The sequence below is a fragment of the Benincasa hispida genome, chromosome 8, assembly GCF_027475165.1.
Source record: "Benincasa hispida cultivar pf3 chromosome 8, pf3_genome.v1.1, whole genome shotgun sequence".
NCBI classification, from domain to species: Eukaryota; Viridiplantae; Streptophyta; class Magnoliopsida; order Cucurbitales; family Cucurbitaceae; genus Benincasa; species Benincasa hispida.
Genome location: NC_143485.1, coordinates 51,426,469 through 51,498,557, shown reverse-complemented (window position 1 = coordinate 51,498,557; position 72,089 = coordinate 51,426,469). Strand labels below are relative to the sequence as shown.

The 72,089-nt window shown below is 35.7% G+C and overlaps 1 protein-coding gene and 2 pseudogenes across 2 annotated transcripts; 2 read left to right on the top strand and 1 right to left on the bottom strand.

Moving 5' to 3' along the window:
- Positions 1 to 18,514: 18,514 nt before the first annotated feature.
- LOC150034662 (protein NRT1/ PTR FAMILY 5.2-like) lies at positions 18,515 to 21,726 on the bottom strand (annotated as a pseudogene).
- Positions 21,727 to 21,860: 134 nt separating this feature from the next.
- LOC120084098 (peroxisomal targeting signal type 2 receptor pseudogene) lies at positions 21,861 to 22,468 on the top strand (annotated as a pseudogene).
- An 18,685-nt stretch (positions 22,469 to 41,153) lies between these two features.
- Positions 41,154 to 44,535, top strand: LOC120084097 (transcription factor bHLH113-like). Of its 2 annotated transcripts, XM_039039998.2 has the most exons (7): positions 41,154 to 41,452; positions 41,570 to 42,029; positions 42,597 to 42,719; positions 42,810 to 42,875; positions 43,695 to 43,760; positions 44,046 to 44,096; positions 44,193 to 44,535. In XM_039039998.2, exons 1-7 carry the CDS (start codon positions 41,319 to 41,321, stop codon positions 44,352 to 44,354), a joined length of 1,062 nt encoding a protein of 353 aa, XP_038895926.1. In that variant the 5' UTR covers positions 41,154 to 41,318; the 3' UTR covers positions 44,355 to 44,535. The 2 variants fall into 2 exon arrangements, with proteins under 2 accessions (XP_038895926.1, XP_090172685.1); XM_090316559.1 differs by lacking the exon at positions 42,597 to 42,719 and having other exon boundaries at positions 41,194 to 41,452.
- Positions 44,536 to 72,089: the final 27,554 nt, after the last annotated feature.

Genomic DNA, 72,089 nt, shown 5'->3' with positions numbered 1-72,089 from the left:
TAATATTAAGTGGAGTAAAAATCCAGGTATGCACACGACAAAATAAATAAATGGGCTGCACGATCTAGCAAACATGAAGTACAATCATACGATCGGTATGAAGGTGTGTTTCATGTGAAGACCGAACATCATAGTCTCAATGCCAAAGAAGGAAACGTTCAAATATTGAGGCTAAACAGGTCCGAGCGATACTGTTCATGTAACAAGTGGCAAGTATTCGACATTCCATGCTCGCATTTTATGGCCGTTTGCTCACATTTTAAAATGGACTATGAAGATTTTATTGAGGACTACTACAAATTGTCAACATATGCTGAATATTACTCTGCTCAATTTCAACCTGTACCGCATGAAGATTACTGGATCACGCACCCTAATATGCTCGTCTTACATCCTAATCCATCATTGTTGAGAAAACCTGGTAGACCGAAAAGTTCACATTATCATAATGAGATGGATTGGACAGAACCAGCCACTCGACAACGATGTGGATTTTGTAACCAGTTAGGACATAATCGAAGGAAGTGTCCTTCGTTACTAAGACGGGCTCTAGATAGTTAGGGATTGAAAAATAAATAATTTTGTTATTATATATTCATTTTAGTGTATATTCAATTTTTTTATTATAATTTATTGTATATTCAATTTTTTTATTATAATTTATTGTATATTCAATTTTTTTTATAATAATCTATTGTATATTCAATTTTTTTTATTGTAATCAATAAAGTTTTACATTATTCTTTACCCTCACACTTTTCTCTACTATTCAATTATAGTCAATTTTAATATATATATTTTTTCAGATCATGGCTTTAAACCCAGGACCTGTTGATCCTGATGTTTTGTACGACCAGTCCATTCATCGATCATATGTTGTATGGCGAGATCGTACTACTGGAGAAATATCTTGCAGACGTCGAGAGGCAGTTCTCCAACGCACTATCCCGCTCCACCCTCGAATACTACCGCTACTGCGCACATCTGGATTCTATGGGGTTGCCAGATTAGGATTTATTCAGTTGGACTGGCATCTGATCACAGCCTTGGTCGAGAGATGGAGGCCCGAGACGCATACATTCCATATGTCTGTTGGAGAGTGCACTATCACTCTACAAGACATAGAAGTGTTGTTGGGGTTACCTGTTGACGGTGAGCCGGTCACCGGAGTGATGTACGATGACTGGTTAGAAGTTTGTCAACTGTACCTCGGTGCGACCCCACCTGCCGACAAGATTAAAGGATCGAGGTTAAGTTTAATATGGTTAGGAACACAATTTCGTGAGCTCACAGATGATGCAGACGAGGAAACCGTCATAAGATATGCGTGAGCATATATACTACAAATGATGGGTGGAAGTCTGTTTTCAGATAAATCAAGTCATTTTGTTCACTTGATGTTCCTGCCACTGTTAGCTAACCTCCATGATGCGGGGCGGTATTCGTGGGGTGGAGCATGCTTGGCATGGTTGTATAGACAACTATGCAAAGCAACAAGACCTGAGGTTCGAGAGATAGCTGGGCCTCTCATACTTTTGCAACTATGGGCTTGGGAGCGATTTCCAACAATGGCTCCACAGCTACATCATGTTAATGACGCTCAGTTAGTTGGACGAGCCTACGGTTCTCGGTATGTTGTTTTAATTCAATTTAATTTTTATATCACTGATCTAGTTAATTTAAATTCTAAATTATCAATTTAAAAATTTAGGTGGAGAGACAAATTTTATGTGACTAGGACAGCCACACATGTAGTCAACCAGTATAGATACATGTTTGATCTGCTTCAACCTGAACAAGTACATTACACTAAACCTAATTGATTATTTTATTCACATTTTTATTGTATTTGTCTTTAATATTCTCTAATATAATATTTTGTGTTTCAGGTTATGTGGGAGCCGTACAAAATTATTGTGCATACTTTGCCTAATTTTTGTATGAATGGTCAAAACATATGGCGGACGATGAGTCCTCTCATATGTTTTCACATTGGTGAGTGGTATCTTCCTGACAAGGTGATGAGACAATTCGGTTTTCAACAGGATATCCCATCGCCTTGTAATACTGAACCGTACTGCATGATATTGACCTAAGGACTAGAGATTGGTCCGAAAAAGTTGCACATTTGGTAGTGCGATGGCACTATCGTGCAAGGTTTATTGTAGTGGGGGTTTCTCTTGAATAGTTTGACACAGATATCACTCCAGAATATATTCATTGGTATAATAATATTACAAGGCTCTATGTCACTCGTCCAGGAGCAGTTGTGAGTCATCTGGTAAATGAATGAATATTATCTAATTTTTTTAATTTAAATTTATTTTAAATATTGTCTAATTGTTTTATAATTCACAGAGATCGAACAACAGTAGACTTCGTGAGGTTGCGATGATCCAAACAAGGTTTTTGCTATATGTAGTGACAACCAAAGCTATATGGAAGAAATTCATTATATGTACGATATACCTATTGTTCCTCCACCAGCTCCTAGATGTAAAGGACCTGCTCGGGAAGAGGATTAGTTTGATGAGGTTGCACATAATGTGAAAGAGTTGCCCCCTATGATGCAGACGCAGAGTCAAACTAATTATGTTAGCCCGATGATGATGATGCCAGCATTTGGTTCAGGACATTATAACTCAGGGGCTGGTCCTTCGTCTTCATACGTGCATGGACATGGTCGGGGTTGTGGAGAGCATAATGAATATTTATATTATGAAGCGCCTGCAGAGGTACCAGAGCAACATCAAGAAGAACCCGAGTAACCTCAAGTTCGAAGTCGACGACGACAACCAGCTCAAAATCGACGACGTCCGCCTTGTGGGACACATTGATTTTTGTAATTATTTTTATATAAATGAGATATTTAATTTACATTTTTTTATTTTTATGAGTTATTTTTTTTAATTTATTCTTTTTAGAGTTTAAATAAAATAATAAATATTTTTAGAATTTTTTTTTATAAAATGGAAAATTAAAAAAAAAAAAAAAGAAAAGAAAGAAAGGATTAGAAAGAAGAAGGTGGAATGTGTAATAATTAAAAAGGAAAAAATAGAGGGAATTTTGTATGGTATTCTCGCTCTCACTCTCGCTCACGCTCACGCTCAAAATCTCGCTCTCTCAAACTCTCGCTGTCTCTCATAATCTCGCTCTCGAATTTGATTTGGGAAGTTCAGTGGCAAAAAGAAGAAGATTCATTAGCTCATTATTTAGTCAGACTTGCTGAGATGACAGAATCCGTAAAAATTATTCAACAAGCTTTGGAAGGAATTCCAGGAGACCTTATGAAAATTTAGAAATACGATCTTTTGATAGAGGAAGATCTCCGGAATAATAATTAAACAGACTCAATAATAATGTTAGGAAGGGCAAGGTCGAGGGTTCAAAGTTCGACGTACAAATGAAAGGAAGGTCTAGGTCGAATTTTGAACCCTCGACTTATTTTTTTTAAAAAAAAACAATATTTTTACAAATAGTTTGAAAACAACAATATTTTTCTTAATAGTTTCTAAAAGGACAATATCCTTTTAATTTTTCCTGTTTTTATATATGCTTATGTCACTTTCGGGCTTCTGTTACTTTTACTAGTTATCCCCCGGAAATATCTTTGCTAATGTATTCTTAAATGTTAAAAAGCTTACGTAAAAATACGAATGCTAATGGATACTTATGCTCTATAATAAAGCTACTGACATTAGATAAATAGTGATGGATGCAAATTTCATATAGGCTAGTTTCTATTAACCTATATGAAAAGAACATCCAAATTTTATCTAACTTTATATTTATATTTGACTAGCTAATAACGTGCACCAATACTTCATTTATCTATATCAATCAATGATCGGCTCAACAAAATAATCAACTTGCAAATCAAATTAAAGTAAGTCAAATCTGGTGAAAGTGAAATCAAACAGATAGCTAAAAATTTGGTTTGTTTTGTATGTTGACTAAGTTGGTTCTTTTTTTCTTTTTCTTTTTTTTTTTTTTTTTGAGTTAATTAGTTTGTTTACGATGTTAAGTTAATTTTTTTTTGTTTTAGATGTTGAGTTAAATTGTTTGAATTTGTTAATACTTTTAAGTCAGTTTTAAGTTTTATATTGAGTTTGAGATTAATTTGAAACGGAAATATGGTATTTTAAGTTTGAGGTTAAAGTGGATTGAGAGAGATTGCATAAAGTTCATTTAATTTATGTGAATGTTCTTATACTGGATTTAAAGTTAGTATAGGTGTAAATGTATTGTTATATTTAAGTTTAAGTTGTGCTTTGTTTTTTATATTGAGTTTGAGATTGAAATGTGTAAATATGAATTGGTTTGTTTTAATTTGTTAATGTTCTTAAGTTGAGTTTTAAGTTTTGTATTCATTTTGAGATTTGTGTAGAGTATATTGAGCACTAAAACTATTTAAATTTGTATTTTGTAGGTATCTCGAGATTTATATTGAAAGTTAGGTTGTAGAATTGTATTTTATAGGTACTTTGTGAATATTATGTAATGTTATTTCGTGAAGAATTTATGGATATCATGTAATGTTTAAGACAAATCTGATTAATAGTTGTTTATTTGATAAACTTGTAAGATTCAAACATGTTTTGTGAATATTATTTAATATCGTAGACATCTAATTAATTTTATCCGTTTTTATTTTAGTTTGTTTGATATTTGTAAAATTCAAATAGATATGACATTTATATAAAAAAAAAATTAATATTAAGTAAATAAAGAAAAAAAGATATTTCTGATGCCTAAATATATAATCCCGACGGTATAGGCATCGGGAAAAACTGTAATTCATGAATTCTTTACTTTTTTCCCGACGCTAAAGTAGGTAACCGTCGACAAAAGGTAACTTCTCTCGACACCGAAAATAGTTTGCCATTAGAAAAGATATTCTTTGACAGTCAAATTGTCAATTGAGCGTCAGGATAAGTAACCATCCCAATACTAAAAGAAACCATTGACATAAGATTATTTATCCCAACGGTGAAAAACAATTTTTCCTATCGGGAAAAATACCTTCCGTTGACGGTTCCTTTTAGCATCAGCATAAATCCTTCATACTTGTTTCATCACAAAATCTTTTTTTCCTGACGACGAGGCTTTTTTGGGTCGGAAAATGTTTTTTCTAACGACGCTTTTTTTACGATAATACCAATGGTCAAAATGCCATTAAGAAATGTTTTTTTACTTTTTCCGACTGTTTCGTTAGTCGAGAAAAATCAAATTTCTTGTAGTGATACTTGAAAGTCTTGAAATGTTTGTCCTTATTTATCTAGTTAGATTTAGTTCAACGATCTTGTGATGGATAAGTAACTCACGAGTTGAAGACCTATATTATTATCTTTAAACTTTTACCCATTGTGTTAGTTTCTAATATTTTCTTCCCATCTTACTTACTTTCTTTCCGTCCTTTTCCATTTTCTTCGGTTTGAGTGGCCGACAGAATTTCCAGCACTAGTTTTTTCCACTACCACATCCTGCTCTTTCTTTAATTAGTACTTGATAGTTTTTCCAAATTTAATCTAGGAGATTAGATTAGTACTTTTTTTTTTTTTTTACAATATTGGTACATATATCTTTAACCTTTATCAAAGTGCAAAATATGCGACAAAAACATTAATTATTTACTTCTTTTCATATCTTAAAAGAAGCACAAGTTTTTCCATCATTCTTATAACATTACAAAGTCTTAATCGAAAAACAAAAATCAAATAATCGTCCCACATTAATGGTCATTTGACACAACTTAATTATTTCTTGAGGGATCATTAAACTAAATAAGTGTTTCCAAAATGTTTAAAACATCAAAGCTTTAATTAATCAAATCGGGAGCGATATGATGAAACTATAACCTAGCTAGCTAGATTCGGGATTCCATCAACATTTTAGAATCTAAACTAATGTAATCACATTGATTAATTAAAAGGATAACCAGAAACTAATGAATTAGTTTTGATAAAGTTGAAGCAAAAGTTGGTAAAATAATTTTAAAACTTAAAAAGGAAAATATTAATTAAGTTTTAAGGAATGATGGTTGATGTTTGAAGGTCCCATAAGAACTTGTCCTTTTCATTACTTCCTATCTTGTTTTTGTATTGTATTCGGTCACTTCATTGTGTATACCAAAAGCAGCCAATGGGATGATAGCTTTAGGACCTTTAAATTTCTTAGGTCCACTAATTACCAATAATCAAATCGTTGTCTTTCGTTGAAATACTAAATGCTAATCATAATTATCTTCTAGACACTTGATAAATCTATGTTGAAAATCAGCTTTATGACAAAGTTCACTTTAATAAGCTCATTGATAAGAAAAAGAAAAAAAAAAAAACAATTGTTCAAAACGTCCCCGAGATGCTAAAGTGAGTTATAGTTCAACTAGGTACAATGTATGTGCTATCAATGGTTGAGAAAATCCCTCACTTCTATTGTAGAGTAGAAAATAACAATGAAATTAAAAGGAAAACAATAAAACAAAAAGAATTTATATGGCAAACTCCCAACTTAGAGCAAAACCAGAATCCAAAGCCAAAAAGAAACCACTATATGAAAAATTGTTAGAAACACACAAAACAATTCTCTCTTACAGTCCTAATTATAAGAGCACTCTTTTAAAACTTTTTTATTACTCACGTCGTTTAATTCCTCTCTCAAACTAGATAATACAAAAATACTATTTAACTAGTATTTTTCTAACTTGGACAACTTGAAACCAAAGACATATGCTCCTTTTATAATGTTTGGAGCTCATCACTTCCTTGAACTTTTCCAATTATGACAACTACACTTCTAATATTTTGCGAAAACCAATAAATTCCACCTTGGCAAGATATTTGAAGAATCCACGAGTTCTACTACATCAATTATCTTTACCGACAATCATAATTCTCAACTCAAAGAATTAGAACCTACTCCACCATAAAGAGTAGACCACTTGGAATACCACCTTCCAAGATTTACCTTTTTTGTCACATGCCGATAAACCTTACTGAAACTTATGGTGCAACTTTCACTTACTTGGCTCATCCGAAAGTCATTCGGCCATCGACATGACTTCCACCACACACTTAAGTAACCATCATGCCAATAATGCCTGTGAGAAAACATGTGAAACTGCTAACATCACATCCCCATCATGGTAAAGCGAACATGTCATAAGGATGAATTTTGTATCTTCAGAGGTAGTCGTCGTCTCTTTTGATGAGAAAGAAAATCTTAGCATTTGATCCAGAGTCCTTTGAAGAACTTGCTCTATTGTTGATGTGCCCAATGTGTTTGCATTCCTAGTTGTCTATCTTCTGCTTGAAGACTTTCTTCTTTCAACCTCTACTGGAATTAGTTTTAGACTACAATGGATCATTATCGCCTCTTAACTTACGCTTGTGTAACCAAGATTGTATTATACGCATCTCTTGACTTGCACATGCCACAAGTTGAAATTGGTTCTTTCATCAAATTTCTCCCTTTCTAACTTCACTACACTCAAAAAGCTTGACACATCTGCTTCACTCCAAGAAAATAAACAAATAGTGAACAACTCACACTATTAACAATAGCGCAATCCCGTTTCAAAAATTCATTTTCTGACGTGGAAGTTCAGGCAATGCTGCAACCACATAGCATATTCAAAGATTCAAGAAACTATGAATCTAAAGCTCTGATACCACTTGTTGAAAAATACCTCTCACTTCTACGGCAGGAATAAGAAGAAAATAACAAGGAAATTAAAAAGTAAACAATAAAAATAGGAAACACTAAAATTTACATGGAAAAGTCAGAACTTGGAGAAAAAACTATGGCCCACTAGAAAGAAATTCACTATGTGAAAATTCGTTACAACCACACGAAATAATTCTCTCTCCCCATCCCAAGCACAAGAGGATTCACTCAGTTTTTATAGTACTCACATCATTTAATCCCACTCTCAAACTAAAGAATAAAAAAATGAAAGTTAACTAGTGTTTTCTAACTGAGACAACTTGGAACTAAAGACATATGTTTCTTTTCTAGTGTTTGCAACCCATCACTTCCTAAATCTTTTTTGATGTGGGACAGAAACAATTCTAATCTTTTGTCAAAATCAAATATCAAACTCGAGATCAAATATACGAATTTTCCACCCTCATTTTGGAGAAAAAAAAAAGATTTAAAGTAGAGAGACCTTCATTTAATCAAAACGATGATTATAGTTAATTCACCATTTTTTTACATTTTTTTTAGTTTCAACGCAAAGTTATTTTAATTGGTGAGATCAAATTTTCAAGCTCGAAAAAGTAATTATAAATGTTTTATTCATTATGCTTGGATTGATACGAAAGCAGAAGTTAATAGAAGGAAACGTAAAGAAATCAAAACTAACTCTAGTTTCGAAAAAAAAGACGTTCATGGGGATATTGTATTCATCATGATTAGCTTTAGTCAACTTTAGACTCAAGTGAGAGTTGACCTCATCACCTAAACTAATTTATTTGGTCCTACTAGAGATATCTTCCAACATTCACTCATTTTTTCGACGCATTTTAAGGAAAAAAATTGTTGGAGAGATTTTTAAAAGTAGAAAAATTAGAGAAATTATTTATATAAATTAATAAAATTTAATATTCTTTGATAGAGGTTGATAAATGTTGATAGAAGTTTATCTGTGTCTATCAGTAATAGAAACTGATAAAAGTTTATCATTGATACTATGTGATAAGCACTGATAGAAGTTTATCGGTATCTATTAGTGTTTTCTTTTGTTATTTCGATAAATAGTTTAATATTTTTCTTATTTGTGAAAATTTTCCTTTTTCTTTCCTATTATTTTCAACTAAAATAAATGAAACAATAGTAGGTCTCACGTGACATAATAATATCTTCATTGATTACATCTAACTAGGAGAAATACCTGGTATGGGCCTTATTAAATATTTTCTCATCTTTCGAGTTATTACCCACCTTAAAGTATATGACATCACATGTAATTTAACATTGGGAGATTTTCAAAAATAGAAAAATAAAAAAACTATTTACATAAAATAACATAATTTTAATCTTCTTTAATAGAGACGGATAGAAGTCTGATAGAAGTGATAGATGCTGATAGAAGTCTATCAATATCTATCAGTATTTTTTTTACTATCTTTGTAAATAGTATGACATTTTTTTTATTTATGAAAATTTTCCTATTTAAGCTTTTAATATCTATCAATTTAATTATGTTACGAATATATCTTGATTATCCCATGTTTAATTACTATCTTGAGTTAGTATTTTTCAATTTAAGAAACTACTAGGGCTTATTTTCTACATAGCCTTGTGGTTTTTAAAGATCAATATTAGTTTTTGAAAAAAAAAATAAAAAAACTAAAAAAATAAAATGAGCAAAGGAAAAAGTATATGTTGACTTTGAGGAATAAAGGGGTGTTCCAAAGTAGTGATGTTAAAGAGAATAAATGAAAAGAGAGGAATTTCAAAATGCCAAAAATGACAAAGAAGAAATTCCAAAATTGGGAGTTAGGAATATGACTGTGATCCAAATTCTATTCTATCATCATTAACATCATCTAATGGTATCTCAGTCTCCTTAATTTGGTCTAGAATTATGATTTTAAAACAAAATATAAAAACAAAATACACCATCGTTAACCTAAGTTTAATTTATTTATTTATATAAAATTTCTACTATAAACTTCGAAATAAAAAATTAGACTCTTGTTTTCATATATGAAAAAAAAATATATAGAAAACAAAAGCAAGTGAGAGACAAAAGAGAACAAGTATTGACGAAAATTTATAGTGAAATTCAGATTAATTACTGAAATTAGGCTTTAAAATATTAATTGCTTCACACATATATTTGCTCATTTCATTCAAATTCAAATTTCAATATCTTATAGCATACCTTTGATTCGTTAGAACCGAATTTACGTTTTATATGTTATTTCTTGTTATAAATATTAAATAGCCTGGCAGGGTTTTCATAGGAATTAAGTAGATCTTGTCTACTAGAGTCTTATAGAATAATATCATTGTAGCCACTTTATAGTGTATTTGGCTTGAGCAAAATAGAATAAAGTTTTCAAGGCATTGACAAATCACTTAACTACCTTTGGGAAGATAGTATATCAATGGCTGCGCTATGGATCTCAAAATCTAACCTTTCTTTTATAATTATGAATTTATGATGATAACCCTCAATTGGATAGCTTTTCTTCAACCCTTCTACCTTCCTTTTATCCTCTAAGTCCTTTTATATTTATCGAATTAAGTAGATATTGTCGAAATAAATTGAAAATTACTCCAACTTGGATGTTTCAAATGTGCATTTCATCGAAAATCTCGATGGGTCAATTTTATTGAAATATTGATGAAAATATTTAAAAAAATATCGATGTTGATAGATGATTTTAGAAAATTTCTTAAAACATATATATCTATATTAATAAATAAACATTTTACTCCAGTATAGTCATTTTGGGGCTTTTTAGGATGCTGAGTTGAGATAAGATATATGAAGTTCATATGTCTTTGGATTCATATATATGTGGAGTTCAAATATTTGTGTAGAGTTGAGTTCATATGTCTGAATATCTGATGCAGTTTTTTGAATTCTAAATAATATGCTTTTATGAGTACTATTTTTGTTTTGATTTTTTTTTTATTCAATAGTTCTACCCATCTTGGTTTGAATAAAATATGGATTGCAATTTTTTTCTTTTGATTTTTAAAACTTTTCTTCATTTCTAACTTTTTTCAGTAATAAACAACAATTAACCCATCACATTTCTGTTAGAAATTTAGTTAAATAAAATGAGAAACTAAAGCGAAATCAATTATTTTTATTCTACCTATTTTTTCTCCATGAATTTCATTATCTTCTTCTTTTTCTTCTTCTTTTTATTGTTGCTCTATATTTTTACTATGTCGTGAATATTTTAAATTAAATCTCCCCCATCATCGTAACAACCAAGGGAATGTCACCACATTTCTTCACCAGTTTCACTTTCATTTCCTCTAAATTTGGAGGATCATCAGAGAAAATTTCACTATTTTTCACTAATTCTTGCTAGAAAATGTTGCAATTTTTATTTTTTCATTTTATGGTTTTTTTTTTTTTTTTGTTATATGTTACATACTTTTCAACTACATACATATTTTTCATCTAAATATTCTTAACACTCATTTGATATATGAATTCATTAAGTATAAATATTGCACTTAATGTAGACAAAATAATATTTTTTTTATATAACCAACAACTCTATAACATATTTTAACAGTCACCAGTCTTATAGTAGTTGAGAGTGGTTGTCAAAATTAATTATCCAAGATGATTTTTGCTGGAGTTTGTAGTCAAAAGTGGTTGTTGGAGCCGGAAGTTGGTCATATGAAGGTGTATTGGACTTGGTTGTCGAAATTTATCATCGAAGGTAGTTTTTGAATCTCGAAATTGGTCGTAGGAAAGTGGTCGTCAAAGTTGATTATTGAAGATGATTTTCACTGGATATTGTAGTTGGAAATGACTGTCGGAGCCCGAAGTTAGTTGCATGAAGGTGGTATTAGAGTTGGTTTCCGAAGTTTGTCATCAGTGGTTGTCGAAGTTTGTCGTCAAAGGTGGTTGTCGAAGCCTCAAGTTGGTCATCAGAGTTGTTTGCTCAAGGTGATCACCAAAGGTGATTTTCTTCAAAGTTTGAAGTCGAAGGTGGTTGTTGAAGCCTACAAAGGTGGTTGTCAGAGTTGGTCATCGGAGTTTGTTGTTAGAGCCAATTGGTCATCGGAGTTGGTAACGCGAAAGTGGTCATCAGAGTTGGGTCACCGGAGGTGGTTGTCGGAGGCCATAATTGATTGTCGGAGTTGGTCGTGATGGAGTTAGCATGCAATTAGCGGAAGCAATTAAAATCTTAAGCAATCTAATTCCATTAATTTTAGCATAGAAACATGCAAGTACATAAACTAAAATAGGGTTTTGAAGATATATCTTTGTTGAACTCTTCAAATCTTCAAATTTCAGCTTGAATCTCCTCAGCAATCCCTTGTAGACCACCATTTGATCTTCCTTATTATTCTCTTAGACCTTAGATTGGATGATGGAATCCAAAATGAAATTGAATTTAGGGGAACTTTTAGAAGAAAATTTGTTTTTGGTGTTCAAGTTGAAGAACACTTCTTCAACACCAGAATCTCAGTAAATTCAATTTTACCTCTCTCTTGTTCAGCTGAAGCCTTTTGATTTTTGGTCGTCTTAGTCGTGCAATCAAATTGCATATGAACTTGACACCAACAAACATTAATGCTTAGTGGAATTTTAGTGCCCAAAGTGGGAAAAACTCAGTAAAAATCAATTTCAAGTCCAAAATTTATTGAAATCAATTTTGTATTGAATTTTCAATAAAACTCAATTTTAATTTAATTTTCTAAAAATCAAACTAAAACAAACATTGATTTTAAATATTTGAATTTTCATAAAATTTAAAAAATAAATCAAATAATTAATTAAATAATTTAATATCTAATATTAAATTATTAAATCACCAATTCCAAATCATGAATCTCTTCATGTAATTAAATATTTAAATTATATTTAAATATTATCTAATTCTCCAATTTCATTTAATTCGATAATTAAACGTGTAATTATATCATATATAATTATCGATTTCCTTAATTCGAATTTGAATGTTTCGAATTCTCTCATCACCTGTCCATTTGTGAGCTAGTAGGGGACTAATGGACCTATAGATCATGGGCTCCAACAATCTGAGGTTAACGGACTAAACTCTTTAAACCGAATTAACTAACATTCATTAATTACCAGGTCACTCCATTAAAGCCCAGTAGTTGTACTCTAATATATTTTTGTCCACTCGATATAACCATAATAAGTAAGTCAACCCTTCACAGGTTGTTAGTAATAACGGCTGCATCAAAAGCTATTTTACCCTCTTACATCTTGTTCCTTAAGTCTCATTGATCTTGTAATGAACAATTGGCTTGTGATCCAATCACAAAACCAAGTCCGTCTCGGGCCAATTAGAGGGTGGGGTCCCTTGTTTAAGACTCAGAGTCAGCACTTAAGGGAACAACCTTTCTACTATCCCTAGAAACGGGTGGGAGTGAATTCTGTCTTGCACCCTATGTCCCCAGCTATCTACCCGGTCTTAGTTGTGAAATGGGAGGCTTATTGAGCCAGCGCTATTGAGCCAACCATCACCTATGCAAATCTAAGGATAATACCGAATAAATAGGAATTCATAGTTAGACCAAGATTAAGGTAAAGTTACCTAGGTCATCGCTTTGAAATAGTCAGTCTTAAATAATAAACAGTGTTATAAAGTAACAGTGACTTATTTCTTGGTCTGCTTTTATACAAGCTCTTTGCATAGGACGTCTCCACTTGTAAATCTCCACATGAACAATTTAAGATCACATCGTTTGTACAAAGTACAAAATGGGCCACATCCGATTGTGTTTCCAGAATAAGGTATCCAACCTTATCTATATATTTATAGACCGTTTTGGCTATCTACTCAAACTTGATCCACTCTTATGTCTCTACATAAAGTCCAAGTACTCATGTAATAGCCATGGATCTTAGTTTATTGAATTTAGTACAATTTACATATTCAATAACAGTTTTATTGAACAAAACCTCAATAACATCTTTATTGAAAATATAATATGTTCAATCTTACAAATTGTAGTTTCATGACATACAACCCAACAGGTCGCGCGAAGGTTGTTGATAACTGGCAGAAATTCCAGTTATTATAAGCCTTTTATTTAGAATTATGAGGGCTAATAAGTAGAAAATGCGGTGATAATACTTAAAATTTGCGAAAAATTGAGTTTTACATCGATTAGCACCTAAATCCTCATTGACCCCAATATTATGTGTTACTACGTGCCAAAGTGTCTATTTTTATAGCTATCGCGGGAATCAAATGCATGCGTTGAAAATAAGCAATCGCAGACAAACGCATGCGCTGAAGCTAGGTGACCGCAAAGACAAACGCATGTGCTAAAAACCGAGCTATCGCATAGACGAATGCATGCGGTGATCATATGCGTCCATCGCATGGAAGTTGCAGTGATCAATTTGAGATTGCGGCCACGAGTGACAACCATAATAGAAGGGTGATCGCAAGATGGGTTGAACACATTGATACTTCAGCTGAATCAAGCTTGGACGTATACCTTGGGAGTATCAACAAGATAAGACGATGTGACATTGCCCATACCGCGACAAAGACAGCAGTAAGACATAACGCAATCATGATAGTTGTGGCATTTAAACTCTATAAATAGCCCCTTGGACCTTCATTTCAAAGCATCCCAACTTCTGCCTCAAGGCAGAGGTTTGCGATCACAGATGACAGCAAGAGCCAAATCTTTAGTGAGAATTCTTCATCTCCACAAACCAGACCGAGTGACGACCGAAGCTTTCGCCGGAGATAGAGCTCGAGAGAGTGTAACACGGGTTTTGATAGGTATGATTGATGATATTCTATGCTCGAAATGATGCGATACTACTTCTAAATATGCGTTAATTATGGATGTTCATGTAGTATGCCATGCGTTGTCACTAGTTTCTTTACAATCAAACTAAGTGTAATTCCACCATAAGTTTCTTGGTGTGATCCGAGGTCGAACACGGGGACTGATTTAGGTTATTGTGGTATGTTCATGATATATGCGACCAGGTTTTCAATCTTTAAAAATGTGTTTGTACAGGTATATAAATTGCGATAAAATAAAGTAAAGCAGTAAAGATGCGATAATAAAATGAAATACAATAAACCTAAGCTACACGATACAAGATACATGCTTCATGTACAAGATGTTGGGGTCAAGGTTGGCTGTTAAAGTTGTGCAAAGACGTGCAATGCGGCGGCAAATCTTATGAATAGAATAGAAAGACAAAGATAAATAATATAAACAACGCAAGTTCTCAATTGCGTTAAAGCTATAAATGTTGTTCCCTCTTCTCTTGGCGTACACCTTTCAGTAATCAGCACGCTCCCACATGTCTGTGGTGAAATAGAGACTAACATAATGAATCCAAGGTTACTTTCATGACTGGAAGTTCTACTCGCTTTAGTTAACGCATTCTTTTGACCTTCTCTCGATAAATCAGAATGGCATCTTCACTTTTGCTCTCAAAGGTGAAGATGCCGTCTAGCATGCCTTAGCTAAACGTGTTTTATATCTTTAACACAGATTAAGTACTTAGTTAATTCATATTGCTTATCAGGGAATTAAGAAGACATCATGAAGAAAGTGATTGACGGTTGAACAAAAATAGACAGAAAATGATAAATGAAAGTTATCGAAACATTTAATATCTCTATTAAGTGTTTGATACATGGTGTGTGAATGAAGAGATAAAGGAAACATGAAATACAACGATGAAAGAGATAGAACAGATACAAACAAGTGTCAATGTCTTGGCACTGATTCGATGGAGATCTGCTTGTCGGATAGGATGGATTTGATGGTAGGAAGAGCTTCCCTCTCAGGCTTGCTCCACCGGTAGCAGGGATCTTTGCACAAAGCTTTCAATCGAGTGTTTGGCAGATTAGATCTGAGATTCACCTCTCGGCCTTATCTCGTCTTCTTCCCCGATTTCTTTACTTAAGCACTCAGCTCAGCCTTTTCTCTCAACATTTTTGCAGCATTTACCCCGTATCTCGTAGCATTCATTTTCTCTTAATCAATGGGGTATTTATAGATGCAGATCTTTGACTCCGGCCATATGGTCTTCACTGATAGTTATGGTAAATTCGAAGATGGAGGGATATTATTCCTTCTGTTATGCAATCAGACCGTCAATTCTGCACAACCGTTAATTGTACACGTGTCTCAATCTTCCGCTTTTGCATTGCTCAACTGCATCTTTCGATCATGGATTCGCATGCGGTGTTGTTTTTATTACCGTATGCGGTTGCACACAGCTCTGGATCGACTAACGCATTGCACCGTCATTGCAGTAATCGTCTCTTATTGTTGATTGACGGCCACAATGTGACAGAGATGCGTTGATCAATTTCTCGTGAGCCTTGAGCGCAAGCAGTGACTTAGTCTCCTGCAAAACAGAGTAAAATTCGGCTTGTCTTCCATCTCTATGGTGTTAGTGGGTGTAATTGCAAACATTTATAATTATTGTAATACTAGGCTAATTTTTATACAATAGGCGCATATTCACTAACTTTTGGCCACAATATCTGGATAAGGTGGCATAAATAACTTGTATTTCTACAAGTTATCAGAGAGACATTTCCACCATTCATCCATGGCACCATCGGCAGCCTTGACGCAGAGTCCTTCTTTTCTCCTCTAACCTCTGTATTGTATTACATTTTAGCTTAAGATATTAAGACATTTTGTAATCAATGCATATCTTGATTCCTTCAATACCATATGCTTCGTCATCTTTATCTTTATCATCGTTTACCTTCATCGTTTATTTATCAAAGGCGATCACATACTTAATCGTGTAGCCTAGAGATAGGACGCATGTAGCAACCCACCGAGAGGTGTGTGTTGTGCGAGTATAGTGATTTAATCCTCTTTTCTTGGTGCACAAGAAGAAATCCGGGCTTTAATGTCAGTTTTAAACCGACATTAAAGGACTTTAATGTCAGTTGACAATCGATATTAAAGATAGTGTTATTAAAGCCCTTTAATGTCGATTGCCTTTAATGTCGGTTTTAAACAGACATTAAAGGGCTTCAATAACACAGTCTTCAATGTCGGTTGCAACTGACATTAAAGCCTCTGTTTTTTTTTTTAATTATGAACCGACATTGAAGCCCGAATCAGTCCGTTTTTTTTTAAATTTCATTGCCGAATCCAATTTTTGGTAAAAAAGTATAACATGACCCATCATCATTGAACGTTGTGGCTATGACATATTATTCATGTATGAATTGTAAATCTATTACATTTAATCCACAAATTCTGCTATAAAATTATAATTTAAAAGGTTGTACAATAATTCAGGCCTTGAAAACACAAATTACAAGTAATACAAACATTATGAGATTATTGTCTCTCTCCACTTGGTAAGTATGGATCCCTTCATAATTCTTCTTGAACCAACCCACTAGCTTCAGCAGTGTCTGATTATAGGCATCTTTGTTTGACCACTGTTGTTCGAAGGATCACAAACAAAAAAGGTTTAAGACAAATGATTGAAAGTGAAAATGTGATAAAAATTCATATTCAACTAACCGTGTTTATTGGGAATGCGCATAAATGGTACATTCAATGAAAAATTCTTATAGTGAATGTGTTGGATCTAAAGTTCCCCAAGAAAAAGCATAAAGAGGTTGCGATACCAGATATTTACTCCTGTGTTGCATCTGCAAAACAAGAAAACTCAATAGTTGAATAAATGAGAGAATCTTCTTTTTCAAGATTTTGAAGAAGAGAAGCTTGGTTAACTAGATATGAGATACGAAGACGATGAAAAATTTTCGGCAGCATAACGATGCTACCACAACAAAACCAAAAATTTACCTTGAACCTATTCAAAGAAACACACTCCCAAAAATATTTCACAACCACTTGTTCTCAACAGAACTATCAAAATTTCCAAAACAATGAATATTTAAGAACACATACATCAATAAGAAAATTTAGCTCACAATATACTTCAAACCTCAAAAGTTGTCACAAAGACTACCATAGTGCATGAATAACCCACAAACTACCATAGTGCAACCTACAAACTCGAGCAGCTTGAATCAAATCTAAACTACAAATAAATAGTATCCATGAGTCATAAACGGGTGTTACATTCTAATCCAATGTGGTCCAAAGAGAAATAAATAGTATCCATGAGTCATAAACATGTGTTACTTCTAAGGGGAAAAAATAAATGCAGCTTCCTTTTGTCTTTTGGAAGGTAGGGATGCAATTTTGTACAGTTTTACTTTAGGTGGCATAAGTTTTGACCTTTTGACAATGACAACTTTTTACATTTTTAGTGGAAAGTAAAACTAGTGGGAAGAAATGCAAACATGGATAAGTATATAATGACTAGATTCCACCATAAGGTTCACTAGAGGATGAGTCCAGGCCAAAAGGTTTAGTCAGTAGAAATGAAGAGAAAACAAATTACGACATTAGTAATCAGTACCTTGATTAAGTTTTGAAATTGCAACGAATGACCAGGAAGGAGTGGCAATTTTCCCTCCTTAAGGTTCATGAAATGCGTTTCTGGTAATGTGGATCCTCGGACAATCTCATAAATAGCAGCTCCCAAGGAGAAAATATCAACTTTGTCAAGATAATCATATCTTTTATTCAGAATTTCTTGAGGCATATAGCATGCATCACCCTCCTCAATCGGTAGGCTCTTATCAAGAAGGGTAACACACCCAAAATCACCAAGTTTAAAGATGCCATCTTTGACATAAATATTGTCAGGTTTCACGTCTAAGTGAATTACTCCTTTCTCGTGCACAAAGAGCAATGCCTTTGCAATTTGTTTGTAGTTTCATTGTCAGTAAAGAAGCCATGAATTTCAGGAGTTACCAGTTTTAGAAAACCTGTCATAGATGATGACACTGACTAGCATGGAGATGGTAACAAAAGCAGTTAAACTTGCAGGAGGGATTTGAAAGTGGCTACCGACGCTTTGGTCGAGAGTCCTGCCTTGCTTGATGAAAAGGGTCTGTGCCTGTGGCAACATTGTGCTTGGAATGAATGTGCATATCAGAATTGGGACCATTCTCAACATCTGTTTTGTCTCCTCCACTTGAGTCACTGAACATAGCTTCCATAGTTGAGTTAAGCCTGTTCTTATGACAGCCTCGTTGAGGAACCTATATATGCAGTGAAGAAATACAATTTCATTGAACCCCTCATAATGTACCTATGCCAATTCAGTAACCCCAAGATGTTCTACATCCATAAACACTTCAGGACCAAGTTTTAACTAAATAAACCTACTCTGATTTATACAAATTGGTCTTTTTATGCACTTTGCATATAAATCTCTGTACTTTTCTTTTGATTTCACCTAAAATAGCTCGTGTCAATGTATCTTTCCTACTTTTGATTATTGTGTGACTATGTTTGGATCTGAACACAAGTAAACACGGTGATGTTAACAGGTACGTAACAACAATAATTTAGCTGCTAATGCAAGTGATTCTAATTTTAGAGATAGTAACCTCAAGGATGGAGTGGAATCAATCTTGAAAGATCCTTGCTTAGCGTACTCCTCAAGCTGAAGCTCATGGAGTTACCGAGGGTCATAAGAAAGAGGCTGCCTCCAATTCCAAGCAGTAGCTACAATGACCTTAGCCATCCTGATGAAAGGGCTTCCAGTGGGGAGCTTGTGCCTATAAAAGGGTGTGCCTGCAGAAAATATGAGAATGGCTATTGCAAGGCCTACAGTGGGAATGCCATATCCCAAACTCCATCCTACATTCTCTTGTATGTAAACAAGAGTGGTGGTGGCAAAGAGAGTGCCAAAGAAAATACTGAACATCCACCAGTTGAAGAAGGATAACTTCTGGGCCTTCTCTTCGGGATGGAAATCGTCGAACTGGTCGGCGCAGGAAAAAATCCTACACAAAATTGAAAAACATAGAACTAATTCATTTCCCAAAAAAATCATCATACTGCAAAAGACGATTTCAAAAAAAAAAAAGTTTTTTTTTAAGGAAATAAGACCTTTCATAGATATAACAAAAAGAATCTAATGCTCAAACTTACAAGAAATGATATTAAAGAAAAATACAACAATGGATAAAATAGAGAAGAAACGATTTCAAAAAAATGTTTTATTATTTTTTATGTCATTAAGAACTAAGTGAACTGTACCTGCACATTTTGTTCTTTGATTACCAAATGGGTCTATGCCTACATCTGAAGCATCTTTCAAGTATGGGTTCTTCATGCAAGGAGGAGGCATAACTCGATAGGGTAGAGCAACTACAGATTGAGAAACATAGTTTTGTTTCTTTGGCATTGCCATTGTCTCTTTCTCCATATCCACATTATCTGATCCAAACATGTCGTTTCCATGTTCCACAACTTGTTCACAGCCAGATAAACTCGGCAGAGGATGTACTAAAACACTTTTTGCGCCAAAATGAATATTAAATGAAGAAAACTAGTACATTACATTGTTCGAACAACTTAAATCACTAATTTCATAAACGAATACAAGGCTGTCAGATTTTGAAGCCCCAAAAATATTTCAGATCAATGTCCCCATATTGATTAATGACTCCGACACTAATTCTCATTAGTTGTAAGTGATTAACCATTTACCATTATTGATTTGGAAAGTTCAGCTTAACATGATTACAATTAAGCGTATATCATTTACACGTGATCATTTGATTTCTTATATCAATCCCACTCGATACAATTAATTAATTGAGATAAAAGTTCAAGATCGTCAACTTACCATGTATTTTTCTCTTAGTTTTAACAGTATTAATCTTTTCTGGAAACAAAATGCTTAAACCGGAGGAACAGCAGAAGCTTTTAGGGCCTCACCTGAAGAGCAAAGACACTGGTAGGCCTCCAAAAGTGAAAATGATTTGGAATGTGAAAATTTTTAAGACAAACACCTTCTGAGCGGTTCCAAACACTTTCCAAACACCTAAAAAATACACAAACAAAAAAGGTTTAAGACAAAGGATTGAAAGTGAAAATGTTATCAGAATTCATATTCAACTAACCATGTTTATTGGGAATGAACACAAGGGATACTCACTTGACGCTTGTAAACAGGAGAGAGAAGCAACTTTAGATATAAAAACAAGTCCAATACTCAAGACAGGCTAAAAGATACTCACTTGATGCTTGTAAACAGGCTCAGGCTTCAAATGTCTAGCATCATTCCAGAAAACCTCAGTATCAGAACCAGATTGGATAACAAATTGATACTTTGACAGCTGATACTTCAAATCAAGCAATCAAAATCCCTCCTATAAAAACAACCTCTTATCCCATCCTTCAATTCAACAACCCACTAAAAATCGCGAACATCCATCATCCAAAGTACACAAAAGGGAAAAACCAGAGAGTAGGGGAAGATATATGAGATGGAAAAATCATGTGCTATCATTCTTGTTTTTGTTTTTGTTTCTTTAAAAAATATAGAATCACAACAATTCATAGATTCATAAATCAATGAAATGTACAAAAGGAAGGAGGAGGAACATTAGCCATTGACAAAGTTAAAAGGGAATTACCATAACTTTTTTGATTAATTTGGAAAATGAATTGAATTTGTGTACAATTTTGAGAGTATATATAAAAATAAATTAAAAACAAACAACAAATTATACAGAAAATAGTAAATGCACTAACATAACCAAACTATTATGCATGCCATAAATAATTCAATTTTCTTCTTTGCTTTCATTATTTTGATCCACATATGCTTTCTATATATTGTACTTAACCTAATAATAATCATAATTAAAAAAAATCTCACCAAAATCTAAAAGCTGAAGAACATAATGCATTTCACAATTCACATAGGGCTCTTTATTAATTACCACCACCACAACCATACATCAACTCCTTTACCAGCATTACACAGTAGTAGAATATTCTCTTTTCCAAAGTTAAAAATTTAATTTAAGAAGTTCTGGAGCCATAATATTGAAATAACCCCATGTTTAAATCCAAGAGATTGAGCAAAAAAATCAAACCAAAAACAAGCTACAAACAAACTCACCATGTTACTGAAAATAAGAACCACGACATTGACTTAAGCATAGAATGGGCAATTTGTAATTGGATAAAGGGATTAAAAAAGAGATGCGTAGCTTCGAACTAACCGAGAGGGTGAGATCAGACTTCAGAGAGAGAGAGAGAGAGGTGCTCCTCACTCCTCAATCATGCCCGTCTTTAAGACTCCCTTCAATGACTACTCCATCAAGTTTAGCCCCTTCTATGAATCTCGCATCGCCGTTGCCACCGCTCAAAATTTAGAAATCATTGGCAATGGTCGCCTTCACGTCCTTGATCTCAATCCCGTCGGTCCCATATCCGAGCACATTTCCTTTGACGTCGCCGATGGAGTCTATGATGTCTCTTGGTCCTAATCTCATGACTCCCTTCTCGTTGCTGCCATCGTCGATGGCTCTATCAAGCTTTACAACCTCGCTTTTCCCCCCACATCTAATCCCATTCGTTCCTTCCACAAACATACTCGCGAGGTTCACTCTACTGACTACAACCCCATTCATTCGACTTCTTTTTTACTTCCTCTTGGGACAATACCACCAAGCTTTGGACCCTAGACTGCCCCACCAGTGTCAGAACATTCAAAGAGCATGCCTATTGCATCTATTCCTCCGTCCTGAACCCTCGTCACAGTGATGTCTTTGCTTCCACCTCTGGCGATTGCACCGTTCGCATTTGGGATGTGCGAGAACCAGGCTCCACTATGGAGAGACCCACGACCAGAAGAGACCCAAACGTGATGGAGACTGACGAAGGATGACAGACAACCATGGATGGATGACAGACATCCTGATTCGCACGACCAACGAGAGATAGGGTTTTGGTAAGAGAGAAATGAAAGGGTTTGGGTAGGAGAGATAGGCGCAAGAGTTGGAAAATGAAAGGGATTTTTTTAATAAAGTAAGAAAAATAAATAAATTAGACTTTTAATGTTGGTTTAAAATCGACATTAAAGCCCATCTTCAATGTCGGTTTAAAACCAACATCAAAGATCCATTTTTTTTTTGTTTAAAACCGACATTATACATTTGATTTCACTTTTTTCAACCGACATTAAAGCCCAAAATTATTATAGTGGTGAAAGACTGTAGCAATGCTTGTCTATGGTTGTTGCAATGCTTGTCTATAAGTTAATTAACCGCGTCTAACTGCCTAAGAAGATAAGAGATGGAACACACTAAAGAAAAGTATGCATTGTCCCTAGAGATAGGCACAATCTTATGCTCGACGCAACTTACATTATAGAGATATAGTCATGTGGCTGACCACCGAGAGGTGTGCGATGCGTTAGTACGACGAGCTGGGATTACTTGAGTGATTTAATATAATAAACATTACTGTGCGTTAACAGTTGTTGTGTATCTACCAATTCTCATCGCAAGTCTTCTATTACTCTATCTGTTTAGTTAGGAGTAGGAGTAGTGTGTATATCCATTAAACTTCTTCTTTTTACTTTTATTCATCACCTCAAACGCATTACTTCACAAGCATTATTGAGTGATAAGTCCTTGTGTTTGACCTCGAATTACCCAGAAACTTGCATTTTCGTTATACTTGGCGAGAAGGCAAGAAAACTTGTTATAGGAACGCATGGTCATTTCACACTAGATTAACACATTTTCATTCTAATGCATGACCTCCGATGCATGGGCATAAATGCATAGCTTAAGCATGTCCAACGCATGATTGCGTGCAATAACATCATCACCTGTTCCTTTTATAAATCCACCAAGTTTTTAGCGCCATTGTAGGGGACTTGGCAGCTAATGCTTTGTTAAGTTTTGTGTTTTCGTAGGCACCCTTTTAATCTTCGGCATATTGTAGCTTGTGCGACCAAGCTACAAACAATATTTGAAGTATAGGCGACGTGTCGAAAGTTGATATTGACCCCGAGATAGAAAGTTTATCTGTCGCTTGAGCTGGAAGCAGTCTTAAGCGCATATCATCTATCATGCATCCAACAATTGCTGAAGCTCCAATGATCAGGGCGAGTCCCCTGACCCAAGTAGTTGAGAGTTATCTCCTGCATGGGAGACTCCTTGCGGTGACAATACTCCAACTCCTCTAGGGACGTCTTTTATTCTATCTTTACGTTTCTTTCTTAATTTAGTTTATTATTTTTATTTATTGTTATTTTGGATATGTGGTTGCTTCCTTGGTTGTGGTGCGTTTGCTCCTTGTAGGTGTGATAATAACTCTCCTCGGTGCGCAGTTACAACGGAAGAATCCTCTACACCCTTCAACGCATGACCTTAATCGGATGAATTCCAACGCATTGTCGCATGCGTTATTCTACTTAAGGTTCTTTTCTTATTATTTTTTATGCATTATCCTTTTTGAAATTCTTCTTGTTCGATTGTGTTCTTTTGCGATGTTTATATGATGGTATGTATAGTTCATTGCATCTTCTAACTAATCAACGCAAGACATTCTTTACTTTTATCAGCTTATTCAAATTTTGAAAGTCTTAAGTTTTATTTTGTTCAAACATTTATTATCGCATTCTTGTAATTTTGTTTTTAGCATTGTGGTGAGAACGCTGCCAACCTCTAAGTTTGGGGGTGGCAGTGGTCTCAGAGAATTGCATTCATTGTAGTGCGATCATTTGAAAAAAAAAAGCTAGTTTTTGAGAATAATAACTCCACTGTCAACGCAATGGGGAAACCCATGTTGATAAGAGTTAAGTTGTGAAAGGAATTTGCTCGAAGTTGGATGCTCACATGACATACGTGGGGGCAAGCCAAAACTAAGCAAGTCGCCATGATCAGCACATTAGCACAACTCCTCTGTCCAATGCAAGCCAAATCAAACGAGACAAGAGTTGAGTTGAATATGGAATGTAACCGAAGTTGGATGCTGCATGACACACGTGGGGGTAAGCCAAAATAAAGGGCATAACCAGGTTCAACGCCGCATTTGAATAAGTCATCTCAAAGTTTTGAAGTATTTTGACGAACACATTCTCAAAAGCTAAACGCAAAATTGCGGTGAATGAATAAAAAGTTTTTGAGCAAAGGCTTACCAGGTTTAAACTTAGAAAAGATCTTTTTGAAGAAGCAGCCAAAGTGGAGGAAAGCATTACGGTGATGGTCAGAGGCGTGTGTAAATTATATTCTGAGAAGTTGGTCATCACAAATAAATATCGGAAGGTGAGTTAAGAATTTCTTGAGTATAACACATGCTTGAGGACAAGCATGATTCTATGTTTGGGGGTGTCAGAGCTCAGAGTTGGTTAACGGAGCTGTCATCAGAGGTGGTTGTCAGAACCCGGAGTTGATTGTCGAAGTTATCATCAGAGGTGGTTGTTGGAGTCTGGAATTAGTTCTTGGAGTGTAACAGTGGTCGATGGGTGGAGCCACTGAAAACAAGGAAAGAAGGGAGAGTTGAAGTGAGTTTAGATGAGTTGGTAAAATATACAACTCAACTCCACCCAACATTTAAAGTTGATGGACCAAACAATGAATTGATTTATTATACCAACTCAATTCAACTCATGTTGGTGAGTCAAACACCCCCTTTAAGTTATATTTTGTCGCTATTTTTGTAATTTTGATTGATTTTATATGGTATAATAAAAATGTTGATTTATCTCTTATGTCATTGTCAGATGCACAAATATATGAAAATATTGATGAAAATATCGGCATGTGGACGGAATTTTAATACTACGTTTATAAATAAAGTTGAAATATAATATACCCCTTCAAAAAAATTAAAAATTTAATATCCATCACCACACATAGTTGAGTTAGAAAAGATAATAATATGACCCACTAGAATATTTATAGGACTACGGGCTTCAACTTTATGGATAAAATGATAATGAATGAACTTTTTTTAGGGAAAAAAATGAAATGAGATTTTTTCTAACTAAAAAGAAATAGTACAAGTGGGATAGACGAAGAAAAATAAAATAATGAATCTAACACGATATACAAATATCAAACACGATGTCGTAACATGATTATTGAAAAACAGAATAACGTAATATCAAATAATAAACGTATAGATAGTAAGACATAGGGATTGATAACCCTATTTGGTGCAATATCACCTACGTCTAGAGTAGGGATTTGTGCTTGGTGGAAAGAAACTTCACCATATAAAGTGTTTAGCAATTACAATGATATACTCATCTGATAGACTTACTCTTTAGAGATTTATGTACAACTTACTCATTAGTTTCAAGTTAGGCTCCCTCTCTATGTTTGAGTTCCCCTATTTTCCACAATAGTGTTTCTCAAAGCTTTGTATGAAATCCATTATATACAGCGTACTAAAGCTCCTCGTAAATGTGAGATTCTCTCACCTTCATAAGCAAGATTTTCCTAAGCTTTGATTGAGTTCTCAATAATACAACATCAAAAAATTATCCCAAATTCTGTATATGATTTGCTATACACTCACACAATCCAACCTAAGCCTAAATGATGATTGGGACAAGCCCACAACAGGAAAAATAAAAAGGTTTTAATCGTAATACATGAAAGTTGAGACTTAAACAATCCCTAAGCTCAAAACTCTCAATGCACACTTTTTAATAAGGAGGTTAACCCTAAAATTAAATAAGGCCATGACTAGCTTTGAGAATATCTTCAAGGAACGAATAGATCAGGAAAAAAAAAAAAAGGTAAGCTACCAAATCTACAAAATCATACCAACAGATAAGGAAAAAAATATTATGCACAATCTTTTAGTTGTCACAAACAATGTCTTGTCATCTTACATGACATGTTGCATGCAAAACATGTTGCTCAAGATAGGAACAAATATGCAATACATGTATCAACAATAACAAAAGAAACTACAGGAAGAATCTACACGAAATGAAACATATTGCTGACACAAAATACAAGACCTGTTGTGAATTATGTTTCTCATGTTTTGCTTGTCATAAAATCAATCAATCATGCTACAAAAATAGTGGAGATTCTAATTACTGACCTAATGAGAAGAAGTATATGTTAATTACCAGTAATCTATGTTAAATAACTTTTAAAAAAAAATATATTGACATTTAGGGAAATAAGAAAAATCAATATCCATTCTCCATTGTTGTAATACTAATAATTCATTACATCTGCGAATACACCCCGAGGAAACTATAAAGATGTTTTTGCAACATAAAGTAGATTAGAAGATAAATTACAATGGGTGGCAATTGGAACATGCTATATTGTAGGTGTGTCACCCATATTTGTCCTAAATAATAAGTTGATAGAGAGAGAGGAAAGTGGCAATTGACAATTTGGCATACGACTGTTGATGGAGGTAAGCAACAGGAGTATGGAGCTATAGCTAGCAACAGATGGTGCGAAGCAGTGTTAGTCGGTGAAAGAGAGATGTTGGGGGAGGGAGGGACGGGGACAGATAGAGAGAGAGAGGCGACCAATAAATGATGATCGACGACCAGACGTGTGGTGGTTGACGAACGTATGTGGAAGGGAGATGGAGCGGTAGTCAATGACAGATGGTGTGGAGGAGTTCTGGTTGGTGAAAGAGAGACATGGGAGGGGGGATCTGCAAAGGAGAAGAAGATCATTTTTTTTTCTAAAAAAAAAAAACTAATTGTATCATTACAAAGTATATCAACTAATTCAAGTGTATCCTTATCAAGTTCATCAACACTATATGAATCAAGTATATCAACAGTATACCATTCAAGTGTATCAACATTATAAAAGAGTGCATCATTTGCAAGTTTATAAATAATATATTAGTCAAGTGTATCTTTATCAAGTATATCAGTTAAGTGTATCAACTTTATCCACAGTTTATCAATCAAGTACATCATTATCAAGTATATGAGTCAAAAGCTCATCATTATCAAGTATATTTTAGTTAAGTATATCAATTGTATATCAATAATATATGAAATGTATCATGTGCATCAAAGTGTATATCAATAGTGAAGACATTTACAACATAATACATTTTTTATATGTGGAATAGACTTCATTATTGTAAATAAGAAACATGTGGACAATGAGCGTGATTAATATATTTTGTTTTTCCCTTTCTCAAGTGCATCCAATATTCAAATTCCACAGCCACATAATGTCGAACTCAAAGTAGTCATTATTATTATTATAATAATAATAAAAAAAGATATTTCTGCATAATTAAACAAACATTACAGCTTTTTCTAAATAAAATATAAGACTTTCAGTATTTATCTTGTGCTTTTATATGGTTTAAAATTTCAAGCAAAAATTACTAAAAAAGAAATCAAGGGGGAAATTCGTTAAACTATTAATATAATTCATTGTTTTCTTATTCATACAAGATAATACGGATTTAACACCAACATTGGTGAGATGATTTTACTATAAACCCAATATTTTTCGTAAATATATATTATAATCCTAACCACGTGATAATCAGTTATTTTTATACAAATTTGATCAATAATTTATTTTTCCCTATATTTTGCGTTCCAATTATATATAATTTAGCCTCTACAATTATAATTAATCAAAACAACTTAATTAGTCAAAGCATTATAACAAGAAAAAAGAGCATATCTCAATTGGCATCCCTATGTACTAAGAATTAAGAGTTTTGTAGTTAAGTCCATATCTCCTTATAAAAACAAAAAAAAAACAAAAAAAAAACAAAAAAAAAAACAAAAAAAAAAACAAAAAAACAAAAAATGAAAAACAAAAACAAAAAACAAAAAAAAGAAAACATGATAACCATTTGAGCTACTTTGAACTTAAAAACAAATACACAATATTTTGTCAAAATAAAAAATGATTATCATATATTATTTTTATGGAGAGTTAAAATACAACAATCAGATTCAAAGTATTAGTATATATAGCACATTGTTAGCGAATTTATAGATATAGTAATTTCAAATTTTAAAATCTATCGGTGATTAGACTATATCAGCATTGATAGGAATTTATCAACGAATGAATATATTTCTTTTAAAGTGTTGATAAGCATAACTACTAATTTTAAAAGTGATACTTATTATAATTACCCTAATTAGAAGACAAAATATTGTCAGCATAATTTTATTCGTCAAGACACTGCATCTTTAACAATATATCAAGTTCAAATCTTCACCCAAATGTTTGTTAATTAAAGTTAAATAATAATAATAATGTGTTTTGAATACCGCAACTAAAAATTTTGTAGGTATTTATTTTATTATTATCAACTTTTTATTGTAAAAGGTGGTATAAAATTAAAAAGCAAGAATAGTTCTTCACTTCTGTTGTCTACATTGTCAAAATCTAAATTATAGTCACCAGGAATCTCCTATTGACTAATACCACCAGGAGTAAATATCTTTCTTTATTAATTTTCATCATCAATTATTTCTTTCACATAAAAAAAGAAGTCGACGTTTCAAAACCGTGAGATGAGATACTATAATCTCAGATCCCTTTAACTATGTCAAGTAAATGAATTGTTGCAAATGTGAGTGGATTGTTCGGTGACATATCCAGAGTAAGTACTTTTCCAAGGACTGATTATTGCGAGTACAAACAATCGGAAATTGTTACAATAGTCTAGGCTGCACTTAATCTAATACCTTTTTTTATCTAATAAAAGTAAAATGAAAAAAAAAGTTGTCACTTCTCATATTTTTAATGGATGCAATTTAGATTGCAGAAAAGATAATTCCAACTATTTTTTTTTTTCACAAACGACAATAGAAATTTGAACTTTCGACTTCAAGAAAAAAATATGTCAAATGATAATACACTAGGCTTATTTTGACAAATGTAGCTTCATATTTAGATTTATTTAAAAGAAGTTTATTCAATATAATCCTCACATCATATGGGTGATGCATGATCAAAATAAACTTAAATAAATATTTTTGAAAACTTCAATCTTTCTCTAGTATAAAATTTAATTTTCTCTTATTTATATCATAGTATATAAAACCACATACTGTTTTTTATTATTAACACATGCTACATATTAATTAATCAAGTTAGGCCCGTTTTGACAATTTAATTAAAAATTAGAACACATATAGCCTAATTAAAACTTAAAATTTTACTACTGCATTATGGATGGAAGACAATTACATAGTACATTAAATAAATTTTTTAACCCATCCATCTCTCCAAGATTTTCGATCACGTAATAGAAAAACTCAGTCTCACAATTATACACATTGGATTAAATTTCCAATGACATATAGACATTTACATTGATTTTTTTTTTACATTTTTATGGTTCCACATTGACATGATATGTGAACTGACATTTACAATATATCGTAAGAAAATCTATCAATTAGAAAACATAAGAAACCAAATGCCATTATGATAAATATAATATACATTATAAATATGCAACTAATCAAAACACTTTATGGGAGAACATGTACACTTTGGCAAGTGAAAAATAGATGAAACACAGATAGAGCACTTGCTAGAAATAATGTTACTGACAATAATAAAGACAAGAGGTAAAAAAAGAATAAGGAGAGGGAAAAGACAAAGAAACTTGTTGACCTTGTTCTATGCAGTCACACCTATGTTTGGGTGGCTTAGTACCCAAGTGAAAAGAGATCCACTAGATTGTAATTCAATTTTACAATATTCACTGCAACTAAGATTATACAATCTCAGTTTACACATAACTAAATACTAGTAAGCAAGTTGGACTCCCCCTAACTCTGGTACTACTTCAAATGAGTCTGCAGATTCAGGCTCCCCCTAAATCTGATGCTACTGTAATGATCTTAACCCCTTTTCACCTATTAGTTGAAAGTACAAACAACCTGCACTTTGCCAAAACTCGACAATAGAATCGCTTGGACAGACCAAGCTTTAAAACTGTAGAATACCTTCTTTTCTTCTCGCGATATAACATTTACAACCACTGGTACTTCTAAATGGAAACCAAAAAGCCAAAGGAAAAACCCATAAACAAAAAGACGGCCTAACCTCAAGCCTTCCATCGGTTCAACACTAAATACAAAAGCGCAAAAGACAAGAAAATCACCCGTAAGGAAACTACACAAATAAGGAAAGGATTACCTCATCAAATCTTCCACCAATAAAGCTAGAGAAAAACATCCAACATAATAAAAAAATATTATTAGCCAACCAAAACCATAAAAGCTCCCCATTTGGCATAATGTTTTCTTTTATTGGCAAACCATCCAATCACACTTAGGCGAAGAAGAAAAACATTTCATAGTAAACAGAAACCACACTAATACAGCCCGAGCAAAACCAACAAACTAACCATCAGGAAAACAAAATAGCTAAAAAACACAAAAACATTCATCAGCCCAAATAAACCAATCTCTCCCTTTTTCAAAGAAGAAAATCAAGCAGACCACAAAGCCTAAGAAGTAGAAGCATCAGCTGAACGTGGAAGCGAAAAACTTAAGAGACGAACCAATGCATCAATTTTAGCTCGATGATCAGTAAAATTACAAATAACGATACTCAAAATACGTGATTCAAACTATAAAATACGAAAGATGCGAGTCCCAAGCTCAATAGGAATCAATAAACCACCCTCGGGAACCTGCATATCCTCAGGAAGAGGAATGTCTGAAGCCTTGTGAGGATGGTTGTTAATCACAATGTCAGGGACATGAGAACCTTGAAAATCTTGTAACTCAGATTTAGAATCTTGGGGTCAAGACCAGGAGCATTATTCAGACCAATAATAGTAGGGCACTGAGACAGCAAGATACCAAAAAATAGTCTTGGTAAACAAATAGGAAGCTTGAGAACAAAGAAGTAAAGATGTCAAAGAAATTGATTATACACAAACACAAAAAAAAAAAAAAAAAAACATACAAGTAGACAGGGTCCCGATCTGATATAGAAGACTGGCTAGAGAGGGAGAAAGACTTGACCCATGAGTCAAAGGATATCAACTTGCATCACCAATTCTAAATAGAATAAAAAATTTCACACTAAGGGCAGAAGTAGACAATTGACCAGACTAAGGTCACTCTGAGCTAGTACCACCAGTAAGCTCAGTAACAAAATTTTCAACTGAGGAATGAAGCACACTAAGAGAAGGAGAATCATCACGACCAAGATATGCGTTGATGATAGCAAGGGAAATTGAATAACAGGGTCCTCGAATACTGACCTTCTAATAATCAAAACTACTAGGACCGTTGAAGTTAGAAGAAAGATTAACGATCAACTCCCTCGTCAATTGAGGATAAAAGGCCCTGAGGTCCATAATAGTCTCGAGAAGTCCAGCACATTAGATAAAATCCATAATTTCTAAGTAGTACTTGTTCTAATCAGACAACTTTCTCATATGTAATACACTACTGAACCACATACTTTCATTTCTAAACATTGTCCTCTCTATGAAAGGATATCCCATTAAGAGGAACAACAGGAACATTAGGAGGAATTTTATGACGACTAACTCTCATGCGAGGCTTGTCCCAAACAACAACAATATCATGTTTGGAGCTTGAGTCATGGTGTTGTTTAGAGGGTTTAGAGTCAAATTCTGAAACCTTCTTTTTAGAGAAGGTTTCTTTTGAACAAGTACAAGGAGAGAGACTACAATCAATAGACACATTCACAGAGGCACTATTCTTTATCTTTCCCAACTAAGCAAGAGGAATATTATCATAAGAACAAATGGACATAGTCCCCTTGGATGAACTAAAGACATACAGATTGACTAGCAACAAAATCAGTAAAAGGGGATGAATGCTTAGCCTAAACACCAGAAATGGGAGCAAATGTATCTGGAGAAGAAACACACGGACTATGTATAGAGAGATCAACAGAATCCCACAAATTAAGAAGAATATTAGTAGCATCTGGTAAAACATTAGAGTCTTTCTCAATGGCAGAATATTATCATAAGAACAAATGGACATAGTCCCCTTGGATGAACTAAAGACATATAGATTGACTAGGAACAAAATCAGTAAAAGGGGACGAATGCTTAGCCTAAACACCATAAATGGGAGCAAATGTATCTAGAGAAGAAACACACGGACTATGTATAGAGAGATCAACAGAATCCCACAAATTAAGAAGAATATTAGTAGCATCTGGTAAAACATTAGAGTCTTTCTCAATGGCAGCATAGGGAATGAGAATAGAACATGATTCAACATAAAGATTAATGGAAACATTTTTCAGTATCAGCAAGAGCAACAACATGAGAGGAAGTAGCAAAATCTTTAGAGACCATATTAATATTTATATCCACAGACTGATAAGAAAAAATGGCTCCAGGAACAGTCGTGATAGGAACAATAGTTTCAATATCAAAAGATTAAGTGGCAATAGAAACCATCTTACCTTCCTCAATAACAATACCTGAGGGGGACTTGGCAGCAACAACAGGCTCACCCACAATAGCAGAGGGATGAAAAACAATATTGTCTTTTACCTGACCAATCACAGCCTTCGAGGTAGAGACATCCATAAACATAGAGGCAATCATATTGGACTCAAGAGGCACAATCGAAGGAGGATCAATTTCACGCTTTGATAGGGAAGAGTACTAACCTTAGACACATCATCACCAACATTTTTCACAATTGTGCCATCCCAGAGAACCATAGAAATGGGCTAATAACAAGATGCTTAGATTGATTAGTACCACCAACATGCATGGAGTGAAGAATATCGTTATCATTAGAGTTTATTGCTCCTTGAGAAGGGAGATCCGAATGAGGTGAGTCCAAGCGAGATCGCTTGGCAGAGGTTTTTTCAACAGAGACATTAGGAATGTCTGCTCTAAATGAAGAAACATTAGGACTGACATATTGTTTTTAATTAATTTTTTTCTTTGTATGCACCATTTTCTTACCCGAGGTATGAGTACCACCATGAATATTCACCATGACCCACTACTGAAGTAGAAAAAAATCTAGAGAGGTAGTGGCACAAAACGTGATCCGAAAAAAAAAGACAAAACCAACACCACAATCGTTTGAAAAGATGAACTACTAACAGAGAGAGAGGAATTTGAATTTAAAGGGAAAACAACATTTACTGATAGATAATAAGAAGGAATTATGGGCTGACAAAATCTTAAATTTGACCCTAAACTCTGCACTTACCAAAATAGCTATTAGTTGCTATAAATCAATTTTGCAAAGCCCAAGAGCAGCTTACAAGGATTCAAGCTAGACAACATCCAACGGTTTGGTGAAGATATTAGCAATTTGTTTATCTGTACTAACATGTTCAAGAGATATGACCTTAGACTCATTAGTTCTCTTATGAAGTAATGTCTGATATCAATGTGCTTTGTTCGACCATGACATGTTGTCGCAATACAAGGTCATGAAGTCCTGTGTGACATCATACTTCTAAGCATTTATTTCATCCACAAAAAATAGGTGAAATTGTACCAATGACTATATATTTAGCTTCCACAATAAACAATGATATACAATTTGTCTTTTTGCTGAACCATGATATAAGATTGCTTCCTAGGAAGAAACAACCTCTGGAGGTGCTTTTTCTATCTTCAGAATTACCAGCCTAGTCGGCATCACAATAACCCACAAGAGCCCCATTAGTATTAAAGGAATGAAGAAATCTATAGACCATGATAGCCTGATGTACTTAAGAATCTGTTTAATACATGTCACATGACTTGCCTTTAGGTTAGCCTGGTATCTTGCACAAATCCCTACAACATAGGCAATATTTGGTTGACTAGCAGTCGGATAAAGAAGACTCTCTATTATGCTTCTGTACAAGCTCTCATCAACATTTGCAGCATTAGATTCTTTAGCAATTTTAACATGAGTGGGAGGTAGAGTACATTTGGGGTTAGCCTTTTCGAGGCTAAATTTTTTAAGCATGTATCTAGCATACTTAACTTGAGATATCCTATAAGATAGTTGCTTAACTTGAAATCAAAGGAAATATGTCAGCTCTCCTACCATACTGATATCAAATTCTACTTTAGTTGATCCACAAACTGATTCACCAAGGTCTGTGACTATCTTCCAAACATGATGTCATCAACATATATTTGAGTAATTTATGAAATCTCCGTCCGACCTCTTCATGAACAAGGTTTTGTCTGAGTTACCTTATGAATACCCACATGTTGAGGACAAGAAGGATCAGTGAAACCTTTGGGATGTTCAACATAAACTTCTTTATTCAAATAACCATTCAGAAATGCGCTCTTTACATCCATATGATACAATTTGAACTTCAATAAGCAAGAAACACTAAGTAAAAGACGAATAGCTTCCAACCGAGCAATTGGAGCAAAGGTCTCATTAAGATCAACGCCTTCAACCTGATGCATCCTTGAGCAATAAGGCAAGCCTTATTATGAGTTACAATTCCTTGTTCATTAGATTTATTTTTAAAAAAATTCATTTTGTTCCAATGACATTTGCATACCTAGATGAGGAACCAATTCCCAAACCTCATTTCGTTCAAACTGACTTCATTTCTCATGCATCACATTCATCCAAAATTCATCATTCCGAGCCTCATTGATGTTCTTAAGCTCGATGGGAGAGGTGAAACAGATGTCCACAATGGTTTGAGATAGTCCACTTTCTCCTTTTTACGATACACATGTATTTAACTCACTAATTATATTACTTAGAGGATGATTCTTTTGAACAAGACTAGATATTGGAATCTTTATGCTCTTAATGTCTTCTAGTTCAGAGTTATTACTTTTACTGATATTGTTGTAGGAAGAAATAGGGGGACTTGTCATTGAACAGGGTGTATCATGAGGAAAAACATCTTGATCTTCATCTTTTCCATGCAGATGATCATAATTGTGCAAGTCATCAATAATTACATTGATGGATTACATCACCTTACGAGTGCGCTTGTTAAAAATGCGATAAAAATGATTGCTAGAGGAATATCTAAGAATGATTCCTTCATCTATTTTGGCATCCTATTTCGTTCTAACATCACGATTAGTGAGAATATAACAAATACTTCCAAAGACATGAAAGTACTTAACTTCTTACCATGATAAGACCCGATCCTTATAATTTGCACCTCCTGTTCTTATTGAAGTTGAAGACATAGCGTCTGAAGAACTGGAAATATGTCTAATTTTTCTCAGATAAAACGTACCTACAAATATCGAGAGAAATCATCAAAACAGACAAAAGCATTATATTTACCCCATAAACTTTCCACTTGTATAGGCCCCATCAAATCCATGTGAGTAATTTCAACACACGATTGGTCATACAAACAAGTACTTTCCTATGAGAAACTCTGACTTGCCTTCCAGCTTGATAGTCACTATACACAAGCCATCTCCAGACAAGGATGGTATCCCAAGAATGGCCTTTTTGAACACTGCCCTTTTAACAGAACGAAGATTAATATGACCTAATGATTTATGCGAGATTATTGCATCATTGTTTTGAGTTGTGTGATCTCAGAACCAACATTAGAAAACTAGATATAGTAGTTGTCAGGTGAATGCTTACCTATTATGATAGTCACATTATCTGCGTTGGTCACTGTTACCTCTAAAAAATAGTTATTATTCTTAGCTTAATTTAGGCTCGTTAATGAATTTTATGTGTTTATTTTCTTATTTTGTAGGTATCATGTATCGAGAAGGTAGAACCAAGAAATCGGAGTCAAACGAGACTGATTTGAAGCAATTTGGAGGTGATTTGAGCTGCCAAGCTCCAAAGCAGTGAAAATTACGAAATTGCCACTACACTATCATAGCGTTGCAACGCTCTACCTTGACGCTCTAAAGCAGAATGTCCAGTGTTGCAACTCTGCTTTACAGCATCACGACGCTGCAAACTTTGATGCATAGACACGGTTAGCGCACACGCATGTGAGCGTTGCCATGCTGTTTTCAGCATTGCGATGCTGTAATCTTTCCTATAAATACTCCCCTTCGTCTTTAGGTCAAAATATGCCAAATTTGAGAGGCCAAATTGGTGGAGGCCTAAGTAAAACTCATTTCTTCGTCCATTCCCTTCAATTTTTGGTATCTTTAGGTTAGTTTCGCTTTTTATTTTGGGTTGTAATCAATGGAACGGATGTGTATCTCAGATGTGAATTGAAAGGTAATCTCTATCTAGTTTCTTTGAGCAAGAGCCGTGTGTTTAATTTCTTGAAGGTTTCTTAATTAACTTAACTGCAATCTTGTGAATTCTTTGGATGGATTCGTTTCAATATCAATAGAGTTTTGATAAATTCTTCTGACAAATTAATTTATTGAAATTCTTGTTTGCAAAATCTTTCTAGCCTATGCATCATTGATTGATTTAGTTGCACATATTAGGATTGCATGTATAGTGTCTAGATTTTTTCTAGTCAAACTCATGTATGCCTTAATATAATCTTTCCAAATAAATCATGCTACAAGATATGGCTTTCCGGCTTGTTGTATGCCTTAACAATTGAATTTTTTCTTAATGCTTTTCAATTTTAACTTGGATGTCACTAAGAAGGAAGAGTTGTAAATTGAATTAGGGCTGTTTTGGTTTAATCAAAATTGACTAATTGGGCTATTAGAATTTCTAATAGGTTGAGGAATTGACAGATTCAGCGTAATTAATTGGTGCCTAATGAAAGAAATTGCATAGGAACTCTCTCTTGCTCTAGAAATTAGATAGACTCCTTTCATAGATTGCATTTACCCATTTTATTTCAATTTAGCATATATTATCTCTTCCATACCAAAACCCCAATTTATCACTCTAGTTAGAAAATTAACTCAACGAAACCAATATCGCTTCTTTGTGGATCGACCTATAGTTACCACTGTTGCTACGTTTTAGTAGTAATAGAAGTAGTTCAATATTTACAAATTTTTTTTGTTTCAATTTGGAGTCAATTAATGATGTCAATTCTCCATCCTATCAGTCACCAAGCACTTGTCCTTTGAGAAATTCACAGAAAGACCCTAATGGCATAGTTAACTTGATGAAGTTTGCAGTTAATCCTTCAACAAGAATAACATTTTCTATCGCAAGAAGTCCATGATACATCAATTGACCTCTACTAAGAACTTTTTTTGTTGCTCTATTTTCAAAGGTAACATGACCAAAACCACAGAGTTGAATATTTTTAAAAGAAGATTTTACACCTTTTATGTGTCTTGAGTAGCCACTGTTGAATTACCAGTCCTCTTTAGAAGAGGCACGAAGAGAAGCAAAAGCAACTTGATACCTAGTATCCGATTGAGGATGACTTTTCTTCACCATCTACTCCATTTTCTTTTTATGAACATAAAGACCATGGGTAAGATTCCTGGGATGATTCCATCAAAGAGAGTCACCAAGTCTCCTATTTAATCGATAATAGTAAGTTGGAATATGACTTTCCTTTCCCCTGTAGTGATAAATCTATCTATTTTTCACAAACTGGTTGAGAGAGTTTGATGTTCTTTCATTGGCTTTGGTCATTGGGGCAAACATTGAAGTATCTTTAGCAGGAATAAATGTTTTCTTTATAGAGGGAGGATTCTCCATTGTAGAGAAGATTTTCAGAATTGTTGAATCCAATGCCACGTTTATAAAAAAAAAAAAAAATCGTTCTTGAAGACAATTTTGTTAAGATCATTTGAGCTAAAGTTGAGCATTCGAAAAGATTTTGACATAGTTTCAAGATCAGTTTTAGCATCTTGTAATTATTTTTTCAATTCAAATATGGTGCTTAACAGACAATAGTTATCTTCAATGAGTTTCTCAATTTTCTTCTTTTGAACAACCAAAGCTCTTAAGTCTTTCGTCCACATCTGGTAAACTTTTTGATAAGATAACTTGTCACTCGAGATAGTAACTTTGGCAAACTAGAGATTTGAGTTAGAATCATCATTGCAAGAAGGTTTATAGTCTATAGGGTCATCAAGTGAACGACTACCAACTAACGCACACACTTTGTCTTCTGACTCACTACTAGAATTTGTTTCCTCATCAGAAAAGGTAGTTGAATATCCCTTCTTTTGCCTTCTTAGAAAGTTTGGACACCCTGCCTAAAAATGCTCAAACCCCCCACATTCACAGCATGTGAAGTTTCTTTCTCGAACTTCTTAACCACCACTACCTCCTTTATCACTTTCAATCTTCTTGACTGATTGATTTGTAACCTTGATACATAGTTATTGTTGGTGTTATTCATGTCTTTGACATGGGGAAGGGACAGGGCGAAGGAGACAACATAGAGGCCTCGAGAGCTAGAGCGCTTGTCTAATCATTTGAGAGCTTTATTAAATTGTTTTGCTAAAATAGATATAGATTATGCTAGGTTTTCATCAGAATCATTGATTTTGCTTGATGAGACATCATCATTCATTGAAGACTGAAAAGCAATTCCTTTGTGTTTGCTAAAATTAATATAGATTCTGCTAGGTTTTCATTAGAATCATCGATTTTGCTTGTATGAGCCATCATCATTCATTGAAGATCGGAAAGCAATTCCTTTGTGTTTGCTAAAATTGATATAGATTCTGTTAGGTTTTAATCAGAATCATTGATTTTTCTTGACGAGTCATCATCATTCGTTGAAGACTACAAAGCAATTCCTTTGTGTTTTTTTTTTCCAACTTTATCATCAAAAGTCATCTCAAATGTTCGAAGAGATCCAAATAGTCCATCAACTTTCATGGTGCTAATATCTTGAGCCTCTTCTATAGCAGTACTCTTCATATTAAAATCTTTTAGGTAACAAATATAACACTTTGCAAACAAGCTTTCCTTTAGTATTTTTTTCTCCAAAAGCAAAAGATTCATTCGCAATATCAAGAAACTGGACATTAAAATTGCAACATTCTCATCATCACGCATTTTAAGGGATTTGAATTGGGTTATCAAGAGTTTCAACCTCGACATCTTTATTATTGATGTTCCTTCATGAGTCACATCAAGCATCACCCAAGCTTCTTTAGCAAAAACACAAGTACTGATTAACTTGAAAATGTTTTGATCAATATCATTGAAGATTTCATTTATAGCTCGCGAGTTTCCTAGAGAGGCTTGATCCTCATCCTCAATCCAGTCTTTTTTTAGGCTTTCGACTGGTAACACCATCTTTGTCAGTAACTCTTGGATGTGATCATCCATTAAGTATTGTCTTCCAGGACTTGTTGTTAACAGATTTAAGGAATGCAATCATTCAGGCCTTTCAATATGTGTAGTTTGTTCCATCTAGGACTAAAGAGCGTCTTTAGATCCAACTTCCTTGATGGACTCCATTGAGAACTCAATGCACAAGTAGTCAACCGGCTCTGATAGCAATTGAAAAATAGATGAAAGACATATAGAGCACTTGCTAGAAATAATATTACTGACAATAATAAAGACAAGAGGTAAAAGAGAATAAGGAGAGAGAAAAGACACATAAACTTGTTGACCCAGTTCTGTGCAACCACACCAACTTCTAGGAGGCTTTGTGCCTAGATGAAAAGAGATCCACTAGATTGTAGTTCATATTTACAACATTCACTTCAACTAAGATTACACAATCTCAGTTTACACATAACTGAATACTAGCGAGCAAGTTAGGCTTCCTCTAACTCTGATATTGCTTCAGATGAGTCTGCAGATTCAGTCTCCCCCTAAATCTAAAGCCACTGCAATGACATCACCCCCTTTTCACCTGCTAATTGAAAGCATGAACAACCAGCACTTCGCCAAAGCTCGACGATAGAATGGCTTGGACAGACTAAGCTTCAAAACTGCAGAACATCTTCTTTTCTTCTCGTGATATAACACTTAAAACCACTAAGAGTTCTGAATGAAAACCAAACATCCAATGAAAAAAACCCAAAATTAAAAAGACGGCTTAATCTCAAGCCTACCATCGAATCAACACTAAATACAAAAACACAAAAGGCAAGAAAACCACTCGAAAGGTAAACAACACAAACAAAGAAAAAAAATCACCTCAGCAAATCTTCCACTGATAATAATAATTAAAAAAAAAAAAACAGACTCGAGATCTGTCAATAAAGCTAAAGATAAAACATCCAACCGAATTAAAGAAAATATTATCAGCCAATCCAAAACCATACCAACTGGTAATTGGAGCTTTAGATCAAAACTCTTCTCGAGTGACAACCATGCTTTGATTACTTTAAATCTAGCTGCTTTAATATAATTTTATCCTCTTCCCCCTTCGTTTTGGCTTATCTATAACCTTCTCCCCTCTTTCTCTTTTGGTTATTGTCTTTGTACTTTCTGGTTTATTAATAATATGAGGCGAGGAGATGATGAGGGTGCTACAATTGTGCCATTCTAGCTAGGATAATCAGGTGCACTTGCTGACCTGTTTGGTTGTATTTTTCTCAAATAAAAAATGGTAATTTTTTACAAAGCGTAACTTGTTTATTTATAAATTTAAATATTTATTGAATTTTTTGTTTTTTTAATTTTTTTTAAAATATCCATCAACATCCATATTTTCTTTTTGATATTTTCATCCACATATTCATAAAAAAGAGATATCTACATCGACATTTTAAACTTCATCATCTCATTTGTACTGTCTGCGCTCATATATATATATATAAATATAAATTGTCATGAATGATGATAACTTGTTAGTATCACAAAGAACAAGTGAGGAGGAGGCTCAAATCAGAGGCAAGGATTCGGAGGAATTTGTAGCAAAAATCTGCAAAATAACTCACTAACGTGAGAAAAAAAAATTGGTATGGCCGATGAATTTCCAGCCGGGACCATCTTCTCGCCGGCGGCCACCAATTCCTCGCCGTGTTCCATCGGCAACTGCACCTTCTTGATTGATTCAACCATTCCATCGGCTTCTAATTGGAACCAAAATTTTCTGTTAGTTCATCATCACATTCCAATTCTTTTTCTATCGTCATTATAAAAAATATATAAAAATTGGTTTTTTTTTTTTTTTTTTTTTTTTTTTTTTTTTTTTTTTCTTTTAATTGGCAGTGGAGCAAATGATGGACAAAGAGTTGACAGCACTTTAATGGTGGATTCAATGACGGGCACAAAATTAAATTATGATCACCAAGAAATTACTAGTGGATCCGAGAAGCAACAAAATCCTTACATTTTCAAGTTCTCCGATGATCACGATTCTTTGTTTTTTATGGAACAACCTTATAATCAAACCCCTCCAAGGTTTTACGATAATAATGTCACAACTACAAGCCAAGGGTTACCAATGCCTTTCCCTTTTGAAACCATTTCCATTGGGTATACTCCAACGTTGTTGCCAAGTTCATTGGATCAACCAAAACAATTTCTTGTCAACAACCGGACCATTAATAATAGTTGTTCCTTAACAAATTCAGAGGAGTTGTCTTGTCGCCCTATGTTTCAAACCCACTTGTTACATCCTCCACCCCTCAATTTCTCCAATGGAATTAGACCCAAATGCCTAACCAAGGTAAGAATTTAAATTATTTGCTAGTTTACTCTCATGATCTTCACTATTGTAGAAAAATATTAAAATTTTTATTTTAGATTTTATGTTTATTTCTCTTCATTTTCATTTCTCTATTATGGGTTTCACTATTATTAATGAAACAATTAAATTTTGTCAATTTTTTTAAAAAACAAAACAAGGTTTGATAATCTATTTTTTCTTTTTTTTTTTTTAAAAAAAAATCAAAACTTGACTTGATTTCTGAAAACATAAGTAGAAATTGCATTTTTTTTTTTTTTTTGTTGCTGCTGCCCTTTAGCTTATGTTGTAATAGATTTTTCTTGTCTTTTGCAAGCTTTTCTCTAGCTTTCATCTTGTACTTCATTATGGATTTGAGGTGTGATGAAGGTGTTATGGATATATTAATTTAGTTGCAATGTCCAGATGCACCTATTGATACTTCTTCTTCATTAGTTTCTTGTTGAAAAAGTAGAAGTTGAATAATAAAACATAAAAGAAGAAAGTAATATTTATCCGCTTATAAGAAAATAATGGTTATCAAACCTATTTGGTTGAACAAAATTTCAGCTTATGGGTTGTGACAAAGTTGAAGATTGGAATAGGGTTGAGAGGCAAAACGAAAGTAAAGAAATTGCAATAATCAAAAGGCCAAGAAGTGACAATATGCCATCCCCATTACCCACTTTTAAGGTGCATTACATAATACATTTACATTCCATCAAACTTTTTGGCTATACAGTGAGCTTTGCCCTAATTCAAAATGATTTTTTTTTTTCAAAGGTTCGAAAAGAGAAACTTGGCGACAAGATCACAGCCCTTCAACAACTTGTTTCCCCTTTTGGAAAGGTGAAATTTTGAATCTTGGACTATATTTTATATTTGACAATATTATATAATAGGGAAAGTAATAGTACTGAATATTTGTTGTGGTACGAATTAGAAGTAATAACAAGAGTTTGGTTAAATTACCACTTTAATCCTTCCCCTTCTAAATCTACAATTGTATTAGACACATAATCGTATAGTCAAGTTCTATAGAGGATAATAATATTCTATAAGTCTGTGTACTAAGATGAAATTAAAAATTGTTTGAATAACCCAACTTTGGATACAAAATTTAAAGTTTTGAGCCATATTAAAACAGTTTCTTCTTCGTAACTGTAAAAATACTGGGAATAAATGTACATATTAACTTGAAAGATGAAAAAAATAAAAAAAAAATAGGATAAAATATATATGTGGGGTTTTAAAGTTTTAATTTAGTTTCCTATTTGATCCTTTGAGTTTTTGAAAACTAGAACTACTGCTCCTTAAAGCTTAAATTTAGTTTCCATTTCATTATTGCAGTTTAAAAAATAAATACACGTTTGGTCCTCTAGGTTTTGATTTCATTATTGGTTATTGAACTTTAAAATTGTATTCATTTAGTTCCTGAGTATATTAGCTGACTTAATAAAATGATAATGGTCATTTAGCATATGCTAACTAGACTTTGTTAATCTATAATTAGGAAGCAATTAAATATCTATATCAAACATGAGGGATCAATCAGAAATCAAATATCAAGGACCAAAAGTATTAGTGTTAGAAACTCAAGAATAAGTTGGGATCAGTACGAGATTACTCTCTCTAATATAGTAATTTGTTATTGATATCACATTCTAGACGGATACTGCATCAGTTCTACATGAAGCAATTGAGTACATCAAGTTTCTTCACGACCAAATTCGTGTAAGTTCTCATTGACTTCGTCGTTCCTTAAACCAAGATTAAACAAGAACATAAATTTGGGAATATTTTCGAATAAAAGAAAATGAGTCTAACTTATCTATTCATATAGCAAAATTTCATTATCTATCAATGATAGTCCGCGATAGGACGTGATAGATGCAGTTTATCATTGATAGACAGTGATATTTTGCTATTACTTGAAAATATTTTTAGTAGTTTTACGATTTAAAATAATTACCCTAAATTTAGATACACTTAATATTTATTATTATTATTATTATGCAGGTTTTGAGTACTCCATATATGGAAATTGTAGACCACAATCAAGAGCCAAAGGTAAAGAAAAGAACAATATTTTTCTATATATATACTAAGAAGAGAACATGGATTTTGTTGTTTCAACATGTTCTAAAAAATTAAGATGGCAAGCAGATCATAATTAAGGAAGAATTGAAGGATCGCAAGAAGGAGAATACGAAAGAAGATCTAAGAAGTAGAGGACTTTGTCTGGTGACAGTTCCAAGTACAGTTGCATTTGCAAATGGCAATATACTTGATTTCTGGTCTCCCACATTTGGAGCAACTTTTAGATAATGTAATGGAACTAACATTTTTCTCAACTATATTTAAGCTTACATGAAAAAGATGGCAGCCAAATTGGGGATGTGATGCTTTAATTTAACTACCGATCAAGAAAATTGGTATACATATTATATGTTTTTAGATTGTAACCTCAGTTTTAAAGATGGGCTTTTGTGTTGGGCCAGCTACAAAATAATTTAACCTAACTTTAACTAGTATGATTTTGTATCTATTGATGAGGGTCGTCATAGGTTGCTATTGTTGGAAGCGTTGATGAGTCCACTCTAAAATTTACTCTTAAACTCACAAACTTTGAAGAGAAGAAACTTGTTCTCTTACCAAACTCAAGAATGCACAAAAGAAGAATATTGTTCTCCTGAAACTCAATTTCTTCCCAACTTTAATTTGCTTCTATTAATTTTTTACTTCAACTTGATTACAAAGAAGGGAAATAATCTTTTATATAATATTCAAGAGACATTTAATTTCCTAAAAGACAAAATAAATAAGTACATGTATGTATGTACATGTACCTAGAAGTGCATGTATCTAAACATTAGAAATTCATTGAAAATGTATCCGAGAATGTAATTTTTATTTTGTATCTAGCTTAATTTCTAACCGCCATCACTATGTAATTTATGTTAACAATTGGGTTCAATCCATAAAGTTGACATTCTTAGGACTTAATATATTTTATGAGTTTCTTTGGCATCCATGATTGATCTTGAGATCTCAAAATCTTTTAAGACCAATGATAAGGCCAAAGTCTACATCTTGGGAAGTTTGTCTGAAGTCTTGACAAAGAAATATGAGAACATGGTCTCTGCTTATGAAATCATGAGTTCATGCGAGAGATGTTTGGACAAAAATCCACTCATTTCAAGCATGAAGCTCTAAAAAAAATCTTCAATTCACATATGAAAGAAGGAACCCCAGTTCGGGAACATGTTCTTGATATGATGGTTCAATTTAACATTGCTAAGATGAAAGGAGGTGTCATAGATGAATCCAATCAGGTCAGCTTTATTTTGGAATTTCGTTCGAAAAGTTTCCTACATTTATGTAGTAACACTGTCATGAACACGATAAACTACAACCTAATAGCTCTTCTCAATGAACTTCAAACTTATCAGTCCTTAATGAAAAATAAAGGATATGTAGGAAAGGTAAATGTTGCCTCAAGAAACATCCAAAAGGGTCAAACCTTTGAGTGTAAGAATAGAGTTTCTTTCTCTAGCTCTAAGAACTTGAAGAAGAAGAAGAGTGGTAAGGGGGTTAAAATTGCCCTTGCTGCCTCCAAAAAGAAAAGGGAAAAGGCCAATGTTGCAAAGGAAACTTATTTCCATTACAACCAGGATGGGTACTAGAAGCGAAATTACCCCAAGTACTTGACTGAGAAAATGAAAGCTAAAGAAAGTAAATCTGATTTATTTGTCTTATAAACTTGTTTTGTGGAGAATGATGATTTTTCCTAGATAATTGATTCACGAGCCACTGTCCATGTTTGTTCTTCTTTATAGGGAAATTGTTTCTGATAGCACCGAAAATGTGCTATTTTTCTTTCCTTAATTTGGGATTGTTAGGCTATTTAATTAGTTTAATTGATGTTTTTATAGGTCTTGAGCGCACAGGAGGTTGAATATGACATTTTGTGCGAAAAGACAATTAAACGGCTAAGTTTGGAGCTAAATTGCACAAAAAGGAAAAGAAGATCGAGAAATTACCATTATGCCCCTAGTCGGAGCATTGCAACACCCAAAGGAGCGTTGCACAATGCTCAAAGGCAGTAGCCTTACATTTTCGCGAAGACAAGGCAGTGTAGCATTGCAATACTACGACCTTTGATGGAGGCACGGTTGTCTTACGCAGCGTTGCAATGCTACAACATCTAGATTATAACACGTTTCAGTCTGAAATGGTAGGTTATCACGTCGTTTTTCCATTTCTTCACTTATTTTATTTTCCTCCCGACTGTAAAAACTAACTCTTTACCATTTTTATCATATTGAAGCTTGATTATTGTCATTTTGGAGGATGATTTATGGCTAAGAGGTAAGTGCTTAGCTTGGGTCTCGAGCTTTATTCTTGTCGGGATTATTCCCAGTTTTAGAGGTTTCATCTTGAATTCATTCTTCAATCTATTTTGCATGGGATAATCAGACAAATTAGCTGTGTTGGTATGATTGATTGCTTTTGATTAGCCCTCATTTGTAATTGTTAGGTAGTTAATCATCTAGAAGCAAGGATTAAGTAAATTTGTAAATTCAATTTGGGATTCCATTTGATAAGCATTACTTTCTAATTTAGATAAATCTCTCTTGACTAGTTGGTTAGTGATGAAAATCAATTATTTGGCTTAGCATGCCCTTAAATTTAATGCTTGTTATTTTATTGATTAGTGGAGGGTTCTCACTCAATCTATAAATTAACTTGGCCTTAAGGACTATCGGTAAGGATTCTAAGCGAGTAAGTTAAGTTTTAATGGGAAAATCTCACATTAATTTTATGATTAAGTCCATGATAGAATTAAAAAGAATGGGATAAACTAGGTCGATCCAAGCTAAGTGTTTTGTTTTGATTGATAAATTTTCACACTAAAATTCACTCAATTCACTCTGTGCATTTAATTTACTTCACATCATTTTCATTCTTAATGCAATTTACGTTAATTAGATTTTCACACCCCCTGGTTACATCCTATAAGTTTCAAGATTAAGAAATCTTAATCAGCTATTTTTGGATCGGCTTCGTACTTCCCTGGCTATATTAAGTAGAGTAAGGTATGGAAATTAATTTGGTGTAATACGACGTCATGTTTACCAAATTTTGCATCGTTGTCGGGGATCCAACGAATTTCTTAATTTTGAGGCTTATAGCTTCTTTCTTGTTAATTTTTTTTCTCTTTTTGATGCATGATCGGTGCTCCCGAGTGCTCTAGACTCTTATACTTTGTAGAAATTTACCAGGAGGAGTGAAGGATCAGAAGAGAGAGGAGAGAGCAAGCTATGCATGAATGAAATATCCGTGTTGAAGACATGTACGAATAAGAGTTTAAAGAAGAGTCTGAAAAAGGTGTTCTTGAAAACGCAGCACCAATCATGGTTGAACGCAAAAAGACACTTAGGAGCTCGAAGTGCCTAATTTTACTCAACAACCCCTTTGCATTGCGTATCCAGAAATAACAGGTAATTATGAACTGAAATTTGGATTAATTCACTTATTCCCTTCCTTTTTTGGTCATACAGGAGAGGATCCACACAAGCATCTAAAAGAGTTCCACGTTGTGTGTGATGGCATGAGGTTGAATGAGGTAACTCAGGAATAGATCAACATGAGGGTATTCCCCTTCTCATTGAAGGACAATGCTAAGGAGTGGCTCTACATCTTACCGCTAGGGAGCATTACGTCCTGGGAGGAATTACAGAGGTAGTTCTTGGAGATGTTTTTCCCTACATCTCGAGCTGCTAGCATAAGAAATAAAATCTACAACATATTACAGTTTGATGGGGAAACGCTTCACGAATATTGGGAGCATTTCAAGAAGACTTGTGCAAAATTCCCCCACCACCAGATTTGAACTAGCTGCTGATTTAGTATTTCTACGAGAAGTTGATGTAGTCTGATAAGAGCAGCATTGAGTCATGGCAAGAGGAGCCTTAGTCAATAAAAACCCCACTAAGGCGATCAAACTGATAGCAACCATGGCTACCAACTCTTAATAGTTTAGCACAAGAGCCTCCTTCAGTGTGAAATCGACTAATGAGGTAAGTGAACTTCATAAAAAAATATCTGATCTTGTTTCTATTCTAAGAAAGTTAGTGTTTTCTAAGGAGAAGGGCCAACTTTCTATTGTTTGTCAAGTGTGTCTTGGAGCAGGTCATATAGTTGATGTTTGCCCAAGTGTGCAACAAGGGATGATGCCCCAAGTGAATGCTATTGGAGGGTACAACTTTAACGGGCAAAACAGATGATGAGACCTTTACAGTCCGATGTACTATCCTAGGTGGCGAGACCACCAAAACTTCAAATGGGATGGACAGAACGAGCAACCTTAACCTGGTCGTGGGGCTTCATCTTGCTCAGGTATATCCATGGAAGACATTGTAAAAAGTCTAGCTGATAGTTTTCTTAAATTTCATCATAACACCAAGAATGCCCTTGATAATATGGGGACATAAGTCTCTAAGCTTACCACCTCAGTGAGCAAGTTGGAGAGGCAATCTGGAAAGCTCCCGTCTCAACCATAATTGAACCCGAGGGAGAATGTGAATGCTATAACACTCTAGAGTGACAAAGAGTTTAAGCCACCTGTTGAAACAATTAAGCCAGAGATGAAAGAGTAAGAAAGTACTTCTTCAGATTCTATAAATAAACCACAATAAGATAAGAAAAAGGGAGTATCAGTGTCCTCTAACCCTCTTCCTCCATTAAATGCTTACATGCCTAAAACCCTTTTCTTTCCAAGCTTGCAGGCCAAAGGTGCTTGTGGTAGACAAGGATATGGAGCTATTGGAGACATTCAGGAAAGTGAAAATCAACATCCCTCTCCTTGATGCTGTAAAAAAAATTCCAAAGTATGTCAACTTTCTTGAGGAACTGTGCATAAGGAAAAGGCAAGCGAAAGAGAAAGAGAGGATGGTGATAAGTTAGTTAGTGTCTGTGATCCTTCAAAAGAATTTTCTTGAAAAACAAAAGGATCCATGTATGTTTTCTCTTCCTTGTGTGATTGGGAAGAAAAAGATAGAAAGAGCTTTGTTGGATGTTGGTGCGTCCATTAATGTAATACCATACTCCATTTACCAAGAACTAAAATTAAAAGACTTAACTGAGACTAGAGTAGTAATACAATTAATTGATAGGTCTTTTATTCATCCGATTAGTAGTCATAGAAGATGTCCTTATTCAAGTTTATGACCTTCTATTGCCTGCTAATTTTTACATTCCTAAAATGGAAGAGCCTACGTCGATCTCATCTGCATTGATCTTGCTTGGTCGACCTTTAATGAAAATGACCAAGACCAAGATCGATGTCAATGAAGGTACATTGTCTGTTGAGTTTGATAGTGAGGTAGTTAAATTTAAATTTTTGATGCTGTGAAGTCCCCCACCGTTGGGCATGTGTAGCTTTTGTGGCAGATTGACATATTTGATTGTCTTGAGCAGGGAGTAGTTTGGGACATCTATGATGATGATGAGGATGATTCAGGTGATTTGATCTCATTTGAGGAACTTTCCACTTTATCCATGACAAAACAGTAAGTATGCCTCCTTGTTCTCGTAATGATTCATCTGAAAAGGTGCTTCCTTCTATCGTGCATGCACCTAAAGTGGAACTAAATGAGTCTCCTGACCATCTAAAGTATGGTTATCTTGAGAAGTTGAAACATTGTCCGTGAATATTTCAAAGAATTTGACTGTTGAGCAAGAAGAGGTCTTGCAAAGATACAAGCTTGCCATTGGGTGGACATTGGTGGACATCAAAGGTATTGGCCCCACTATATGTATGCACTAAATCGCTTTTAAAGAAGGAGCTAAGCCATGTCAGCAACCCTAGCAGTGTTTGAATCTCGTTCTGAAGGAGGTCATGAAGAAAAAGGTCTTTAACCTCCATGCAGATATTATTTACCCTATTGCTGATAGTGAGTGGGTTAGTCCCATACATGTAGTACCTAAGAAAACAAGTGTTACTGTAGTTAAAAATTAAGAGGGTAATTTAATTCTTGTAAGAATTCAAAATGGATGGCAAATGTGCATATACTTCAAGAAGTTAAATGTCGTTACTAGGAAATATCACTTACTGGAAAGCCTTTCTTCTATTTTATTGATGGTTTTTTAGGATTCTATCAGATCCCGATTAACCATGAAGATCGACAGAAGATGACCTTTACATGCCCCTTTGGCACCTTTTCTTTTAGAAGGATGGTTCAAGGTACTTTCTACCATTGCATGATGAGTATCTTTTCTAAATTTATAGAAAATTATGTGGAGGTGTTTATGGACGACTTCACTGTTTATGGGGACTCATTTCATGATCTTTTATCAAACTTGTCTAGGGTACTAGAGCGATGTATTAAGTCTAATCTTGTGTTTAATTTTGAAAAATGACATTTCATGGCCTCAAATGGGATTGTACTTGGACATATTATTTCTAAGCATGGTATTGAGGTTAATCCGACTAAACATAATGTTATTGCTAAGCTCCATTACCCCCACAAACGTGAGAAAGGTTCGATCTTTTGTTGGGCATGCAGGTTTCTACTACAATAAGGATTTCATGAAGATTGGTCGACCAATGACCTCTCTACTTCACAAGGATGTAGATTTTGAATTCGGTGATGAATGCAAAACAAGCTTCGATGTGCTGAAGAATGCCCTATCGTGTGCTCTAGTTATTCATGCTCCTCGTTGGGATCTTCCCTTCGAGATCATGTGTGATGCGAACGACCATGCTGTTGGAGCGGTTTTGGGCCAGAAGGTAGATAAGAAGCATCAAGTGATTGACTACGCTTCAAAGATCCTGAATCCGACCCAATGGAGCTACACCATAACAGAGAAGGAGTTCTTAGCTGTTGTTTTTTTTCTTGAAAAATTTTGTTCTTACATTGTTGGGTCTGAAGTTGTTTTCTTTTCTGACCATGCAACTTTGCGGTATCTTATATCGAAAAAGGAGTCCAATCCAAGATTGTTGAGATGGGTTCTTCTCCTCCAGGAGTTTAACTTGAATCTTCAAGACAGAAAATGGTGTTAGAATGTCGTTGCAGATCCTTTGAGCAAGCTAGTGACACAAGGTGGATGTCTTTGTTTTTATGAAGACTTCCCTAACCATACACTGATGTAGGCAGACGATATTTCCATGTCTCTCTAGTATGCATACCTTATTAATTATCTGGCCATAAATGAGTTCCCTTACAGATTGAATAAGCATAAGCGTGATAAAATTAAGAGTGAGTTAAGATATTATGTCTGGGAAGTGCCTTATTTGTGGAAATTTTATTCAGATCAAATTATTAGGAGGTTTGTCCCTAATGATGAATTATTTTTTGTTTTAGCATTCTTTCATGAGCATGGATGTGGTGGACAGTTTAGTCCTAAATTAACTGCTAAAAAAGTCTTGGATTCTTGTCTGTATTGGGATACTTTGTTTAGGGATGCATATTTCTTCTATAAGAGTTGTAAGCGTGGTAAAAATCTGGAGGTCTGTCCCATAGGAATGAAATGCTCTAAGTCCCCATTCATTAGTGCGAGATATTTGATGTGTGGGGGATAGATTGGTGGTGGACTATGTTTCCAAATGGGTAGAAGAAAAGGCCACTATACGAATGATGCTAAGGTTGTTGCAGGGTTCTTGAAGTCTAACATCTTATGTAGGCGTGACTTCCCTAAAACAATCATCAGTGATCAAGGATCACATTTATTAATCGAATCATCATCTCCTTGCTAAAAAATATTGTGTACAACATCGTATTGCCACCCTGTACCACCCTCAGAAAAATGGTCAGGCGGAGGTGTTGAACAGGGAGGTGAATACCATTTTGGAGAAAGTGATCAACCCAGGAAGAAAAGATTGGAGCCTTCATCTTGATGATGCTTTGTGGGCTCACAAAATGACCTTCAAGACCCCTATTGGGATGTCTTCCTATAGGATGGTCTACAAAAAGGCTTGCCATCTTCTAGTTGAGATTCAACGTATGGCCTATTGGGTAATGAAACAATGTAACTAGGACCTTAAGGTAGTTGGTGAGGCCAAACTTCTATAGCTCCAAGAATTAGAAGAGCTCAAGTTGGAATCGTTTGACAACTGATAACTTGTAGAAATACAAGTTATTGTAGCATTTTACTTAGAATAATGAGGGTAGATAGGCAAATATGCATTGATTATACTAACAATTCACGTTAAATAATATACTTGCGCTGAAGTACACAAAAATATTCCTGCTGACTACATATCATGAGTTAAGTTGCACCAAAGTGTATATTTTGTAGTTAATCGTAGGATCTGATCGCATATGCCGAGCTTCTATCCGATGAGCAAATATATGGTTGCATGCTTTCGGATCTCTGACCCTGTGCCAACAAATCTTCTGTTGAAAACTTTAGAATGTTGATCATGATTGCAGTGTTGATATGCCTACCTACCATGTTAGTGATGGCAATTAATAAGAGCATTGACCATGATTGCAGTGATGACGAATTCCAAAAATTTCCAGCATATGGCTTTATAAACAGATCATTGACACCCATGAAGAAGAGGTTGATGAATCGAGATTTTACCTGAGAACATCCTTAGGCACACAACTTACACCACAAGCAAAGATTGAACTAGAGAATAATTATGAGAGCTTCCACTTACAACTTGACCCAGACTTATCATCGGAGCTTCACCGGAGCAAGTGCTTGAGGCCTTCTCCACTCCACACTACCATTCTGTCACCAACATCATCGACATTACATCTGTTGGAAACAAGAAATTGCTAACATCTACCTTTTCTCTTACTCCTTTCTAATATTTTACTGCTGTATTGCATTTGAGACTAAGAGATTATTCACTTTTGTGAAGAAGTCTATTCTTATTTTTTATACATCATGTCTACTTCCATGATCACCTATCTCTTTACATCTGTTTTCTTCCATTCATCATGAGTAACTAATCTCATGGGGTAGAGGGGGGGGGGGGGATTTCAATGTTATGAGCTAAGTTTAGTCTCTAAGGGTTAATCATGTTTGCTCAGTGTGTGAATATCTAAATACTTGCCTATGATCACTCATTGAGTCAAGTAGCTATTACAACTATCCGAGAGGGTAAGTAGTTATGGATCTCATTAAGCAAAATAAGAAGTGTTTCTAGAGATAAAATAATCTTATGTTCAACGCAACATCATTAACACATCATAGAAATATGAAAAATGTGGCTGGCCGCCTAGAGGTGTGCAGTAAACGGATGATGCAAGATGAGAATAACCTTGGAACTAAACTTAGCGATGTGGTATTGACTTCCCCCAAACCCTACTTCTCCATAAATTTCCTTATACATGTTAAAGTTACTATCTACATAAGTTTCTCAGAATTAAACTCGGAGATCTCTTTTCCTGTTTAGATAAGTTAATCACATAGTTCCTTAATTGCATGATATTTGATTCTTACAATTATTTTAGTTTTCGTCGCGTGCAAATACTTTCCAAACATTCATAGTACAAATCTCTGAGTTCGACCTTTGCTCACACCGAGAAAATTGTAGGTTGTTTATACTTGGTAATATGTAAGAAAATTTATGATCAATGCATGATTAACTATAACTGCCGCATAATTAGTCAACGCATAGTTTGTCTAGCATAGTTCAGAATAACAACATAGAACACAACAAATTTTGGCACCATTACCAAGGATTTGACAATTGATTGAGTGTTTAAATGTTAGTATTTGCAGGAAACTCCTGATTTTTAGAAATATAGTAGCTTGTGCGACTAGGAAGCAAACAATATATGAGTTCAGGTATTAAACCTAAATTCAATTTTGACCCTGACATCGAGAGATCTTTTTTTCGCCAACAAAGAAGAAATAGAAGAAGAAGGTAGATGACCAACAACAATAACAACCAGAATAACCATGCCGTAGGAAACAAATTATACGAGCAAGGTCAACAAGACCCTATATTTTTCATCTGGTATTATACAGCCAACCATCGAAGATAATGCGAGGTTCAAGATTAAGACAGTTATGCTTCAGATGATTCAAACTGTAGGACATTTCGGAGGGATGCAGGGTGACGATCCTCATGCCCACCTAACAAGCTTTGTAGAAATGTGTAAAACATTCTCTATTCCTAATGTAATGCCTGAGGGAATCAGTCCATCTCTATTCCATTATACTTTCCGCTATGAGGCCAAGAAATGGGGCTATTCCTCAGAGCCAAATGTATGTCTTGGGACTAGCTAGTTGAATGATTTATGAAGAAGTTCTTCCCTCTAGCCCTTAACGCAAGGAGATGGTGGGACATCATGAATTTTGAACAAGGAGACTTAGAAACTTTGAGTGTCGTACGGGTCCGATTTAGGCGTCTAGTTCGTAACTACTTGCACATTGTGTTAGAGTTAGGAAATACACAGTGAAAGTAATGGATCATTAAGCATTCTAATTAATTAATTTTGGCTTTAAATTAAGCATGCTCATAAACTAATAAGAAGGTTTCATAATATACCCTTGAAGAAACATTTGAATCTCGATTTCAGCGGCCAATTTCCTCCAAATCTACTTATGAACCACCTCAAGGCCTTCCCTACTATCCCCTTGGTGCCTTAGATTGAGTTGTATGACTCAAAATAAGTTTGAATTAAGGGAATTTGGAAAAGAAGTCACTGCATCACCATGGAAGAAGACCTTCTCCAACCTCAAGTTTTTCAGCAAAAACTATCAAGATGCATGCCTGATTTCCACTTCAATCTTCTCTATTTATTGCAAGACTATCATGCAAAGAGAAATTGTTGCATGAATTGCAGCTCATGCTTGGAAGACTGATTCGAGCAAATGGTGGAATGTGTGTGAGCTACTTGAAATGGAATGTGGAAAAATCCCACTTTTTCCATTTTCCATTTTCCATCTTTTCAATTTTGATTTTCAAAATTGATTTCCAAAATCAATTTTATTTTCAAATATGAAATCTTTATTAATTTTACAAAATTAATTCAATAATTAATTTTCTAATTTAATTAATAACAAATAATTAAATAAACAGTTTAATTAATTCTAATTAATTCAATATCAAATATTAAATTAATATAACACTAATTCCACCATATTCATAAATTTAATATTTAAATCATATTTAAATGTTAATTGATTCTCCAATTTCGTTTAATTCTAAAATTAAAGACGTAATTATATCACATATAATTACTAATTTCCTTAATGCTATTTTGAACGTTTCAAGATAACTTACCACGCTACTCTAAGGCTAATCAATTTATGAGCTATTTGGGGGACCTAGTGGATCTACAGATCATGGGCTCCAACGATTTGAGATTAATTGGCTAAATTCTTTACACAAAATTAACCTTCATTTGTTAACTACTGGGTCAATCCACTAAAGCCTAGAGTTTCAGTCCCCTCACCATCGATATATTAGGTCCACTTTGAAGGGACTCTTGTACAAGAGTACCTCTGAGCAGAAGCGGATCATTCCAAATACATTATGACAGAATTACCACATTTACATTCAAACAGAATAGATATGCAATATACTACAAATTACTGAACTGCTTTGAAAAATAAATAACAAAAGAACAAGAAATACGTACCAGTTGAAGAACCTTTCTTCACCGAAATCCCGCTCTCTCCAAAGGGACTGATCCTCTCGCTCTCGTTGGAACGTCCAAGCAATCGTCCACCAAAACACCGATTGTCTACTCATGAACGGCCTCTACACGGACACTACATCAATGGGCATGACACCACTGCTTAGAACCCTCGGTATTCTCGGTGTTATAATCCAAATAGTGGGATCTGATGGAATTTGGTAGAGTGAATGAGGAAAGAAAATCGTATACAATGACCAAGCAAGTGGGAGAAGACAGGGTCTATCGTATAGACAATGCTTGATTGTTTAGAAGAAGTACACGATCGTGTAGTAAATAGGCTGCGATTGTATAGATGATTGTTTAGTAAACGCTCGAGCGCTAGACGATCGTTTAGCAAAACTTAGGCGATTGTTTAGAAAGAGGCACGCGTGTATATGATCGTGTAGCAATGATGAGCTATCGTGTAGCCTCTCGGTTTGCTAAGCGATAAGGTGTATACACAATGCATAAGCAAATTACGTGATCCGATGCAAAATGAAAAAAAAAAATCTTTTATTCTTCAGTTACTAAAACTGAATGAAACCTCCCATTCTGAAAACTAATTCTCAACTTGAATCCATTAAGCTACCAAGGGGACTTTATGGATCTATGGCTCGAAGCTCCAACGGTACGTGAATAGCTGACTAAACTCTTTAGCCACGAGATCCACCATCCGTTAATTGCCAGACATTCCACTAAAGACCAACAGCTGAACTCTTCTTACCATAGATATATTTATGTGTCCATCGGATATAACCAATCAATAGTACGATAACCTTTCACAGATGCTCGAAAGTACAGTTGGGCCAATTTACCATTTTTCCCCTACAGTAACATCTAACTCCTTAAGTACCACTGATCCCTCTAATGGACAGTACAACATAGTCCCACTATGTGTGGACACCTCTCGGCCATGAGAAGGTGTGTGGCACCACATCGTTTAAGCCCTAGGATTAGCCCTTAAGGGAGCCATCATTCTACTTATTTTTGCTTCGGGGAAGGAGTGAATTCCATCTTGTGTAGCTGAGTTCCCAGATCACAAATTAGACGAATCCCCAAAGTGGTAGGTTTGAGTTGGTGATCAGACCCCTTGCACCCATGCAAATTAAAGGACTGCCCTCAAAGATAGAAGTTCCCAACTCACTCAAGATTGAGGTCATGTTACCTATGGTTATCCTAGTGAAGTGAAGTCTCTATCATGAACGACGTTATATAACAAGACGTTAACACTTCGTGGTCAGGTCTTATACAAACTCTTTGTATACGATGCCCCCGCTCGCATGTCCTCATATGAATGATCAGGATCAGACCATCTGTAGCAAGTCACAACACTTGTAACTATTCTACAAAGCGAGCCGCATCCGTAGCATTACTAGGATAAAGTTTCCCTTCTATATCCATATACTACAGATCATTTTGGTTATCACTTAAGATATGATTCACTTGTATGTCTCCACGTACATGCTTAAGTTACATATTGACAATTAGGGATTTTAGTTTATTGGTTTGTGGTAAAGCAAATAAAACATCCAATGTTCATCGATAATAAGTAAAGAAAATATCAAATATTATACATTACAAGCATTTGTTCAAAACTATGTTTACAAACTACAGGAATGAGAGTTTAGGGCATCATCCTCAACAATCTCCCACTTGTCCTAAAGTAAGTGGGGTGTATAAAAAACTAGTACAAAACAATAAACCAGGGCACTAAGGCCCAGTACATAAATATCTCCCACTTGCCCTAGTCCAGCCGCGAACGGTCCCGTAGATCCGTGCTCTAAAGGTGACCTTCAACCACCGTAGTAATAAGAGCCTTCGTAAACAGGTCACCAACATTGTGCTCTGAAGTGGTCTTCATGAGTATCACATCCCCTCGATGCACTATCTCATGGATCAGATGATACTTCCGCTCTGTGTCTTTGTCATGCTTGTGACTCCTGGGTTCCTTGAAGTTCGCCACAGCACCACTATTGTCACAATAGAGAGTGATGGGCCGAGACATGTCTGGAATGACCTCCAACTCCGTCAGGAACTTTCTGAGCCAAACAACTTCCTTAGCAGCGTGCTACGTACTCGACGTCCATCGTGGAGTCGGCGATGCACCACTACTTAGTGCTTCGCCATACTATTGCTCCTCCGTTAAGAGTAAAAACTGACCCTGAAGGGAACTTCCAAGAGTCCTTATCAGTTTGAAAGTCAGAATTCGTGTATCCAGTAAGGATCAAATCCTTAGTGCCGTACACGAGCATGTAGTCCCTCGTTCTTCGAAGATACTTGAGGATGTTCTTAACTATGGTCCAGTGACCCTACTCTGGGTTAGACTGATACCTATTGACTATTCCCATAGACTAGCAGATGTCTAGCCTAGTAGAGAGAATCGCGTACATTAAACTGCCAGTGGAAAATGCATATGGGACCCGTCTCATCTCCTCAACCTCCTGACACATTTCCTTAAACAAAGTGACTTCATGCCTGAATGGGAGTAGGCCCCTTTTGAAGTTCTGCATTATGTATTTGAGTAACATCTTGTCAATGTATGATGCCTGAGATAATGCTAGTACTTTGTTCTTACGATCTCGAAAGATCTGTATACCTAGAAAAAACTAAGCCTCTCCCAAATCTTTCATTTGGAATTGGGTCGCTAGCCAGTTCTTAACTGTAGTCAGTAGTCCTTGATGCGTTGTAAATGTGATGAAATAATGGTATGAAATTACAGTGGTGAATTATGCGTTGCACATGCAAGTTTTCCTAGTAAAAACCAAGTATAAATCTTACTAGGTTTCCTGGTAAGTTCAGGGTCTAACATAGGGACTACTAAGACACTATGCGTTAACGAATTTTGATTTCTTTGCGGTGGCAAAAACAAATAAGTTTGGTTGTTATTATGTTTAAGTATAAATTCTATGCCACGGAATTGAGTAAAGAGTTGATGACAATGAAAGTTACAATGAGTATGCGAGGAACGGGTTGAGAAGGGATTTAGCTAACACTTCCTAAGATTGCATTCAAGCTATGTGATCATGCTACACACACACAACAGCATGTCATCTTTCAATGCAAATGCCATAGTTCCTATTTCTAGGACACATGCGATGTATACGATAATGTCGATAGGACTTGTGTTTAAGCCTCTATTCGTGTCTATGCAATGATGAATGATACACACATACATAAGGTGACCGCATACTATCATATCCTATTTCTAGGGTGCATGCGATGCATAATAGCAAACAAAACTTATCTCAAGTTTCTATCTCTTGCGTATGTGGTTCTAATTTGACTCTCTCAAGCTTCGATTCTAACCTGACTCTCTCAAGTCTAGGTTCTTTCTTTAGACTACTCTCTCAAGTATCTCTAAAGGGTGAAGGACATATACATAAGACAAGATGATCGCATAAAGTGAAGATCTTAGGTCATGCTGGCTAAGTACTTCTCAACCCATTCGAAAATTTAGGTACTCATGCGAAATGTGAAGAGATTGAATAGATGTTGAGATGAGAATTCCATTCTATAGATAAAGTCAAAATACAAAACAACAATGGAAAGTAGGGATAAGAAGCCCCGTAGCAATGTCTTGCTTCCCGAGGCTTTTACACTGTTCTTTTATTCTACACTGTCCAGAAGAATATCCTTACCTTCGCAAGTGTCGGTCCTCTCTCCATATGCAACGCCTCCCAGCAGTCTTTCGAGCTATCCAGGAGTGATCTCTTGGCATCTTCTTCTCTTCGCTCGCCTCCGCCTTCTAGGTATATGAATTACAGACTAATGACTATCTATTTGTATATGATCTAACTTCTATGTATATGGCGAATTGTGTAGAATTTAGAACTCCTTTAATGACGGTAGCCTTTGGTATTTATAGAGTTCAAGGTAAAGAAGCTTTTTCTTCTAATGATTGCAATGATGGAAGGTCATTAAATCTTCTGTCTGATGAGCCGATTGATGCTCACCGAAAAGTTGAGTGTACTTGCTACAGTGTGTTGTTAATGGCTTGTCAACTAAATTCGGATTCGACCGTAATCAGCTTTCCGTCCCATCATGATTTATTAAGCTTTCACCTTGATGCGCCGTCTTTATGCGGCCACCTTCTTGAGCATCTTCTCGCGAGCGTATATGATCGCATGGCTTTGTGGTCGCAATCTTTTAGTGGCGCGGTCGCCGAATCCCTTGGATCGTAATTTGCTCTGTGCCAACGCATTTTCCTGCACAAAATAAGTGAATTAGCTGCTTTTATGTGATTGGCGCATGCGATAGCAATATTCTCAGTTTAATGCTTTTGGACACGATTTTGTATATCTTTACTATTGCAATCTCTCATTGTTTTACATCTTTGCGCTATAATAACATGCATTTTTTCCTGTTATCAACCCTACATCATTCCCAATGAGTAGGATATCATCTACATACGACACTAAGAAAACTACTGAACCATTGACAATCTTCTCATAGACATAAGATTCATCAACATTTTGGTTAAAGCCGTACGATTTGATCGCAGTGTCAAACCGAATATTCCAAGATCGAGATGCTTGTTTCAGCCCATAAATAAACCGATTCAATTTGCAGACTTGTTGCTCTTGACTTTGGGCAATGAATCCCTTGGGCTGCACCATATAAATGGTCTCCTCGAGATTACTATTCAGAAAGGCCGTCTTGACGTCCATTTGTCAAATCTCATAATCATAATAAGCTGCAATGAACAGGAGAAGGCAGATCGACTTCAACATGGCAACGATGGCGGGAAATTAGAAGTCAATTTTACTCGAAAACCAAAATCCTGTGGATGCGGTATGCGATGCATGTTCCTAAGATATGCGTTGATATTCATGCGTCGATGGTCATACGTTGGACTGATAATGCATTAATCAATGTATGCGATGACCATGCGTCCTGCCACAAGTTTTCTTACACTCACACCAAGTATAATGCGAATGCAAGTTTCTCAGATAATCATAGGACGAACACAGGGACTTGTAGCTATATGTATGTGGTAATGTGCATGTGGTGGTTTAAATAAAAGAATGGAAGGGATGTTGCTAAGTTAATCCTACTCCTACTTCTATCTAACAGACAACACAATGAGAATATGCATGAAAGGTAGAGATGCAACAAACTTTGACATGAAATAAATGTGTGGAAAAATAGATAAAATGCGGAGATGATTTCATTGCAATACTTAAGAGTGACTGCAAGGGAAACCTTAGTCAACATAAGCCATGCGATCATGCTACCTACACATGAACCTAACTTTAGGATGTATGCGGTGTATCTGCGATAGTGCCGAGAAGCCTATGCCTGCCTAGACCTCCATAACCCCTTATCCTACTTCCTGGACGCATGCAAATCCAATCTGTAGGGTGTATACGCTATGTGAAGCAAAAAGAGCTTATCTCTAAGATCCCCATTCTTTCCTATGCATTCCAATCCGCTCTCTCGAATCTTAGATTTGGGTTTTAGACTACTCTCCCGAGTATGTCTAAATGATTAATGATGCGCTCATAGGACAAGTTAACCGCATGAACTTGGTTAATGCAAGATTATTCTTATCTCTAGTGAACAATTCGTGCATTGCTTAATGCGTCCAACAACTTACCCTCCCGGGCAGTTGATTGTTGCTGACTTTACTCATAGACAAGCAATGCGTTAGCCTATAGACAGGCGTTGCAGCAGCTTCACACTAAGCAAATAAGATTACTCACACAACGCACACCTCTCGGTGGTTTGCTACATGCTTCATATCTCTAATCCACACGACTAAGTATGCGATACTCCAGCAGTCTCACTAAGTTTTGCAAAGAAAGTAAAGATGCTAAGCAAAGAAGATGGAGAGGGAGTCGAAGGAATAGAGAAATGCATTGAAAACAAATTGTGTTAATTTCTTAATCATAAAATGTCATACAATACACTATAAGAAAGAAAGGAAAAGGAAATGACCAGCTGGAAGCAAAGACTTGCTCCCAGCATATGTGCGTCAAGGCTGCCGCTGGTGTCATGGATAGGCGGAGGAACTGACTCTCTCGAGATCTAGCTTTGGTTGAAGGCTCCGGTCGTCACTTGGAATGGATGAAGGAGGTGAAGAACTCTCAAACTTCTTCTCACGAAAGGATCCGCCCTAGGCGAACCTTAGGCGAAAACCTTGGATAACTTGAATTTCTACTCATCGGTTTCTATTTATAGAGCTTGGGTCACCGACAGCATTAATTGGACTGCTCTAAGTCTGACATTCGACGCGTTAGTCCTTTTCTGAACCTCTACCATGAACGGTGTGGTAGGTGAAATGTTAGCATCAGCTTTGGATTTTCTCGAGGTAAATGCGTTGATGCGTTCATTCCACCTAACTTGCGTTGATCCCATTAGTATGCATTGTCGTTTAGCCGCAATCACTCAATGGCCGCATTCACTTAATACCGCAACTCTAGATGATGATAGTAATTGCTTGACGAGCACAACTCCCATGCGGTGGACGCATACAGCTGATTACCGTAACATCCATGCATTGATCGATGCGTTTGCCTTTGCGATGGAGTGTTTCTCCACATGCGGTCGTCTATGCGGTGGTCCGATTTCCACGTTTGCGTTCATTTCCTGCATTAGCTACAAGAATAGAACATTGAACGCATAATTAACGTAAAATAATGGGTTAGCTGAGATTCATCATGCTGATCGACGCAAGCTCATTTTCTCGTTAATTCCTATCATGATTGCCGCATATTCTGCCTAATGACCTTCATAATTCTAAGTAAAAGGCTAAGATGACATGCATTTCTGCATGACATCACACCCCCAAACTTAAAATCATGCTTGTCCTCAAGCATGCATTATACTCAAGAAATTCTAACTCACCTTCATGCTTTCGTTTGTGATGACCAGCTTCTCAGAATATAATTTATACATACCTTTGACCATCACCGCAATGCTCTCCTCCACTTTGGCTGCTTCTTCAAAAAGATCTTGTCTAAGTTTAGATCTGGCAAGCCTTTGCTCAAAAACTTTTATTCATTCATCGCAATTTTGTGTTTAGGTTTTAAGAATGTGTTCATTCAAATGAACCATGTCCAACAACGTTCTGTTTCTCCTCTCCGCTACACCATTCTGCTGACGTGTACCTGGTGCTGAGAGTTGGAAAACGATTCCATATTCTATCAAATAGTCCTGGAACCCCGAATCCAAAAGCTCTCCACCTCGATCCGATTGAAGTGTCTTAATCCGTCTATCCAATGAATTTTCAACTTCAGCCTTGAACTTTCTGAACTTTTCAAAGGATTCAAACTTCCGTTGCATCAAATAAACATACCCATACTTAGAGTAATCATCAGTAAAACTGATAAAATACTCATAGCCTCCCCTGGCTCGCACATTCATAGGACCACAAAGGTCAGAATGTACTAACTTTACAGGCTCTTTGGCTCGATAACATTTTCCAATAAAAGGTCTTTTAGTCATCTTACCCTCAAGGCAATATTCGCACATCGATAAAGAATTTTCCTCTAACTCAATTAGAAGGCCATTCTTCACCAACCTCTCAATCCTATTGAGATTGATGTGCCTTAATCGAAGGTGCCAAAGTTGGGTATTTTCTTTTGGAGAAACACATTGATGTTTATTTTGAGTTACGACGGTTTTAAACATCTCTATATTATAAAGGGAACTTAATGCTAACGGTCTTAGCATATACAGGTTATTTTCCAGTTTTGTTGTACAAATTTCTACTCACACTTTATTCACATTAAACTGAAGAGTATGTTTACAATGTAGCAAGCAGTTTACAAAAATTAAGTTCGTTTTTGAATCAGCAACTACAAATACATCTTTTAAAACATGAAATCTATTCTGTAAAGTCAACTGGATTCCTCCCACTGCCACAGTTGAAACGACGTGCCCGGTGCCTACTCACACCGTCATCTCACCAGCCTCCAATTGCTGCCAAGATCTAATCCCCTGAAAAAAAAAAAACAAACATGATTAGTGTCGCCCGAATCAATTATCCAAGCAGAATCATCATTCTCCACTAAGCAAGATTTTAACACCAGTAAATCATATTTACCTTTGTTCGCCTTGGCCTTAGCCTTCTTTTCCTTCAACGAGCGAGGAAAATTCCTCTTCCAGTGTCCATCTTGGTTACAGTGGAAACATTTTCCTTTGTCAATCGGTGCTGGACGCCTATTCCGCTGGGCGACAAGTGGTGGGTTAACATGTGTCTTCCCCTTCCCCTTACTACCCTTCTTCTTCATCCACTTTCCAGTGTAAGGAGTAGAAGGCAGACTTCATCCCTGAGGTCGAACCTCGATGGAATGTCTTTGAAGATGAAGCAACATTTTCCTCACCTCTTTTCCCCTCCTTACTTTTCAGCAAGGATTGGTATGTCTGCAATTCGTTGAGGAAAGTTGTAAGGGTATAGTTCACTTTGTTAACAATCGCATTGCTAAAAAAGTGGAGGAATGTGAACCCCGAATCCTAATTTCTCTACTTGAGTATGTTCCCTACTAAGACTAGTGTGATGAGTAGGTTGATGTGGAAACTAATGTGGAATGGTAGAGGAAAAAGTGGAGATTTGAAGAAAAGAGGAAATTTGGAAGTTTAACTTTTGTATGTCGATGCGTTGGAAGGGTGGTGTTGATGCATTGGAAGAGTGGTTGGGGATGGCATGCGACTGAAGGAAGAAAGATGGAGGTGATAAGTTGGAAGGCAGCCCATGCATCAAGCAGCCTCGGCCAGCACCCCTACCATGCGTCGAGCAGCCTCGGTCAACGGCCTTGTAATTCGTCGAGCAGCCTCGGCCAGATGCCCATGCATTGAGCGCACTGTCGAACGGCCACACCCGTGTGTTAAGCGCACTACCGAGTGGCCATGCCCATGCATTGAGAGCCCTACCGAGCAACCATGCTGTGCGTTGAGGTGCCCTGCCATGCAGCCAAGCGGCAGCCTATGCGGCCAAGCACGCCCATGCGGCCGAGCAAGCGAGCGATGGCCAGCATACGCCGCACGTCCATGCGTCGAAGCAGCACGCCTATGCGCCGAAGCACCCAGCCAAGCATCAAGGTGCTGCGTGCAGCCCATGCGGCCAAGCACGCTCAATACGTTGAGTGGCCAGCGCGCCCATGCATCGAGCAACCAGCCTATGCAGTGCGCCTATGCGTTGGTGGCCAGCACCATGCACCCATGCCAAGAAAGCTGTGCGATGCTACCTAGTGAGCCATGTGTCAAGGATGGACAGTCACCCTATGCGTTGGTGATGGTTAGCTTCTTGTGATGGCTATGTTGAATTGTAATGAGAGTGAATTGGCTTGCTATGCGTTGATGATAGGCTATGCATTGAGTATGGATTATGTGTTGAACATCCAAGAGTTGGACGCATACAAAGGATGAGATCATTAGGTGAACATCATCAAAACCATGTGTCTTCTTGGGAGGAAAGCCTTAAGCCTTAAGAATTTGAGGTGGTGGCATCAGATTGGAGGCTCATGCGTTGGTAACGTGGGAGGAAGACACTTCCCTTGCGATGATCACAACATTGCGTTGATGAGGTGAGAAGGAGCACTTGGCCATGCAGCTAAGTAGGTGGTGTCAAATCTGGAGAAGGTTTGGATGCCTATAAATAGGGCCAAAAGACTTTATTTTTAGATCACAATTCAAAAATATCGTAAAAAGAGTGGGAGAGTTGAGCAAACCTTGCATTGGAGCCCAATCCATGCGTTAATCTTAGAGGACGCATTGGACAGTGAGGTCTGAAGAGGACACATCAAATTGCGACGAGGAGTTCTCCCAATTTACTCGTGCGTTTGGAGTGATTTTAAAGCCACCTGAAATCTCTGAAAGTATAGTTTTCAGGATAGGGCTTCTGGAAGAAAATCTCGAAGGGATCAGGCTGGAGACTGAGAAGAACACAGAAGGGTCAGGCTATCAGATCAGTTTGGGCCAGTCTTGAAGATTCTATGATTCCGGTCAAACCACGAAAATTTCGGAGCTCAAATTTTAGGGTAAGCTTCCTACGATATTTTAGAATATGTTTTTAGAAGGAAGTATCTCAAAATAAGATTTAGAACTATGAGTAATTTGAGCTATAAATTGAATCTGAATTCTAGGGGTGAAAAGGGAGCCCGAGGTAGAAAAGGGAGCTACTAGAGTGAAAAGCTCCTAAGCAATCAAGGTGAGTGGCTAAAACGTTTTGACTAAAACATTTGCTTAAAATGTTTGATTACAACGTGTTATAGAAAGCATGTTTTAAAAAAGATTATTCTCATGCCAGCTAGTTTTACAAAGTGAATTCAAAGCAAACCATGAGTTATGTTTTAAACGCATGCATGTGTGAGAAATTGTTGTAAAGTGATTTATATGTGTTAAATATACTCAGCATACATTAGTACCTTTAAAGCCATGTTTTTATATGTGTTATACTTTACATGCTTTAAAGAGAAAGTCATTTATGACTAGTTTTCCTTAAAACGTGATACCGAATGACATTTGAGAAGGTATCCGCCCAACTAGATACTGAAGGAAATTTGAGAAGGTATCTATTGGTACTAAAGGACGTTTGAGAAGGTATCTTAACAAAAGTACCTAAGGTATGACGGTACTTAGTATGGCCACGTGCACGTAGATAGTTAGAGTCAGAACAAAAGGGTTCTCTCTTGACTAGTAGTTGGTGTTGGGATTGTTTTGTCCACAGTAAGGGTTATTCTCAACTGAGAAATAGTTTTATTGTTTTATGATTAAAATAGCTTTATATGTTTCATGCTTGGAAAATGTTTATGCTGCATTACAAGTACTATAGAAGCTTATATTTCAGTTAAACTCTTTATTGAGATTTTGCATGAGAATCAATTACCTTTCTTAAGTCACTCACTAGGTGTAAGCTCACCCCGTTTTCAAATGTTTTCTCCCCTCCCCCCCCCCCCATGGGTAGCGGTCAAATCCTCTGAAGATAGCTCTGCATCTACTCTGCCACTAAAGGATAAAGAGATTTGTAACCCATCTGTTTAGGTGGTTACTGTTAATATTGAACACATGTTACTGTTGTTCATATAGGGACTAGAGTTTTTGGGTTTTGGGACTAGTGAATCTAGTGTTGTAATGACTCTAAATATGTTATGTTTCTAAATTAATAAATTTTGGCCTAAAGATATTTCGCTGTATAAGAGTTTTATATTGGTATCAGATTTATTCCGCAACATTTAGTAGGCAGTAAGTGTCAGCCACAGGGTTGATAATTACTGTAGTCACACCCTTTCCTAAGCTAAGATGGTGGTCTGGGGCGGGGTGTGACAAGGAAGCTTTCCGGCAATGAATTCAGGATTATGCTAACCTGACTACCCTCATTGGTCCTAGACCCATTCATCTCCGCCACATTGAAGTGGACCATTATGTTAAGCACGTATTCATGAACAAAGGTGCCTTCCTCCATTTTGGAGTTTAAGATGTATTTCAAAGCCTCCTGCTTAAGTTGTCCAGACGGTTGTCTGAAAATCCCTCGTAGGGACTCCGTGATTTCATCCACTTAGACCATGGGCTCATGCTTATTGGCCAACATGTCACTAAGACAGGCCAAGATATAGGCTCGAGCCTTCTCATTCGCTTCTGTCCATCACTCGTACGCCTCCAAACATTTCGAGCGGTGTTAGGAGCTAGAATAAGAGGATGCTTCTCCATAAGGGCGAACATAAGATCCCCGATGATGAGTATTGTCGTGATCATATGTTTCCAACTAGCGTAATTGTCACCAGTTAATTTTTCAGCGCTTAGCAAAGTAATAGTGGCTGTAACCATTTTTAAAATCGTTGCTGAAAAAAAAACAAACTTTTATAAGTCTTTTGCTAAACCACATCATAACACCAATTAGTTTTAGCAAAACAGTTTCCAAGTACCCTAAGTGATAAGACTTCTATTTTACAATGATGCCCCAACGAGGTAGGACAAACGTCACCGGTGAGGTGATTAGATGCCCCTTCATTGGGATGAGACATTCTCAACCATTAAGCAGAACCAACTCTTGGAATTGAACCTTACAACCACCATTTTTCGGTCTAGAACTGTTAACCCTTAACAATTCTGCGTAAGTGTAACCCCTCATTTTCGGCCCCAGAGTCCCGCCCTAATGTGCCCACCGTAGGCAAAAAGCAGATTAGGACAAGAGACTAAGTAACCTTATCTTATATAGGAGATCAAATAAAGAAACGCGCAAAATTGCCATCCTATAGGGGGACACTCTTAAGGTGCCTTGAGGCGATGCGCAAAAACTTTATTCAACCTAACGAGAGAGACCATGGGATATCACTTCCCGCTTCTAATTACTATGAACATTCTCTCCATTCACCTTGATATTGACCTACCCAAACACTATCCTTTAGAGGGACACTCCCAAGATGCCACGAGGCCAAGGATAGATCTCACAGTGTGGACAATAAAGGGAGAAACGCGAGAAGTTTAAATGAAGCATCAAATGCCCCAAGTACCTCCCACTAAATGTTCTACCTAGGGGTTCATTAACCTAGATAATCCTGTTACTGATTTTAGTCTAAATCATTTTAATCCGGTCAAAAACAACTTTTGTCTTTGAAATAAAACAAGTTCAAGTAGTCACATTTAACTCTTTAATGAACTGTCCTTAACCTTGCATGTATGCATCAAATCTATCTAATTCACCTTTCCAGGTAGGTTCCCAGGTAGGGGTGTTCCATTTCCGTCACCTTAAATACCCCAGCCTAAACAGAACCCACCTTAGACAAAAGGTCCCTTATAGATAGATTTACTACACTTTAACCTTTTATTAGTCAATTTAATCTTATTAATGTGATTAAAAGATTAAAGCCTAAGGTTGCTAATCATATTACACTCGTGATCTTAGGTCTATCCCAACCAAGTTTTAAAACATTTTTAAAACCATGATTTAAACCTAAGTTGGCATGCATGTCTTTCTTATAGATTTTAATTCTAATTTCTTTATAACCTTTATAAAGAAAAAACTGAAATTATACATTGCCACACAACAAGCTTTTTATTTATGCTTATAAATTTAACCTATGTGTCATGCTTCATGCAATGTTCATTCATTACTATACATAACTTTTATATACAAGTAACGAACCAAGCACACATGCTCCATACCCCCTTATACTATAACACTTATAATATAAAGATGATGCATGTCAAGGCTTTATGCATGCATGAATATAACTCTTATATTATATGATGCATGAGCATGCTCTTACGTAATTTAAATCATAGTACTTATAGTAAAGAGATGATGCATGACCGATGCATGACCTAAGGTGGGATTTCATCTATATGGCATAGCATATGACACATAAATAAAACATACATCCCATGTACATTCACAAAATGGATCGGGATGCACCACCTCAAAAAACAAGAAGTAAAAACTCTATCTATTACATTTTTCCATCGAGCAAACTGGTTCACAGGCGAACTGGGTCTTAAACCACCGGGCGAAGCTTCCCATCATTTACTTAACGCGGCCAGGTATACGATTGTTTGGTGCACAAGACAAAAACACGCAGGTGCTAAACGATTGTTTAGACGACAACGAAGCTACGAAGCCCGATCATCTAGACGATCACTTAACATGCGATAGGTAAACGATTTACTCCGCGATCTGTAGTTAGGAACTAAGCGATGAAGCTTGATGAGCTACACGATCGTCTAGTGTGCGCACATAAACCAGCTTCTGAGTATCTGATACTCAACGATCATGTACCCCATCACTTAAACGACCTGACCAATGCTTGGTCGTCTTCATCCTCGAAAAACAACAACCCTTGCCTCGAAGCTTCTTCACGAACGATTCACAGACTCAAACAACTTTGAAATTACGGACTCGATAATAGTTAATATGCCCAAAATGCAAGGGGCCTTACAATTAACTTCAAATGTAAAAGAATTTTAAACAATCTGAGGCTTCATCCCATAAACACCATTAATCCCACATCCAACGACTATTTGACGATTAAACAGAGAGTAGACATGCTTCACCCATCGAGAAAGTAAAGGAAATTCTTTGCATCAATGAATTTGGAATATCAGGACCTGGCTCTGATACCAATTGAAGGAACTCTTGTACAAGAGTACCTCTGAGCGGAAGCAAATCGTTCCAAATACATTGTGACAGAATTACCACATTTACATTCAAACAGAATAAATATGCAATATACTAAAAATTATTGGCATGCTTTGAGAAATAAATAACAAGAGAACAAGAAATACATACCAGTTGAAGAACCTTTCTTCACTGAAATCTCACTCTCTCTAAAAGGAGTACTCCTCTCGCTCTCGCTGGAACATTGAAGCAATCGCCCACCAAAACACCGATCGTCTACTCACAAACGGCCTCCACACGAACACCACAACAATGGGGATGACACCACCACTTAGAACCCTCGGTATTCTCAGTGTGAGAATCCAAAAAGTGGGCTCTGTTGGAATTTGGTAGAGGGAAGGAGGAAAGAAGATCGTATACAATAACCAAAAAGGTGAGAGAAGGCAGGGTCTATCGTATAGACAATGCTTGATCATTTAGAAGAAGTACACGATCGTGTAGTAAATAGGCTGCAATCGTATAGACGATCGTTTAGTAAACACTCGGGCCCTAGACGATCGTTTAGTAAAACTTAAGCGATCGTTTAGAAAGAGGCACGTATGTATACGATCATGTAGCAACGATGAGCTATTGTGTAGGATCTTGGTTTGCTAAGCGATAGGGTGTATACACAATGCGTGAGCGAATTAGTGATCCGATGCAAAATGAAAAAAAAAATCATTTTATTCTTCAGTTACTACAACTAAATGAAACCTCCCACTAACACACGGTTATGGAGAAAATCACGGCCCAATTATCCCATAATTGTCTAATTAAAATTAATAAATATAATCATATTATATTCATTAACCTATAGTTTAATGTCACATATCACATACATAAAGTCAATCATATCATATATAATTAACCAGTTCAATCAAATCATATATAATTAACCAGTTCAATCAAATCATATATAATCATATTATATTCATTAACCTATAGTTTAATGTCACATATCACATACATAAGGTTCAACACTACGTGAATAGCTGACTAAACTCTTTAGTCACGAGGTCCACCATCCGTTAACTGCTAGGCATTCCACTAAAGACCGACAGATGAACTCTTCTTACCACAAATATATTTCTGTGTCCATTGGATATAACTCATCAATAGTATGATAACCCTTCACAGATGCTCGTAAGTACAGTTGAGCAAATTTACCATTTTGCCCTTGTAGTTACATCTAACTCCTTAAGTACCACTGATCCCTCTAATGAACAATACAACATAGTCCCACTATGTGTGGACACCTCTCAGGCCATGAGAAGGTGTGTGGCGCCACATTGTTCAAGCCTCGGGATTAGCCTTTAAGGGAGAAATCTATCTACTTACACCTACTTTGGGGAAGGAGTGAATTCCATCTTGTGTAGCTGAGTTCTTAGCTTCCAAATCAGACGAACCCTAAAGTGGTAGGTTTGAGTCGATGATCAGGCCATTTGCTCCCATGCAAATCAAAGAACCACTCTCAAATGCAGGAATTCCCAACTCACTCAGGATTGAGGCCATGTTACCTATGGTCATCCTAGTGAAGTGAAGTCTCTATCATGAACGACGTTATATAATGAGATGTTAACACTTCGTGGTCAGATCTTATACAAACTCTTTGTATAGGATGCCCCCACTCGCATGACCCTACATGAATGATCAGGATCAGACCATCTATAACAATTCATAACACTTATAACTATTATCCAAAGCGAGCCGCATCTGTAGCGTTACCAGGATAAGGTTTCCCTCCTATATCCATATACTACAGACCATTTTGGTTATAACTTAAGACATGATCCACTTGTATGTCTCCACATACGTGCTTAAGTTACATAATGACAACCAGGGATTTTAGTTTATTTGTTTATGGTAAAGCAAATAAAACATCCAATGTTCATAAACAATAAGTGAAGAAAATGTCATATATTATACATCACAAGCGTTTTTTCAAAACTGTGTTTACAAACTACAGAAGACGAGATTTTAGGGCATTATCCCCAACGCATTCGATATAACCATGATTAGTAAGTTAACTCTTCGAAGGTTGTTCTTAATAACGACTGTGTCAAATGGCCGTTTTACCCCCGGGATTACCTCTAGTTCCCTAAGTCCCACTGATCCTCTAATGAACAATTGGTTTCTAATCCGATCAACAAACCGAGTCCCTCTCGGGCCAATGAAAGGGTGGGGCCTCTTGTTCAATACTCGGAGTCAACACTTAAGGGAACAACCTCTCTACTATCCTTAAAAGTGGGTAGGAGTGAATTTCATCTTGCACCCTATGTCCCCAGCCATCTGCCAGTCTTGCCCCTTAAATGGAGGTTTATT

What these genes read in the sequence shown, in the direction of transcription:
- LOC120084097 (XM_039039998.2), top strand. Translation starts at nt 41,319, where the DNA reads ATGGCCGATGAATTTCCAGCCGGGACCATCTTCTCGCCGGCGGCCACC. An exon ending in TTCTTCACGACCAAATTCGT is followed by an intron (nt 43,761 to 44,045) that starts GTAAGTTCTCAT and finishes ATTATTATGCAG; the next exon opens with GTTTTGAGTACTCCATATAT. An exon ending in ACCACAATCAAGAGCCAAAG is followed by an intron (nt 44,097 to 44,192) that starts GTAAAGAAAAGA and finishes GATGGCAAGCAG; the next exon opens with ATCATAATTAAGGAAGAATT.